At 37.0% G+C, this 72,089-nt stretch overlaps 1 long non-coding RNA gene across 2 annotated transcripts; it reads left to right on the top strand.

Annotated features, from left to right (window-relative positions):
* The first annotated feature begins 32,528 nt into the window (after positions 1–32,528).
* Positions 32,529–68,597, top strand: LOC149123780 (uncharacterized). 2 transcript variants are annotated; one of them, XR_016215138.1, is made up of 3 exons: positions 32,529–32,603; positions 32,683–32,801; positions 68,469–68,597. It is a non-coding gene; the product is annotated as an uncharacterized LOC149123780 (long non-coding RNA). The 2 variants fall into 2 exon arrangements; XR_016215139.1 differs by having other exon boundaries at positions 32,535–32,603; positions 32,697–32,801.
* The last annotated feature ends 3,492 nt before the right edge of the window (positions 68,598–72,089 follow it).

Genomic DNA, 72,089 nt, shown 5'->3' with positions numbered 1-72,089 from the left:
AAAGTGCTATGATTCTGGATGAACGATCATTTTTGAACTTCACTTAACTCAATATAGTAAGTGAGGATAATCACAACTTTTCATGGTGTTCTCTGGACTTATTCCACGATCAGCACACTCCTTTTTCTCCTCAGTCTTTTCTCTGGAAGTTCCCTCTCTCACCCCAAGTGAACAGGGGCTATTCCCTGGGAACACTTGCCATTACACATTTCTGAAAGCTCACACATGGGAAGTGGAATGGACAGCTTCCTCCTCGGAGGCACTGCTGCATCCACACCTCCTGGCTTTACTATTAGAGAAGCTTTCTACTTCCCCAGCTGTGCCATTAGCATTTAACACTTTGCTCTTTATTCATACTGGCTCCTACTGACCTCCTAGTCATTTCCCTTCCTTTATTGATGTTTTAAAGACCCGGTCACAATCTCTTTCTTCTACCTTTCCTGGCAGGATTTTAAGTATTTTCATATTTACAAGAACAGCTCTCCAGCACTCTGACTTCTCAGCCTCTTGAGCCTTTGTCTTACTTTAGCACCAGCTTGATTAATCTCTCAGGATGTTTTTAATTATTCTTTAGCTGAGGCAGGAAAGAGGCCAGTGCGTGGGCAAACAGGGTAAAAGCCAATGACAATTACTGCATTTTTTCCCCCTTGACAAAATTTTATGTGTTCAATGCAGAAGAATATTCCAAAAGTAAAAGTAATTCAAATCAAGATACTTCCCTCGACTAAAACTATTCTACTTTTGATAGGTTCTACAATTGAGGTGCAAAATCAAGAAATGTTTGCACAGAAAAACAATTAACTGTGAAACAAAACCAACGTTTTCTGTGAGTAGAAAACATTTTGTGAGAATTTATATACATTGTTTGTCCTGTGATTTCCTCATGTAATAAAATCATAGAGACTGCTATGAGGTTGAACCAGAGATGTACACACTCTTGTAAGTTTCTCAAGACAGACTTTAACTCCAAAATGCTATGAAATTAGACTAAGGGTTGGATGTTTGACTTAGTAGTTAAGACTGCTTTTGAGACCAACCTCCCATATAGATGTGGCTGAGTCCAAGTCCTGGCTCCGCCGCTGATTTCAGCCTCCTGATGATGTGGATTCTGGGAAGCAGCAGTAATGACTCAAGTAAGCAGCTACCTACCACCCAAGTGGAAGGTTTGAATTGGGTTCTGAGCTCCCACCTTTGGCCTGCCCTGTCCCAGCAGTTGTGCACAGTTTAGTAGTGAACCAGTGGATGGGAGCTCACACATTCTCATTCTTTCCCTCTCTCCCTCTCTCTCTACCAAATATCTTTTTAAAATTTTTATTTATTATTTTCATTTTATTTGAAAGGCAGAGTCAGACACACACACACACACACACAGAGGGGCAGGAGGGAGAGAAACAAGGATTGAGAGAAGGGAGAGAGAGAGAAGCAGAGCCATGACTCAAACTAGTCACTGACATGTGGGATATGGCTATCCAAAAGCAGGGTCTTAACCACTACACCAAATACCTACACCTACCTCTCAAAAATATAAAAGTAAATAAAACTGGAAAAGACAAACATAGTAGATAATAAAATTTGGTATTTCTTTGGTATACACAGCAAATGACATGAAGTAATTTACATAATGCTTTATTAGACCTACTGCACAGAGATGCTAGAAGGATACAATGCAATCATAAACATGGAGAGCTGCCAGCGTTGAATTTTGAGCAGGCCAGGCTGTTTTTCAGAAGTTGTCTCGGGGTTGAAGGAGCTGAGCAAATTTCCAAGAGCCACCTCTTAAATACAGCTACTCAAGACCCTGAAAATTTGAACATTCTGCCTTCAAAATACATCTCAATTCAACCACCTTTCTGTACCTGCACTGCACTTGTTTTGCTATAGGGAAGAGTCTTTATCTCTTGCTTGGATAGCTCCAGAAATTTCTCAGGAGTCTCAGAAGTCTTCTATTTCTAACCACTAAAGTTCATATCTCCAGATAGTATCTCTAGTGATTCATCTATGAATGTAAATCAGATTATGTCATCCCATATGCCCACATACTCTTTGCCACACTAAGGAAAGAAGTCAGACTCTTTGTCATGACTGATGAAGCTTTCTACCTGATCATTTCTCTGGCACCTCTCCATCCCTACCCTCTGCCACTTGTCACATCTGTCTCATCATTATATGCCTAATAAAGTGTGTGTGTGTGTGTGTGTGTGTGTGATGTCTCTCTTTTCCGTAAAATGTAAAATATATTCAGGCAGGAGTTATTTGTCTGCTTTGCTCATTGCTATGAACCAATAACTCAGAACAAACGAAGCACTCAAGACCTAAGTGCTGAATGAATGAATGAGCTTCCCAGGATATTTCCTGCACAATATCTTATCCCCACCCTTTCCTCTAGGTTTAGCTATTCCCAGAAAACATCTCACCTCAAAACACAAGTCTATATCCTATTGTTCCTGCTCTTTTAGCAGATAGTTTCATGGAAAGATTGCTTTAATACCTTTAAGATATTAACTCACTAACCTTGAGCTCTCACTACAGATCTTACTCTCTCTTAATCTTGCTTCAATTTAAAGATACAGCAGTGTATTATTTTGGACCACTGCAAAACTTTTATGCTTCCTTTATGCTCTTCATACTCAGGAAATCTATAAGATTGAAACTGTTAATTTCCTGATACCTGGATTCAAGCATCAAAGTTTTGCAAGCAAAATCTTGGAATTTAACTTTTAATTCTGTTTTTCCATGAGTTTTTTAAGTACTGTTATATATGTTGTCTGACCAGTCTCAACATTCTCAGGTCACTTTACTTTTACCTATACTCACTATGCTGTAGCTGCATTTAGACTTCTGTCTTTTTTAAAGCAATGTACATTCTAGCCTCAGTCCTTTGCCCTTGCTATTTACTTTCTCTGGAATATTCTTTCCCATATTATAATGTGGCTGGTTTTTTTCTTGTCATTCAAATCTCAACTCAAACATCAATCCCTTAGAATATTCTCTGATCATCTGAAATTTTTCAGTATTGAATCCTAACATTTTATAAGAATCAAGTGCTAAAGTCATTACCTGTTTTTCCCATACAATTTGAAGTTAAATTATGAATTATAGGATAAACTTTTGTCTACAATATAATATAATCAGAAACGTGCTCAAGTACTTGAAAGCTCTACTTGGAAAATAACACTGGTTATCACCAACATCTCTTTACCACTGAAACAAAATTGAATCTTGACAACATGATTTTAATCAAAAGATACATTTAAGTTTACATAACTGATGCAGCTGAGCTTCCAGATGACCACATTCAAGAGGTATTAATGAAAAATGACACAAGCGTCCACTGCATTTAGAACAATATTCAGCAAGTGCAAATTAACCGTATTTTTGTCGTTCTTTTGAACAGCTTGATTCCAGTTGGGTTAAAGATGATCATTGATCACCTGAAGAGCCATGGTGAATTGATAAATTAGTTTCAGTCTGGCATTATTTTGATATAAACAAACTAATTTGTAAAACCTTAGGCATCATAGATTGCATGTAGTATAACAGACTAGCTCAATTATCCTCAAAATTATCGATGGCTGTGTAAAGACCACTCAAAGATATCAAAATCTTAATCCTGGAAACCTTTAAATATGTTATTTTACATGCAAAAGGGACTTTGCAGGTGCTGAAATGGAACGATTATCCTTATTATCTGCATGAGTTCAATGTAATCACAAAGGTCCTTGAATGACCCAGACAAAGAGATAGAAGCAGAAAAATTGCCGAACAAAAAAAGAAAATCATGTGTCTTTGATGATGATGGAGGAAGAGGCCAACAGTCCACCCCCCTCCAAAATAAAAACATATTTGACCTATAGAATTAAGAAATGAGTAGAAAATACATCTTCCTTAAAGAATCAAGCCCTGCAGTAAACACTTTGATACTTGTCCAGTCCGACTGAGTTTGAATTTCTGAGTTCCAGAATTGTAAGACAATAATTATGTGTATTTTTAACTCCTAAATTTTTGGCATTTTTTACAGCAGCATTACAAAATCAATATAATTAATAATTAATTAACTTAGCCTATGAATGGAGAGTCTGAACTGGATTATCAATAATTATAATAGTTTTAATAATATGAATAGTTTATGAATAGTTAATATGCTCATGTGTTAGATATTATGCTAAGGGCTTCATATTCTCATCTTCTGCTATCCTCACAACAGCTCCATAGTCTGACACTATTTATATTCCCTACTTCATACAGGAGAATCCTAATTTACAGAGGTTTAGTAGCTTCCTGATGAATGAAAAGAGATGCAAACCAAGATCTGGTTGACTCCACAGTTTTTTTCTCCCTTAGTGATTTTGATAACCCTAAACTGGGCAAGGCTATGATTCTCATTCTTCTGAATGTTTTTAAATTTTAGAGCAGTTTCGTAGGACTACGTTAAAATTGTCACAAAGTGTAGGTGTCCTGTAGGCATATTTGAATGCACATTGCTAGTGAGAAATGGTATTAAGAAGTCAACATTTGTTCAATAGCCTAACTATTGTGAAAGATAAATAAAGTCAGGTGTTCGTTTAAGTGGTAGAGACAGATTTTATTTAGCAATGATTATTGCAGCAGGGATAAGAGGCCAGAATGAGGTGAACTCAAGTTTGATTTCTACAGAGATGATTGAGCATGTTAAAAGAAGAATGAGGGAATAAGAAGATGGTGAGCAGAGGCTTAGTGCAGTCAGGGAAGTGAAAAATTATAGAGCGTTAGGGCAAATTCAATTAGGCCAACTGTGTCTACGAGCTGGCAATTTTAAAGCTAAAATTCTATGTTCCTACAGGGACTGAGAGATTGAGGTTGTATCCCCTGTTGTTGACTGGAATAAATAGTATAATGGTGCTTCAAAAAGTTCATGGAAAATGTATATTATGAAAACAATTGTGTATGGCTTTTGATATTTCTTTGTACCAGAATAAACTCATTTTTTAATTCTATTTTCTGTGAGTTTGTAAATTCTTTCAGCAACTTTGAGTTTTCTTAGGTAGGCACTTTCAGGTCGGGTAGGATCACTTCAGGAACGTGGGGCTTTGAGGTGCTGGAGACTATGTTAGTGCTTGCTCAAGTCTTATAAGCCAAGGTGGAGGCCTACTCAAGAAGCCCAACTCAAATGAGCCCAACTAGAGTTTGGTTAAGGAGAGAATTTTTGTTGCTAAATCTCTGTCACTAAAACAGGAGTTTATTTTCTGTGAATATGTGTCACATCTATGCAGCTCTGTGACAAGAAGTTAGAGCTCAGTAAGAATTCAATTTCCCAGATGAACATTAAGGTGTAGAGAAGTTAGATGTCTTTCCTCCTGTTTGGGACAGGAGTATCGATTACACTTTTGGTTTGATGACATGCATGGTGGTCCAGCTTGGGGACCCCTGCTTCGCTGTACCACGTGTGTCAGGGAAGAATACAACTGACATTTAAGAAAAAGTTTTGGTCTGAGACATTTGGGGGTAGAAGAAAGGACCCCAAAACATTGAGTTGTTGCTGCAAAGTTGCAAGGCAGAGGCTGAAGCATGTTGAGCTTCTAGACCCTTGCTGAGCGTCACTGCTCTGATCAGTTCTACATGTGGTTCTGGAAGAAGGGCAGCATTGCTATATATGGTTTAGGATATTTCATGTAGAGGTCCTCTCTGAGAATATCAGAAGCAGAGATTCCACCCTTAGACTGATACCACAACTTAATTGGATTTCAGTACTTTGAATGCAGACTCCATACACTTAAGGATCTTAGAATTTGGGCTGCTATCAATGAAAAGCTCCCCTGGCATTAACCCCTACCCATTCAGGGTAACCCCAAGTAGGCTCTAGAGCCTGGTGTGTAAGACTGGTTTGGTATTTCATACTTCATCTCCACATGGTCACCACCAACACTCATGGCAGTTTATTAATGAAATAAATAAGAAAAGAATGATTGGCTGAATAGTTCTCTTATGTCACCACATTGTATTTCCTTGCTAAGTAATTTTCAGTAAGTGCGTTAGTACAGCTACCACCTCTTCTTGTAAAATAAGGACATCACTTGGTCAGAAAGAGAAGTTGGTGACGTCTGTTTTCTAGGAATAAACAAGACCTCCCATCTAGTAAAAGGCCTATTCTCCCGCTTCTATTTGAATTGTCACTCTCACTAAGGCACTAAGGCACTCTCACAATATCCTGAGTGCGATAAGCAACCTTCCCAGGTCAGGTCGGTGAAGTGGTGTTGCTCAAATTCACCAATTAAAAAATTATATTTTTTATGCTGAGATCCACAATCTATTTCATCAGGTTATGGATAAAAATAATAAACAATTTTAGGTGTGGATAGTGTACAATAAATAATCTGTCTAAGCTGTTCTATTTTCTCATGAAAATACTGGGAATTTTTGTAGTAGCACTTTTTCTGTTAAATACAGAACAAAAGGGCTCTAAGTTGGTGCTGGCGCTTTGGTGTAGCAGGCTAAGCATCCACATGCGGTGCCAGCATCCCAAATGGTGCCCGTTCATATCTCAGCTGCTCCTCTTTCAATCCAGCTCTTGTCTATGGCATGGGAAAACAGTAGAAGATGGGCCCCACATCGTGTGGGAGACTCAGAGGAAGCTCTTGGCTCCTGGCTTGGGATAGGCCCAGCTCTATCTGTTGCTGCCATCTGGGGCAGTGAACCAGCGGATGGAAAAATCTTTCTCTCTGTCTCTCTCTCCCTCTCTGTCTACAACTCTACTTTTCAAATAAAAGAAATAAATCTTTAAAAAAAAAAGTGCTCTAAGTTGGAATTTGATATCTAAGGAGAAAATGACGTTTCTTCAGAGGCAGCTTCATTAATTAATCAATTTTATTCACTTATACTCAGATGAACTGACTTCTCTCTGACATGAGTTATTTTATTTTGTCTAAGCACCTGCTTATAAAGTGTTCAGCCCTAACAGATTTGTGGGAAGTAACAGAATCTACCCCCCTCCTTCAGATAAATGGAAACTTGCTGGTATGTCCTTTGATTAAATCAAAGGTTAATTAACTTTGAGGAACAGATACACTAATTGGTGACACTCTCCATTTTACTATTTTTTCAGAAGTGAATCTTTGAGAAGTAAACAGATTTTAAATGACTGAGCAATAGTTAGAAACATGCAACTACAAAAAGATTTCCATATATATTTAATTAAATTGACCTTAAGCTATCCTGTAATGTTTATTTCAACAAATAACTTACTCTGTGATCACTTCTGTAATATTTGTATGAGTTGAAACATCTTTTAGGTACAATCAGCATTCAAAACATCATTGAACTTTACTGTTTGTATATCATTAGTGTCTATAAAATATATTACACTGAGTAAATGATAGCAAAGAGAAATATTTCATTTATGTGGCTCCTGTCTTACATTGCCAATTACGAGTAGACTGCATGAATTATTTATTATCTTATGTTGGATTCATATCAAATATTTTACCACTTCCATATGTGTCAAAGAGCTACTGGTAGTTATATTTTCTACATTTCATGGGCAAAAATATTTGGAGAATATCAACAAATTTCTCAATTAAATACAAAGCAAAACTAAGATGAAATAATCCCAAAAGGGAGAGTTTTGAGCTGATTTTATACAATAATAATATTTCAATCCAAATGTTGAAGATTCTATTATTCTATATGCAACTCACAGAATAAAGTTTAGGGCTTTTACAAGTATGATTGTGAGACGCATTTCTTTCGTTTTAACATATGTATTTGACCAAGTCAGCATAAGCAGATGGGGAGAAAGTAGCAGAAATTCACGTTGGCTTCAGGATTTTTCAGTGGACAAGGAATCAATCTGAAACAGGGACTGGAAATGACACTGCTTCACATTCTTTAATCTGTCTTTCATATCATCTTTATTGAAAGTGTTTTTTTTTTCCTATAGAAATGTACCTGTGACTCATTTTTCACCTTATAATTTCTCCTTATCTGCATTTGTCACATAATTGTAAATTAAGAAATGACAGCTTGGGATCAGTATTGTGGTGCAGTGGGTTAAGCTGCTGCCTGCAATGAGAACATTCCCCATCAGAGCACCAGTTTGATTCCCAGCTGCTCTGTTTTCCATATAGCTCCATGCTAATGCACAGGGGAAAGCAGCAGAAGGTGGCCCAAATACGTGAGTCCCTGCCACCTGTGTGAAAGACCTGGATATAGTTCCCAGCTCCTGGTTTCGGCCTGCCAGACTCTTGCCACTGTGGCCATTTGGGAAGCAAACCAATGAACGGAAGATAGCTCTGTCTTCCCATCAGCTATTTCCTGTGCTCCAGGGACTTGTACTCATTAACGTATGTGTCACTAGTGGCCTCTGGTGGATTTGATGGAATCCTAGTTTTGGTAAGGACCTGTGACTGGGGCAGTGCTTTCCTTCTTACTTTCTTCAGTGTGATTTTTCTTAGGACTATATCAAGACTAGTCACTGTAGTCTTTTACCTGGTTTCCATAGCTCTTGGGAAAGTGATTTGTTTTGTGTATAGCTGCTCACATTGGTATCTCTGACAGGAAGTGGCCTCTTACTCAGCAGGCATCTTGGTTCCCACTCAAAACTATCAGTATTGATTGACCTTGAAAATTAAAGATTTTGTGGCATGGCAATTTATGCCTTCAGCATTGTCGCTCCCCCTCTTCGTGGAGGAATGACACTAAACCCTGCGCTGTTCTTTTGTCTGCTCGGCCCTCCCCGGGTTTGCTGCTGGTTCTTCCCAGGTTGGCTACCGTCCCTTCCACCTCCGTGGAAGGGCGGTTCCCCCTGCCACTTTCCCCACTTCTGCGGGGGAGCGGCACACCGCCGGCCGGCTCTCTCGGGGGCTGCACAAGTGTTCCTTCTTATAGATGTTCCTGGTACATGTTGTCTCTTTCCTCCTTTATAGTCCTCTTCCACCAATCCCAACTCTGCTACCCACACGCCGAGTACGCTGCTCTCCTCCAATCAGGAGCAGGTCCTACAGTTTATTGGTTGAACTGGAGGCAGCTGTGTAGAAGCTGTTTCCTCCTCTCCCAGCGCCATATTGTGGGAGAGCAGATGCATAGAATAAGTCTTAATTCCAGTAACTTAGTCTAGTCCAAGTTGCTCCCAACTGGGAGCAACTCTCCCCACAAGCATCACATAGGGGCACTGGTTCTAGTCCTGGCTGCTCCACTTCCTATACAGTTTCCTGCTAATGCAACTGGGATAGGAAAGGCAGATTGCTCAATGCTTGGGCTCCTGCATCCACTTGGGAGACCAGGAAGAAGCTCTGGGATCCTGGTTTTGGCCTGGCCCAGCCCCAGCCATTGTAGGCATTTGGGGAATAAACCAGTGGATGGAAGATCTCTATCTCTGTGTCTCTCCTCCTCTCTCTGTAACTTTTCCTTTCAAATAAATTAAAAATAATAAATATAAAAAATTAAAGAATATCCAACATTCTCAGATAAGGATTTTTAATTTTATTCAAATTTTGGTGAAAAGATCTTACTAGGATCCAAATTGATGCTATTGAATAAACCAGACATCAGAAATATTTTAGCTCTTAACAAGCTATTAAAATCCAATTTTATAAGGAAACACAATTCAGAATTCAGTTCATGTGTTTATATATGCAGTAGATGAATTATTAACATATATTAAGAAAAATATAGAGAAACTAATTAACATATTCACATTAATTGTTTGCTTTAAGAAACACATGATCATTAAACCCTTTGTTTTCCAGAGTTTCGGTGACAAAAACTTTTAATTTTTTAAAATAGTGGAATTTATTGTCAAAAACAGCATGTGAAGGTTATTGTTATTTTCAAGAACAAAGACTTCTACAGTTAAAATAGAGAAAGCTGTTGACCTAAGTTACATCATGGAGAGGCATAAATAAGAAAACCAATTTGAAATACACATTTAAAGTGCTCAGTTGTGCTAGAACAAACCCTGCACAGAGCTTTGTCCCATAGTCCAAAGCCCTGAATTCCCTTCCTTAACTCCTGCTTCCTCTTCTCCTGTATCACATCCTGACTTTGTACTTTCCTTCTCTGCTGCCTACTTAACAGCATAGAGAAATTACCTCAATCATCCACATAGGTGATTTCGAAGCACTGAGTATCTTAATTACTATAGACTAACTTAAATTCAATCCGCCAGTCAATGAAGTAATGAAACTCAAACTCGATCTCTGGCCAGCCTGATGCCAGTGTTCCTGATCTTTCCCCCCCATCTACCATAACTGAACACCTGTCTGGATAGTCAAAAGGGAGTTGCTTTTACTACATACTGTAGTTAGATGACTTCTTGTCTTTCATAACTCACATAACCAACTTGTAGCACCTGAAGTCTAAGAAATGTATTGAAGAAGACAGAGTCAAACCAGTTATTTGTCATCAACTAGATCATTATTAGGCCATTTTAAGCAAAATTTAATTTCTTCATTTCTTAAATCAATCAAAGCATTTGACCAGTATAAGAGACATCTAAGGATTATTATTCTTTCTACCTAGAGACATGATGAATTAACATTAAAATGTTTTTCTTTGAGACTGTACTCTGCTAAAAGTTAGCTAAAACCTGAAGTCATCAGAAGTAAAACAATAAGAATAATAACAAAACAAAATAATAGTTACAGATACCAATTGTAAACATTTTGTATGCCAGACATTGTCTTCAGCACGGATTAACTCTAAACTGCACAATACTATGAAGTGTATTATTTTTATTTCCGTTGTGCAGCTGAGCCATGAGAAGTAGAAAAAGTGACCTGCTGTAATGTTATGCTATCAGGAAGCAGTGGCGGCAGATTTGAAAACACCCATTCTCACCCTACAGCCTACATTTTCAACCCCTGGGCCTAACCTGTGGTGGAGTTCTCCCTGAACCAGTTCACCACTGACTTTTCCTAACAAATCTACTGCAAATTGAGGTAAGAAATGGCTGATGTTTTATTGTTACCTGTGTCAGAAAACAACTCAGACCCAATTCTGGAACTCATCAAAGCTTGGAAGATGGAAAACTCTGGGTTTCTGAAATCAAATAGCATAATGAAGTGAAGAAGGCCTTTTTGGGAGATCCTTTCGTATGCCTACTTCTTGTGCTGACATTTGATTGGCACTTCTGACAGTGTCAGAGCAACCAGCCTAACAAACACACAAGGCTTGGGAAAGAATCAAATTGATTACTTTTTGAAACAGATTTATTAATTTATATGCTGACATGGAGAGAGAAAGAGTGAGAGAGAAAATCTGAGAATCTTCCACCTAGTGTTTCACTTCCCAGATGCCTGCAATAGCCAGAGCTGAGCCAGGCAGAAGCCAAGAGCCCATAACTCCTTCACGGTCTCCCACATAGATGGCAGGGGCCCAAGGATGTGGATCATCTTCCACTGCCTTCCCAGGTGCATTAGCAGGAAGCTGGATCAGAAGTGAAGTAGCGGAATCTAGAATCAGCACTCAAATATGGGATGCTGTTGGTATATGGAGTGCCTTAACCCACTTGTGACACAATGCTGGCCCGCAGATGACTAGTTTCAGAGGTGCTCCAAAGTCGAGGTGCTTACATCAGACACTCACAGTACCATTTCACATATCTAGCACGTATATACCATCTTTGGCCTCACCCTTAATCTAGTGGGTCACATCTACAGGTGTCTTGAATTTTCAAATTTTAAAATAATTCCTATTGGCTTGCGATCCAGATTTGTAGCTCTACATTGCAGTCATTTGAGGTACTTTACAAAAACACTCATGCTCTGGCCCAACCCACACTGACTCTGATTTACTTACTTGTTTCAGAAATACTAATATATTTCAAGTTCTACAGATGATTCAGTATGAAACCAGAGTTCAGAAGAAATGACCATGGGAAATATACCCTAACCATGTGAGATTCAGAACCATCTTAGCAGTGCCTTGTTCAGACATGATATACCCTAGTCCTGAAAGCTAGATGGGCTTAACTATCTATATGAGTGTGTGTTTGTGTAAGGTCAGTTGTGCAACCAAGTCTGAACCAGTGATAAAGAAGAAAGTTATGGACAGGAACTCAGGATCCATAGACTCTTCTTCCAAGGGGAAGACCTGGAGATTTTATTGAAATAATAATCCTCCTTCCTGGTAAGGTGCACCATGGGAGGCCGTGAATGCTGATGGATCAAGGGTTTGGTTCCCTGACACACGTGTGGGTTTCCCAAATGGAGTTCCTGGTTCCTGGTTTCTGTCTGGCCCAGCCACAGTTGTCACAGGCATTTGAGGAGTGAACCACAGCGTGGGAAACTCTCTCCATCTGTCATTCTATCTTTCAACTAATCATCATAATAATCAGTACAGCAACAGAAAGCACAACCAATAATGGCATCCACAATAAGAAAACATTATCTTAAATTTGTAGTTTTCAAGAAAACCTTAAGACTTTGAAAGAAAATGAATATGTGGTCCATATACAGAGGAGAAAAAGTAGGCATTACCTGGGTAATCTCATAAGTAGGGCTCTCTACAAATAGATTTTAAAACAATCCTTATAAATGCATTCATCTAAATAATAAAACATTATCTAAAAAGTAAATTAAAGAAAGACAGAAGAATAATGCCTGAGAGTATCTGTAGAGGGAAGTTATTAAAGAAAAATTAATAAAACTAGAATGGAACGGTAATATAATTATAATGAAAAATTCACAGAGGGAATCAAGAATGGCTTTGAGTTGCCAAAAGGAAGAATTAGTAAATTCAAAGATAGTCAATAGAAGTTAGTCTTAGAAAGAAAAAGCAACAGGAGAGGATAAAAAGAAATAGAGATCTGTGGAATGTACTTGACACAGAAGGTCCGTAAAGGGCTTTCAGTGGAGAGGAGGAAGGGGCAGATGCTATGTTTGAAGTAATAATGGTCCAAGTTTTCCTAAATTTAATTTTAAAACACCAATTTACATTTTTCAATAAACTCAAACTGCAAATACTCTATGAACACAGTTATATACTTTAGAATTATGACGTCTAAATGCGAAGGCAAAAAGAGAAACTAGAATACAACAAGAGGAAAAAAGATTCAAACAAGCAATTCTCAATAAAATGAACAGTGACCTTTTCAACCAAATGGGAGAATATTTTCTTCACAGTGATTGAATATAAAGATTATTGACAAAGAATCATATATCCAGAGAAACCATTCTTCAAAAATTAAGAATAATTTATTCATTTCAAATTTAAAAAGACAATTTTCTCTAGCATATATGCTATGTAGTAAATGAAAAAGGGCGATCCTCCTGTCTAATGTGAATGAATACTGAAAATAGCTTAAACCCACACAAAGAAGAAAAGAAAACATCATTTACCAACATAGGCAAAAGGAAAAAACAAATTTTTTAAAGTTTCATAACTTTTCTTATGCTTCCTTATTTAACTTGGAATACAATAGTATGAAACAATAACCACAAAAATGATGAACTTGCATAATTATATACTTTGTATTACCATAATATCATAAGAGGGTGAAGGAAATTGAGCTACCTTTGAGAAAACATTTGCATGCTATTAAAATTAAGTTGCTATTGATACAAAATATATTACTTTAAACTAGGATTTTATCTGTTATCTTCAGGAAGGGCACTAAAAAATTAAAATAATAGATGCAGATACTACCTTAAAAGTAAGTACTTTAAATGCAACTAAATGAAACATTATAATCAAAAGTCTGAAAATGACAGGCTAGATAATAAAACAAGAACCAGTTATATGCTTTCTACCACATTTCTAATGAAAAGGGACAATGGACAGTATAATAGTACAGTCATAGATCATGCAAACAGTAAGGTGCAGGCAAGAAAGCTGGAATGACTACATCAATACCAAGTGGAGTAACATTTAGAAATGTCACTGGAGATAAAGAGGGACACAGTATAATGTCAATCAGGAAGATATGACAATTACGAACATATACACCCAACAAAGTTTGAAAAACCCCACTTTCCACCATGTGTAGAATTAGTCAGAAGATCAGTAAGGAAACAACAACTTTAACACCATTACAAACCATCTACACCCAAGAGATTAGAATACTAGACCTCACAGTGGAAAAATATACTGAATTCTCAAGTATATAAGGACCCTTTTCCAGGATTGGCCATATGCTACTTTACAAAACAAACCTGAATAAATTTAAAATGATAAAAACCATAACAAATATAACTGTGTTATTCAATGACATGGGATGACATTACAAATAAATAATGAAGAAAATTGAGAAGGGGCCAGTATCCTGGAGAAGCAGTTTTGAGTCACCACCTGCAACTCTGGCATCCCACATGAGCATGAGTTCCAGTCTCCACTGATTTCTTTCTGATTCAGTTCCTGATAATGTGCCTTCGAAAGCAGCAGAAGCTAGGCAAAGTACTTGGGCCCCTGCCACCTAAGTGGTAGATCCAGATGGAATTCCAGGCTCCTGCCATTGGCCTGTCCAAGCCCTAGCTGTTGTGACTACTGTGGGAGTGAATCAGCAGATGGGAGATTCTCTCTCTCTCTCTCTCTCTCTCTCTCTCTCTCTCTCTCTTTCACACACACACACACACACTCTGTATGTGTGTGTGTGTGTATATGTATCTTTCCTTGTCAGTAACAGTATTTCAAATAAATAAAATAAAATCTTAAAAATAGTAATAAAAAAGTATGTTGGGAAGCTCACAAATATGCAAAAATTAAACAGCACACTGTGAGATAGGCACTTCATCAAAGAAAGGAACCAAAGGGGAAATGATATAATACCTTGAGAAGGACAATGAAGACATATCTACCAAAATTTATGAAATGCAGTTAAATCAGTGCAAAAAGGGGGAGTGCTGATTACCCTGACTTGAATAGTGTGCATTGTGTACATGTGTTGAAATGGCATGCTGTAACCCATCTTTATGTGCAAATATTGTTAATAATTTTTAAAGTGAAATATAAACCACAGAAGGAGAGGGAATATTTGTAAAACCTCAATCTATGAAAGGTCTGAAACTCATTATATATAAACACATGCTCAATAATAACAAACAAACAACCCAATATAAGTTGGTCAAAGGTTTGTATAGAAATTTCACTAAAGAAGAGTAATTGGTGACAGAGAAGCACATGAAAGAGCTGTTTGGCATTATTATTCATTAGGGGGATTCAGATTCCCTAGGAGAAAGTAAAGCTGCAAAAACTTTTGGAAATAATTAGATAAGGAGAGTATGAGACAGGAAAATCAAATTCCCACATGTAGCATGTAGTTTTAAAACAAACTCTAACAAAATACATCATATGCTAAATCTGTAAATACATATTTAAGATAAAAATATTCTTTTTTAAGATTTGTTTTATTTATTTGAAAGACAGAGTTACAGAGAGGTAGAGACAGAGAGAGAGAGGTCCTCCATCCGCTGGTTCACTCCACAGATGGCCACAACAGCAGGAGCTGTGCCAATCCAAGATCCAAAGCAGGAGCCAGGAGCTTCTTCCAGGTCTTCCACGTGGGTCAAGGGGCACAAGGATTTGGGCCATCTTCCACTGCCCTCCCAGGCCATAGCAGAGAGCTGGATCGGAAGAGGAGCTGCCAGTACTAGAACCGGCGTCCATATGGAATGCCGGCACTTCAGGCCAGGGCTTTAACCTGCGCTACAGTGCTGGCCCCAGGATAAAAATATTAATATCCGAGATGAATTCTTCTTTGCTATGCAGTGATTGTTTAACATCAGAAACTCCTTTGAATACATTTATTAATGGAGAATGGCATAGTATTAGATGCAGGAAAACATTCTGATCAAATTTAGTGCCGTGCTTACTAAGAAGACTAAGAAAATAAAGGAAAATCCTTGACATGATAAAGGAGTCTACAAAAACAAATCTGCAGAAATTAAAATTAATGGTGACATGGTTGGAACAATCTATTAGGAGTGAGATAAGGATTCCTGCTGTCTCTGCTCTTAACCTTGAATTGTATCCTCCAGCTGGTTCATCGTAAACAAAGAAAAAGACATAACATATGGAGATCAGGAAAAATAAACAATGCTACCATTATCCATAGCTAATTTAAGAAGTTCTACATAGAAACTAAACATATTTTTAAATGGAAGTAGTAACAGTTTAAAAAGCACAATGGGTATAAAATCAGTGCTCAGTAACTATCTATTTTTCTACATGATAAATGCAAATTTCCTATAAAAATGTCAACATTCAGAAAAACAAAGGAAAATGTATGATAGCAATAAATCTAACAAAAGATGTTGGAGGCCTACTCCACTTTAGTAGTAATGATCATTAATATTTATTAAATTCTTACTAGAATCCAGGTGCTTTTTATAGGTCACCTTACTTAAACCTATTGGCAACTCTATGAAATAACCACAATTAATAACTGTTTTCATAGATGGGGAAGCTTGTTAGAATACTTGAATGAATCTGACAAAGTCACAAAGCTTATAAGAGGTACAGTATGATGAGCCCAGTGTCCATGCTCTAAGGCACTCTGAATATGGTCCAAATCAATGCCTCTTAGAGGCCCAGTCAGTCTCTAAAGGGTTATATTTCAGCAGACAGGGGAGTCTTGTTCTCAGAATTTGTGGTCAGGAAAATAAGAATATATAATACAAAACATTACAATATGTTCATAAGAACTTCTGGTTGCCAATTTTTGAAGAGTCATAGAGACTTTATTTTATTTTAATTTATTTAATTGGCAAATAGACTTTGAGATGCACAATGTGGTTACATGATATATGCATACATTACATAATGATTATTAGCAAAGATTACCACTTTCTTCATTACCCATGCTGTACATTAGGTCTCTAGAACTTATACTTCTTAAAACTAAAACTTTATATCATTTCATTAATATGTCCCCATCTCCCACCTCGACTCCCATCCTCAATGCCTGGCAACCACCTTTCCATTAGTTTTTTCTATGAGTTTGAGAATATGATATTTGAAGTATAGGTGATATCATAAAGATTTGAAGCTAATGATAGCATTATTAATGTTAAGGACTATTATTTGACACAGTGGAATTGATTTGCACTTTCAGAAATACCTACATGGTTACATCCTGAATTTTTAAAGCACACACTCATTATTTAGTTCAACATTTATATTTATGATGTTATGTAAAATGTTGTCACATCTGAGGAATTCCAAAACCAGAAGTGAATAATTTGCAGTTAAAATAATGACAACACAGCAGTACCCTCAATCCATGAGGAAACATCCCAGGATCCTCAGTGGATGTCTGCAACCATTTATAGTACCAGACCCTGTATACACCACACATACATACATACATACATTTGCGTCCATATTTACTTATGATAGTTTAATTTATAGGCAGAATGAGAGATTAAAAATAATATAAAACGATTATAACTTTTTCAGTTTAAGGTGTTACAGCAAAAACTATCACAAAATTCTTTTTCATTCACAATTTCACAGATGGAAGATTCATTCTGGGGCAAGTGCAGTTAACGTGTTGCTTGGGATGCTTGCCCAAGTAACTGAATTCAAGCCCCAGCTTGGCCACTGATTCAGATACTCTGTTAATGTGCACCATGGGAGACAGCAGATGATGGTGCTTTCCTGCCACCCTTTCGGGAGACACAAATTGAATTCCTAGCTCCTGGCTTAAGCCTGGCCCAGATTCAGTTGTGGAAAAGCATTTGGGAAACGAACTGGTTGTTAAAAAATCTCTCTATCTTTATCAAATAAATAGTTATTTTTTAAAAGATTTACTTATTTATTTAAAGGCAGCTTTTTGGGGGGGGTTGGGACAGAGAGAGAGAGAGAGAGAGAGAGATCTTCTATCTGCTGGTTTACTCCCCAAATGGCATCAATGACTGGGGCTGGGCCAGGCTAAAGTCAGGAGCCAAGAACCCCATCTTGGTCTCCTACATGGGTGGCGGGGTCCCAAGAACTGCTTTTCATAGGCATTAGCAGGGAGCTGGACCAGAAGTGAGCAGCCAGACTCATGCCAGCTCTCATATGGGATGCTGGCGGTAGCTTAACCCACTGGACCGAAACGACAGCCCCTAAAGAAACAATGAATGTTTTTTTTTTTTTTAAAGATTCATTCTCACTGTAGATATTTTCAACCCAATGAAATATTTTTTGTGTGCTTTTCTTTGGGGGGCATATCCAAACTGATAGCTTTACTACTTTTGTGCTTTAGAGCCATTATTAAGTAAAATAAGGATTATCTGAAGGTAAGCACTGCAACACCATCACAGTTGAACTGATAACCAACCTGGGTATGAAGGGACTAAGGGGCAGGTAGCCTCTTCAGCCTGGATCCACTGCAAAAGGGGATGATTTTCATCACAGATGGGACAGAGAAGAATGGAATTCTTTGCTTCTGGAATTTTCTATTTAATATTTTCAGACTGCAGTTGACCATGAAACTTAAACCATGGAAGGGAAAACTGCAGATAAGGGGGAGGAGGGAAGTGTGTGCTATTCTGTGACTCTCCCATCCAATGGTACTTGGCAATACTCTGTCAGACTTCTGAGAATGCAAATCATGAGTTTATGGATAAATAATAGTTTCAACCTCAGTTGCATTGTATTCTAGAGAAACTTTCTGATTAGTTCTGCTTGAATAAGAGTTCTAAAACCACCAATCACTGTACAGTTAGTAACATTTTAGTCATCTGTTAAATTATACCAGTTACTCAGGACAACACTGGGCTGCTATACACTATCAGAAAAAGTGCTCACAAAAATAGCCACAGGCATGTGAGCTCTTCAGAAATGCTTTTTAATTGATCTTCATTTTAATCAACCTTCTTTGATGATCTGGCAAATTAAATAAAACACCATAATTTGTATCTATTTTAACAAGGATGTTAATTCTCTTTTAATTTATTTTGTATTTTTAGAGTGAAGCCAACATTTTTAATTGTTGATTATTTTATTTTTTGAGTGTCAGAAAGCCCATTTTAAGTCCTTTGAGATTTTATCCTTTAATTCTTCTAAGCTCATTCTAGTTCCTTTGACTCTGTCATATAATCTTTTAAAATTACCAAATTATTTTAATACTGTTTTACAATGTTTGTAGGGTGCTACAATTATGTCTTTCAAACACTTCTTAACTCATGTGAAATTTTAAAGATTGGCACTGACAGTATACATAAATAAGGACTATAAATTCTGCCTGCAGAGTTAGTTTAAAAAATTTAGAGGATTTGGAGGAGGAAGGGGGAAGTATTACTTTTACAAAGTGTCTGTTTCTGTAGTCAGGTAAGTCACTTTCCTCTACATGTGAGAAAGTTTGTTTAGATTCTAATGTTGTATCCCTGACTTTTATATTATTTAAATAATTTCCTAATTTGCCTTTCTTGTGAGGGAGATTAAATCTGAATGTGAAGATAGGATAATAAAAAAATGAAGCAAAATGGGAGGAAAAGCAAGAACAAAATTTCTACTGTCAGAAAAGTCCTCTGCATAATAAAGAAATTAAGCTTACAAAGTCATCCATTGCAAAACTATATTGGTCAAGACTTTTGGAGGGGTTCCAAGATGGTAGAATAGGGAGGGAGCTCATGGATAGTCTAGGAAAAGATAGTTTAATAAAAGTGGAAATAATGTAGTCTCAGGGAAGAGTTAGGGAAAAAACTGCAGAGGAAACTCTTCCAAAATTAGAGGGACACAGTGGATCTATATGGAGGACACAGGTGCCCACAGCTCAGGAGGCCAGCTGCCGAGAATCTTATCCTCTGCACCAGTGCTGGAAAGAGAGGTAAGGTGAAACCACATTAGCCTGAGACACTGGCAGAAAAGAGGCAGGAAGAGCCTAGAGGGAACGAGATTTGAAACCCCATGAGGGAAAGTACACCAGCCTAATTAGAGGAGAGAAAAAAAAAATAAAAGGGACTGTACAGACACAATTCTCTCCACACACTTACAAAGGCGTGTGAGACAATAGAGCAGGTGCCATTTTGGACACACATAACAGCTGCGCCAGCTCAGGGCTGTGCCCGCCCTCAGCCAAGCAGAAAAACCTGACTCTGATTGGGAGTAATAACAAGAGACTAAGACCTAGTGAATATGTGGAGCTTATGAACTGGGACTGAAAAAAATAAAAAACAAAAAACAAAAACTGAAGGTGTGTGGGAGAACTCACAGTGTGGCTGAGACGTGAGTGGTCTCAGTGGAAGATGCCACAAGCTCTGGCGTCCTTGGCTACGTGGTGAAAGACATTGCAGGGGAATCTGAGCTTACAGTGCGGACTGCACAGATCCTTTGTGTCGTCCTAGGGACAGAGCAGACAAATATTATACCCACTGGGGCTAGCGTTCAGGCAGTGATTGCCATCAAGGAGAAGAACTCAGCTGAGCAGAATTAATTCACTTCTGAATATAAAAAAAAAAAAAAAGAGAAGGTTTACCACACCAAACCTGGGTGGGTCACATTTGGCATACCCTTAACCCTGAAAAACTGAACAGAGCTCTCTGGCCACACCCACCAATAGCCTCTAGAGATTCACCATAAGCAGATAGTGCAATTAATCTAGAGTCAAAGTATAATGAGAAAAGCCACCATGGGAAGAAGGAGGAGGGGGGAGGGGGCGGGAGAAACCAAAGAATATCTCTACAATGCCAGACAACAAATGCAGAAACTAAGGAAACAAGAACAAGGAAGATATCATGATGCTCCCAAATGAACATGAAACTCCAATATAAGATTGTGAAGATGATGAGATAGAAGAAATGCAAGATATGGAATTCAAAAAATTTAAGATAAGAACATTTAGAAGTTATCAAAAACAAATACTTGAGTTACGGAAATCATTACAGGACAGGACAGAAAATCTCTCTCATGAAAATGAAATCTTTTTTTTTTTTTTTTTTTGACAGGCAGAGTGGACAGTGAGAGAGAGAGACAGAGAGAAAGGTCTTCCTTTTGCCGTTGGTTCACCCTCCAATGGCCGCCACAGCCAGCGCTGTGGCCGGTGCACTGCGCTGATCTGATGGCAGGAGACAGGTGCTTATCCTTGACTCCCATGGGTTGCAGGGCCCAAGTACTTGGGCCATCCTCCACTGCACTCCCTGGCCACAGCAGAGAGCTGGCCTGGAAGAGGGGCGACCGGGACAGAATCCCGCGCCCCGACAGGGACTAGAACCCCGTGTGCTGGCGCTGCAAGGCGGAGGATTAGCCTAGTGAGCCATGGTGCTGGCCGAAAAGGAAATCTTAAGGAGGACACAAAATGAAATGAGAAATTTAGTAGAACATAAAATTGACATATTGAAGAGAAATCAAAATGAAATGAAGAATTCAATAGAACAAATGAAAAACACATTTGAGAGCCTTAAAAACAGGAGCAGTGAGGCAGAAAAGAGAATATTGGACTTAGAAGACAGAGCACAGGAAAGTGTACAGTCAAAGAAAAGAAGAGGAAATTAGAAATCTAAAAAATATTATTGGGAATCTATAGGATACTATTAAAAACCCAACATTTGGGTTCTAGGAGTTCCTGAAGGCATGGAGAGAAAGGATTAGAAGGCCTTTTTAGTGAGATACTAGCAGAAAACTTCCCGGGTTTGGAGAAGGACAGAGACATCCAAGTACAGGAAGCTATAAGACCCCCAATAAACATGACCAAAAGAGATCCTCACCATGACACATTGAAATAAAACTCACCACAGTGAAACCTAAAGAAAAGATTCTAAAATGCACAAGAGAGAAATGTCAGATTACTCTCAGAGGATCTCCAATTAGACTCACAGCAGATGTCTCATCAGAAAACCTACAGGCTAGGAGGGAATGGCGAGATATAGCCAAATTAATAAGAGAAAAAAACTGATGGCCCAAAATGTTATATCCTGAAAACCTCTCATTTGTGAATGAAGGTGAAATAAAGACCTTTCATAGCAAACAGAAACTGAAAGAATTTGTCACCTCTCATCCAGCCCAGCAAAAGAAGCTTAAAGATGTGCTACACACATAAACACAGAAACACAGCCATCAATACGAAAGAAGGTAAAGGAAGGAAATCTCCCAGTAAAAGATCACAGGAAGTTAAAAGCATATATTAAAAATATCTTTGGGAAAATGGCAGGGCAAAGTCACTACTTATCAATAGTCACGTTGAATGTTAATGGCCTCAACTCTCCAATTAAAAGACACAGACTGGCTGAATGGATTAAAAAACAAAACCCATCTAATTGCTGCTTATGAAAAACATATCATCTTTCCAACAAAGATTCATGCAGACTGAAAGTGAAAGGTTGGAAAAAGATATACCATGCCAACAGAAATGAAAAAAGAGTGGGCGTAGCCATCTTAATGTCAGAAAAACAAACTTTAACACAAAAACTTTGAAGAGAGACAAAGAGGGGCACTATAGGATGATTAAGGGATCAATTCAACAGGAAGATGTAATAATTATCAATGTACATGCACCTAATTACAGGGCACCAGTTTACTTAAAAGATATGTTAAGGAACTTAAAGGGAGACTTAGACTCCAATACAATAGTATTAGGGGACTTCAATACTCCACTTTCAGCAATAGACAGATCAACAAGGAAACAGCAGATTTAATCGACACTATAGCCCAAATCGATCTAACAGATATCTACTGATCTTTTCTTCCTACACTTAAAAAATACACATTCTTCTCAGCAGTACATGGAACCTAGTATAGGATTGACTACATACTAGGCCATAAAGCAAATCTCAGCAAATTCTAAAGAATTAAAATCATACCATGCATCTTCTCAGACCACAATGGAATGAAGCTGGAAATGACCAACTCAGGAATCCCTAGAGCATATGCAAACACATGGAGACTGAATAACATGCTCCTGAATGAACACTGGGTCATAGAAGAAATCAAAAGAGAAATCAAAAATTTTCTGGAAGTAAATGAGGATAACACAGCATATCAAAATTTATGGGATACAACAAAAACAGTGCTAAGAGGAAAGTTTATAGCAGTAGGTGCCTACTTCAAAAAATTGGAAAGTCACAAAACAAATGAAAATGAGCTATCAATGCATCTCAAGGATCTAGAAAAACTGCAGCAAACCAGACCCAAAACTAGTAGAAGAGAAATAAATAAAATCAGAGAAGAAATCAACAGGATTGAATCAAGAAAAACATTACAAAAAATCAGCAAAATAAAGAGCTGGTTTTTTGAAAAAAAAAAAAAAAGAAAATAGACACACCATTGGCCCAACTAACTAAAAAAAGAAAAAAGACCAAAATTAAGAAAATCAAAGATTAAAAAGAGAATGCAACAACAGACACCACAGAAATAAAAAGAGTCATCAGAAATTATTACAAAGAGTTGTATGCCAGCAAATAGGGAAATCTATCAGAAATGGATAGATTCCTGGACACATACAACCTACATAAATTGAACCCTGAAGACATAGAAAACCTAAAGAGACCCATAATCAAGTCATAAATTGAATCAGTAATAAAGGCCCTCCCAACAAAGCAAAGCCCAGGACCTGATGGATTCATTGCTGAATGCTACTAGACATTTAAAGAAGAACTAACTCCAATTCTTCTCAAACTATTCAGCACAATCACAAAAGAGGGAATCCTCCCAAATTCTTTCTATGAAGCCAGCATCACCTTAATTCCTAAACCTGAAAAAGATGCCGCATAGATAGAGAATTACAGACCAATATCCCTGATGAACATAGACTCAAAAATCCTCAATAAAATTCTAATAGACTGTAACACACATCAGAAAGATCATCCACCCAGACCAATTGGGATTTATCCCTGGTATGCAGGGATGGATCATCATTCGCAATTCAACAAATATGATATACCACATTAACAAACTGCAGAAGAAAAACCATATGATTATATTAACATAAGCAAAGTATTCATTTGATAAATGCAACACCCTTTCATAATGAAAACTCCAAGCAAATTGGGTATAGAAGGGACATTCCTCAATACAATCAAAGCAATTTATAAAAAACCCATGGCTAGCACCCTATTGAATGGGGAAAAGTTGGAAGCATTTCCACTGAGATCTGGTACCAGACAGGGATACTCACTTTCACCATTGCTATTCAATATAGCTCTGGAAGATTTAGCCAGAACCAATAGGCAAGAAAAATAATTTTTTTTATTTTTTTTAAATTTTTTAACTTTTATTTAATGAATATAAATTTCCAAAGTCCCTCCCACCCGCAACCCTCCCCTTTCCCACTCCCTCTCCCCTTCCATTCACATCAAGATTCATTTTCGTTTCTCTTTATATACAGAAGATCAGTTTAGCATACATTAAGTAAAGATTTCAACAGTTTGCTCCCACACAGAAACATAAAGTGAAAAATACTGTTTGAGTACTACTTATAGCATTAAATCTCAATGTACAGCACACTAACGACAGAGATCCTACATGAGGAGCAAGTGCACAGTGACTCCTGTTGTTGACTTAACAAATTGACACTCTTGTTTATGGCATCAGTAATCACCCTAGGCTCTTGTCATGAGTTGCCAAGGCTATGGAAGCCCCCTGAGTTCACCGACTCTGATCATATTTAGACAAGGCCATGGTCAAAGTAGAAGTTCTCTCCACCCTTCAGAGAAAGGTACATCCTTCTTTGGTGACCCGTTCTTTCCACTGGGATCTCACTTGCGGAGATCTTTCATTTAGGTTTTTTTTTTTTTTTTCCCCCAGAGTGTTTTGGCTTTCCATGCCTGAAATACTCTCATGGGATTTTCAGCTGGATCTGCATGCCTTAAGGGCTGATTCTGAGGCCAGAGTGCTGTTTAGGACATCTGCCATTCTATGGGTCTGCTGTGTATCTCACTTCCCATGTTGGATCATTCTCTCCCTTTTTGATTCTATCAGCTAGTATTTGTAGACACTATTCTTGTTTATGTGATTCCTTTGGTTCTTAGTCCTATCATTATGATCAATTGTGAACAGAAATTGATCACTGGGACTAGTGAGATGGCATTGGTACATGCCACCTTGATGGGATTGAATTGGAATCCCCTTTTATGTTTCTAACTCTACCATTTGAGGTAAATCAGCTTGAGCATGTCCCGAATTGCACATCTCTCCCCTCTCTTATTCTCACTCTTATATTTAACAGCGATCACTTTTCAGTTAAGTTTCAGCACTTAAGAGTAATTGTATATTGATTACAGTATTCAACCAAAAGTATTAAGTAGAATAAACAAAAAAAATACTAAGAGGGATAACATATTAAGTTGCTCATCAACAGTCAGGCCAAAATAGCTCAGTTGGGAGAGCGTTAGACTGAAGAAAAATAAATTTAATGGATACAAATTGGGAAGGAAAAAGTCAAACTATCCCTCTTTGCAGATGATATGATTCTTTTTTTTTTGACAGGCAGAGTGGACAGTGAGAGAGACAAAGAGAAAGGTCTTCCTTTGCCGTTGGTTCACCCTCCAATGGCTGCTGCTGGTGCACTGAGGCTTGTGCATCACGCTGATCGTAAGCCAGTAGCCAGGTGCTTCTCCTGGTCTCCCATGTAGGGCCCAAGGACTTGGGCAATCCTCCACTGCAATCCCAGGCCACTGCAGAGAGCTGGACCAGAAGAGGAGTGACCAGGACAGAATCTACTGCCCCGACCAGGACTAGAAACAAGGGTGCCTGTGCCACAGGCGGAGGATTAACATATTGAGCCACCACACCGGCCTGATATGATTCTTTATTTAGGAGATCTAAAGAACTCTACTAAGAGACTATTGGAACTCATAGAAGTTCATAGAACTCATCAATAGCTAAAACAATCTTGTTCAACAAAACAAAGCCCGAGGCATCAAAATACCAGATTTCAGGACATACAACAGGGCATTTATAATCAAAACATAATGGTACTGGTACAGAAAAAGATGGATAGATTAATGGAACAGAATAGAAACACCATAAGTCAATCCAAACATCTACAGCCAACTTCTATTTGATCAAAGATCCAAAACCAATAGACACACACACACAAATGGTGCTGGGAAAACTGGATTTCCACGTGCAGAAGCATGAGGCAAGACCCCTACCTTACAGCTTACACAAAAATCCACCCAACATGGATTAAAGATCTAAATCTACGACCCGACACCATCAAATTATTAGAGAATATTGGAGAAACCCTGCAAGATATAGGTACAGGCAAAAACTTCTTGGAAAAGACCCCAGAGGCACAGTCAGTCAAAGCCAAAATTAACATTTGGGATTGCATCAAATTGAGAAGTTTCTCTACTGCAAAAGAAAAAGTCAGGAAAGTGAGGAAGCAACCAACAGAATGGGAAAAAATATTTGCAAAAAATGCAACTGATAAAGGATTAACAACCAGAATCTACAAAGAGATCAAGAAACTCCACAACAACAAAACAAACAACCCACTTAAGAGATGGGCCAAGGACCTCAATAGACACTTTTCAAAAGAGGAAATCCAAATGGCCAAGAGACACATGAAATAATGTTCAAGATCACTAGCAATCAGGGAAATGAAAATCAAAACCACAATGAGGTTTCACCTCACCCCAGTTAGAATGGCTCACATAGAGGAATCTAGCAACAACAGATGGTGGCGAGGATGTGGGGAAAAAGGGACACTAACCCACTGTTGGTGGGAATGCAAACTGGTCAAGCCACTATGGAAGTCAGTCTGGAGATTCCTCAGAAACCTGAATATAACCAAACTTACAACCCAGCCATCCCACTCCTTGGAATTTACCCAAAGGAAACAAAAATTGGCAAACAAAAAAATGGTCTGCACCTTAATGTTTATTGCAGCTCAATTCACAATAGCTAAGACCTGGAACCAACCTAAATGCCCATCAACAGTAGACTGGATAAAGATATTATGGGATACGTACTCTATAGAATACTATACAGCAATAAAAATGAAATCCGTTCATTTGCAACAAAATGGAGGAATCTGGAACACATAATGCTGAGTGAAATAAGCCAGTCCCAAAGGGACAAATATCATATGTTCTCCCTGATTGGCGACAACTAACTGAGCACCTAAAAGGAAACCTGTTGGAGTGAAATGGACACTATGAGAAACAACGACTCGATCAGCCCTTGTCCTGACGGTTTATGTACAATTTAATACTTTATTCCTTTTAATTTATTTTTTTCTACTTAATACTATTTGTCAAACTCCTTAATTAACACACAATTATTCTTGGGTGTTTAAAATTAACTGAAAAGTAATCCCTGTTAAATATAAGAGTGGGAATAAGTTAGGGAGGAGGTATACAGTTTGGCACATGCTCACTCAGACTTACCCCAAATGGTAGAGTTAGAAAAGTGCCAGGGGATTCCAATTCAGTCCCATATAGGTGGCATGTACCAATGCCATCTCACTAGTCAAAGTGATTATTTTCAGTTCATAATTGATCATAATGATAGAATTAAGTGTCAAAGGAATCACATAAACAAGGCTAGTGTCTGCTAATACTAACTGATAGAATTATAAAAGGAGAGAACAATGCAACATGGGAAGCAGGATACACAGCCGACTCATAGAATGGCAGATGTCCTAAACAGCACTCTGGACTCAGAATCAGCTGGCTAAAAAGCCCATGAGAATTTCTCAGGCATGGGAAGCCAAGACACTACGGTGAAAAAAAAAAAAAAAAAGAAAAAGAAATGATCTAAATGAAAGATCTCTGTGAGTGAGATCTCAGTGGAAAAAACAGGCCATCAAAGAAGGAGGTACCTTTCTCTGAAGGGAGAAGAGAACTTCCATTCATAAGGCCTTGTCTAAATAAGATCGGAAGTGGCAAACTCAAGAGGCTTCCATGGCATTGGCAGCTCATGACAATAGTCTCAGGTGATTACTGACATCATAAATAAGAGTGTCAATTGGTAAATCAATAATGGGAGTCACTGTGCACTTACTCCCCATGTAGGATCTCTGTCCTTAATGTGTTGTACTATGTGAATTAACGATAAAACAACTACTCAAACAGCACTCTCTACTTTGTGTTTCTGTGTGGGTGCAAACTTTTGAAATCTTTACTTAATATATACTAAATTGATCTTCTGTACATAAAGATAATTGAAAATGAATCTTGATATGAATGGGATGGGAGAGGAAGCAGGAGATGAATGGTTGCAAGTGGGAGGGAGGTTATGGCAGGAAAAAAGCTGCTATATCCAGAAGTTGTAATTTAGAAATTTATATTTATTAAATAAAAGTTAAAAAAAAGAGTGAAGCAGTTGGGGAAGAAAAAAGACTTTTAAAAAGTTTTATTTATATCATTTACATAAGAAATAGAGAGAGAGAAAGATCTATTGTTTGTCCATTCACTTCTGAAATGCCTGGTACAGCCAGATCTTGGCCAAGTCAAAGGTTGAAGCCAGGAACTCAAATCAGGTTTCCCATGTGGAAGGCACAGACTAAATTGAGTCATTACTGCTGGCTCCCAAGTTGCACATTAGCAGGATTCTCAATCAGAATCAGAATGAGAAATGAAACCTAGGCTCTCTGATACAAGTTGGGGACATCTCAAGCAACGTCTCAAGCAACATCTCAAGCTCTGTGCCTAAAGTCTACCCATGGTGATGAATTTTTGTCGCAAATGACAAAAACCCAAACCCAATTCAAACCAGTTTAAGGAAATGTTTAAAAGTCCCTATATTGACTCACTGAATAGTTATATTCCACAGGTATAATGATTTTTATAGGTAACTAGATTGAGAGTCTGTCTTTGTTTCTCTCTGTCTCTCTCTTCCTCCTCCCTCAACCTCTCCTCCCTCTTCTCTGTCTTCTTAATACTTCATGAATAATTTGGCCACCAGCAAATGGCAGGTTTCCAATTCACTGTTTCAGCCTTCCTGGTAGAAAAAGTGTATTTATTTGGATATATATATATATGTGTGTGTGTGTGTGTGTGTGTGTGTGTGTATAATCTCCAAACTGATTCCAGCTTACCAGGGTTGAATTGTGCAGCCTGTTGTAGAACCGGGCAAGTATCTCATACAAAGAGTAAACTGGCATGTTCACAATATCTAATGCAGAAAGAAATGTTTTAAAACTAAAATGACTGTTGTGTAAACACCCGTGGTATGCTTGGATATAAATGTGGATTTCCCAGTTCTAAACATCCTCTTATTTAAAAAAAAAAAGCCTTATTTTATTTATTTGAAAGGAAGAATAACAAAGAGGGACACACACACACACACACACACACAGAAAGAAGAGAAATCTCCCATCTGCTAGGTCACTTCCCAAATGGCCACAACAATCTGGACGGGGCCAGACTGAAGTCAGGAGTCAGGTACTCCATCTGGGTCTCCATGTGGGTAGTCAGGGTCCATGTATCTGTGCCACCTTCTTCTGCCTTCCCAGGCACATTAGCAAGGAACTAAATTGGAAGCTGAGCAGTCAGTACTTGAATCCACACTCTGATATGGGATGCCAGTCTCACAACTGGCAGCTTACCCTGCTGCACGACAATGCTGGCTCCTCAAAAATCCTCTTTTTAAGGGCCTTTGAAGAATACCAACAATGCACTATTTAAATTAGAAAGGCATGTAAAGAAGTATAATGCTCCACTCTCCATGGAAATTTACTGGGATAACATCATGGAGATGCCATTCAGAGTATAAATGACCATAAAGCCAATCAATTAGTTTTGGTGAAGGTACCACAGAATGCACACAGAGACATAATGATCAGGCCAGTATTCATTTAATTTTGTTGACATATACTTTAAATCTTTCCAACAGATGTGTTCACGAGAAATGCTGAAGGATCGGCAGAGGAGAGAAAGAATATGAGCAGCTCCAAGGAGCAGGGAGATAATTATAGATTTAGGCAATTGAGAAAGGCTTCCTGGGGGTGGTGATAAGGTGTAAGTTTGATGAATTATAAAACTAGTTCAAGAAAAACAGAGCTGGACTGTATTCCAGCAGATGGAAAAGGTATAATGCGGTTAAAGTTTCTAGGAAGTAATGGCCAAAGAACCTTTCATTTGACTTATTTCATGTGACATTGTTAAAGCTATTCTAACTCTCAGGTTATCACTCATTGTTTGTAAAATGAATAGAGGGCATATAATGTTAATTTCCTTCATTATGTTAATGACAACTTTTTTGTGCCTACTATGTGAAATGTGTTGTGTTAATAATTTGACATGGACTATCTCTTTTAGGCCTCCCAATAACCCCGTTGTGCAGGCACCATGATGCAAATCCCTGCAACTTAAAGTCCTCCATGATGCAAACTCTTGCAACTTAAAGTGTGACCATAATCAACAGACTTTAGCAAATATTATCAACTGATTGCTTAAAGTGTAGAATTGCAGGCTTCATAATCGACGTTTTTAATGAGATCAGTATTTGAATAAATTTGCAGCTAATACATTTCTGAATTTCTGAGAAGCCCTGAAATAGGCACTGTTAGTATTGCCATTTTACAGAAATTGAATTAAATGGCTACAGGGATTTGTTCAAGATAAGTCAGCTAATATGTGATGAAAATAAGTTTTAGCCAAGAGAACCCAGTTCAGAGGCCAACCTCTTAGTCACTGTTCTGTTGAGCATAATTTTATGGTTCCCCAAATCTACAGAGAGGATAAGTAGGAGATGAAGTTGAAAAAGGGGGTACAGCACAGTGCAGATGAACTTGCATTGCAGAAGAATTTTTTAAAAGATGTATTTATTTATTGGCATGGCAGAAAGAGGGAGGAGAGAGAGAGAGAGAGAGAGAGAGATCAATCTACTATCCATTGGATCACTCCCCAAATGATTACAATGGCCAGGGCAGAATAGGGACAAAATCAGAAGCCAGGAAATTCATCCAGGTTTCCTACATGAGTGGTAGAGATTCAAATACTTGAGTCATCTTCCTATTCCCTTCCTGGTGCATTAGCAGGGAGCTGGACCAGAAGTGGAATAGCTGGGACTTGAAACAGCACTCTGATACAGGATGCCAGCATGGTATGTAGTCGATTAACCCTATGCATCAAAATGCGGGCCCCAGCCTAAGGAATTTAATCTCCCCAGAAATGATGTATATATCAACTGTTATTTAACATCATGCTTTTGTTTTGCTGACTGAAACTATTTGTAGATGATGCCAAAAATCAACAAATCGCTGTATGTAGCCTTATTTTATTTCTATGTGGTTCTATAAATAACCAAACTAGTTGTTGACTGATTCCTAATTCAAGTCCATTATCCCAGAGACAGCAGTAGCTCTCTAAGAACAGCCCTAGTAATGTGATCAAGTCAGTGGGTGTGATTTCTTTGTGAGGAATATTTGGTTTCCCTTCCTTTTATCTTGTGACTTATCATTTCTGAATTAGCCTCTTACAGTGTTTAATGGTTTTGAATTCTTATTTTGCAAACACGGAGGTAGTTGCCAAGCAACAAGAATAACATACTTTGAGCACATTCTTTTATCTTACAGGCTGCTATGAGCAAAGTATATTTTCTGTATGTTCCTTTGCCTTTAAAAATATGTTTCACAATTCTTTGTATTATTCCCATTTCATGTTTCTGATAATACTACACACTTACATATTAAAACCTAAATAATGAGTTTACTTTATTCCTTACACAACAATATTATTGCTTTAATATAATTAATAGTAATAAAACATTTCCTGAGATTCTGAACATTCTATAAACTGGTTTCTCCTTGATGGAGAAGCAGCATTCATTTCCTTGTTAAAGTTCTCAAGCAGTGGCTATCAACTTAGACTTCAAAACTTACTTACTTGAAGGATTCATTAAAAAATGTATGCCTTTGTCTCCAACTTTAGAGATCACCATATAAATTTTTTAAAGTAAATTGACTCATCGTTTCTCTAAAAAAATAGTCATTGTGTTAATTGTGTTAGGGCCAGAAATGGCCCAAACATGCTTTTTTTTTTTTTTTTTTTTTTACATTTTCCAGGTGATACTAATGTACAGCCAGACATCAAGATTACAAATGTACTGACTTAGAATTAAGTCTGGTGCAAAAATCAGAGTGGAGAAGAGAGAAGAGATGAAAGGCCACAGAAGCCAGAGGAATCAAGCAAGTTCTCTATGCTCTAATAATGCTTTCCCCTTACATATTTTGCTATCATAATTGTAATGTATTTTATTATTTAACACACAGCATTCAAGCCCATGGCTCAGATGTATTTTTTCTGTTCTAAATTGTTTCACTATCTTTTGTGCTAAATATATTTATTTGTATTCTAGCATAATTCTCTTTAGATCCAACTAATTGCATTGACCAAAACAATTAACACTCTGCCAATTTATGTTTTCCAATTAATAGGAAAAAATGACAGAAGAACAGTATTTATGAAATTGGCTAACAAATAGTCTTTTCATTGTTTCTAGTCATAAGAAGTCATAAACCTTAACATAGATATTTTAATATAATTAATTGATACATTTATCAGTAGTGTTACTATTTTAAAGACAAGACTGTTTAATATTTATGGGAGGCCACTGATTTTCCTAGGCTCTTGCGCTAAGCCTAACAGACCAAACCAATATAGAATTTCATCAGTAGCAAAACTTCAGGTGATTGCAGGAGGCTCTGTAACCAATTAACCAATTAAGTTGTATGTATAGCTCACATCTGTTTTGTATAAATACCATCAGCTGATGTGGCTGGGGGGCGGTTGTGAGAGCCCGTCCTGGGTCTAAGAGCTGTCTGAATTGTGAGTTGCTATTGTTTTGCTTTCATTGCTCAGATTAAATCTTGAATTTTGTTAGTTTTAGAAATTTTTCTTTTGACAGATTTTGTGTCTTAGGATCCAAAGCAGATTTCTAGCTACCCCAGGAACATCTTGTAACCAGGTGTGGTATCTGCTGACCCTGATGTCGTCATGATTTTCTGACTGCATATAGAGGTGCAGGTAAATTCTCCCTTAGATTTCAGTTACCTGGATTTGTGCTTTGAGCTGTATGATTTTTTTTTTTGGTTTGCTTTTTATTTATTTTTTAATCCAAACTGTGTTTGGAAGTCACAACAGAAGCTGAACTAGGTTCCGTAGAATTAGGTAAGGTTGCTTGAAGTTGGAAGCATGGGTTCCTCTGGATCCATGAAGCCTAGAACTCCACCTTTAGGGATGCCATTCGCTGCTGGTTTGTGAGAGGATCTTTGGTGGATGCCTGGGTCAGACAGAAATCAGACTGGATTCAAAGTCTGAACCTCCTCCTCCAGATCCTGCTAATTTCATGTAGAATTTCCAGAACCTGTAGTTTTTATTTGTTCTAGAGATGAGTGAACTTTACCAGAAATAATTTACAAGTACAGCAGACAAATGAAATAAAACAGGAAAAATTGTTTTGCAGGTACAATATGAAAAGAAAAAGCAAAACAACCCATAGAAACAATGTGGTGTATATTTTAGTACACAGAGGTTTTTAAAAGATTTAACACTTTTCAAGAAAGTTGTTTATATAAGTCGCCCCCTTTAAGGGGAGGGGAACAACCAGCCTGCAGGCCATAGAAGACCTGCAAGGTCATCTGGTCTGGCCCTGCCGGACACAATTACAGGAAGAACTTGAAATTCAACAGCTCTCTCGCAGACTAATTTTCAGGTTCATCATTTTGTATGGCCCAGGAATGATATTATAAATCTCCAAATGGCTCTTGGAAGAAAAAGAATTCACCTCTGATGCTGAGATGGATGGTTGCTGCTGCTTAAAGACTTGAGCTCAGAACAATAGAGAAAGATAGTTTAGTCCATGGCAAAGGATATATTCTCTACACTACTCGTTAAGGGGCTCTTGCCTGAACTCTGTGACTTTGTTTAAAGAACTCGGGTTTAGCTGAGAAACCGCCTATCCTTAATTCCAAACCTATGTTCAGCAGAGGAAATGTATGTCTTTGGAGGAAATTGCTATTGTGGAGTTGCTGCCCTCTCCACCGTAGAGGGGAAGGACCCAATTGCTATGAGAGGCTTTGACAACAGAAAAGGCAAAGATTTGGTCTTCATAACAAGTCTCAATTTTGGCAATTTTTGTGTTAAATAGGCTTTCTGTGAACTTCAGTATCTAGCTTTGTTTAGCGAATCGGTCAAGTATAATTATTAAGAATTAATAAATTAGAATGTAAATAGGATGGAAGCTTGTGGATGAATTTGATGTTTCAGGAATCTTTTTTGGGTGGCTTGAAGTCTTGGAGTCATGTTGTTGTGGATGAAGTAATAGATACTTAAGAGATTTCTGATTTCTGATTTTTAGATAAAATACTGAAACTTGTTCCTAACCATTCTGATTTAGTTGTGTGTTGGAGGAGGGGGAAGACAGGATAAATATGATTCGGATTAGCGAGGCTTCCCAATTAGCTTTAATAACTAGGGTAGGCTACTAAGGATTTGTACTGAAAACAGCTGTTCATAGCTTTCATGGAGAAATGTGGAATGTGGAATGTGTGTTGACTAATTGGAAAACAAACTGAGTAATGAAATGACAGGTTGGTTGAGGCTGATAATCAGTGCATCAGATTTAACAGACACTGGATCATCTCTGTGTGACATACTCTAGGAATATTTGCCTCAGAGAGGAGAGAAAGTAAAGAGGGAGGGAAGAAAAACTGAACAGACGAGAAAGTTGTAGAAAACTTGTGGAAGATGAATCTTACAGAAGTATATAAGTGATCATTCTGGTTAAAATTAGAGGGGAACTGTAAATTTTTCTAGGAATTGGACATTGCTACAAAATATAAATACACAAAATTAGAATTTGGTTTCTTGTATTCAAACTTCTTTAGAGAATCACTGTGCTCTTTAAAGGAAATAGCTGTCTTGGTTGTTTTAACTGCTTAGAAAAACTGCGGCTATTGAACTGGGTTGTTTCCCACAGCTGTGCAGTTTTCTACATTTGCTTTTGAAATGTTGGTTGTTCTGGCTAAAAGGATTGCAGGTCATCCTGACCAGGAATTCCACCTTGATCAAGAGTTTTGAACCTTTGAGATTTCTGAAAAAATTCCACCAAATTGAGTTCTGGATTAAGTCTTTGGACATAAAATTTTGGAACATTTCAAGAAGGACCCCTGGGATTTCTGAAACATATTAAGCTAATTAGGTTTATTTAATGTATGTATAAAGTATTGTCAAATAACAAGTGCTAAATCATTTTGAGTTATTTTTGAATAAATGTGTTACATGTTTTATGAAACATCAGAATATTATCATCCTGGTCGGCGCCGTGGCTCACTAGGCTAATCCTCCGCCTTGCGGCGCCAGCACACCGGGTTCTAGTCCTGGTCGGTGTGCCGGATTCTGTCCCAGTTGTTCCTCTTCCAGGCCAGCTCTCTGCTGTGGCCAGGGAATGCAGTGGAGGATGGCCCAAGTACTTGGGCCCTGCACCCCATGGGAGACCAGGAGAAGCACCTGGCTCCTGCCATCAGATCAGCACGGTGCGCCCACCACAATGAACTGGCTGCAGGGGCCATTGGAGGGTGAACCAACGGCAAAGGAAGACCTTTCTCTCTGTCTCTCTCTCTCACTGTCCACTCTGCTTGTCAAAAAAAAAATATTATCATTCTAGTAAAACACTAATTCTAGTTATCTTAAAATATTATATGCAGTGGAAATATCTGAACTTCCTTGTCAATTTTATCATATTGTAACGAATTTCTATCATTTTTAAGTAAAGTTTAAGTAAATCTTTAAGTAGAGTCATGGATGGGACTATGAAAAATACAGATCTCAAGTAACATTGGGATCATACCACTGGGCTGGGTAACGATCCCTAAACCTTTTATGAAGGGACTGTTTAGTTCGTGACTGCTGATCCAACAACAGGGAAATACTTTGGCAGATTTTCATGCTGGGTTAGCCAGCGCTGAATTGCTGAGATGTAGAATTTGAATAAATTTCATGGTGTTGACCCAGATCAAATTGCCTACATTAGCCTGTTTAATGGGCATTGTTATATGCCCACATTGGAGAAATGGGACAAGTATTTGAAAGGTAAGCACATGGTTAAATATGGACTCATGGAAGGCCTGGAAAGTGGCCTGATCTGCGTTCTACAACTCATCATAGTGTAGTCAAAATGATACAAATTATGGAAATAAGCTAAAATGGTTTATGGCCAGGGTTTGTCAAAATCATCATCCTGGGAGGACAATCAAAACTTCAGGCAATATCCCTACAATCTGAACCATTAAATATTTACAAAGGAATTTCAGTCAGTTGCCACTTTGAGTGGGATATAAACTTATTTTTATAATAGTCTATGTTGAGTTAAGCTATTCTAACATTCAATTATGTATCCATGCAAGCAAATATCTTCTAAGAGTCTCCAATTTGCCCAATATTGCTTACATTATGGGGCCATAATATTGAACAGGGCCCATGAAGTCCTGATTGAGTTGTCTCTGTACTTCTAGCCTTTTTTGTTGCTTTCCCCTTTCCACTCAGCCTGCTTTTCTTTCTGTTCCTTTGACATTCTGGACTCCTTGCTGCTTTCATGTCTTCTCACATGCTGTTAATTTGCTCTGCACAAGCAAGTAGATTCATACCTCTTTTCACCAGCCTAACAATGACTCATTCTACAGAGGCTTGTTTGAACCTCATTTACATAACGAAAGGCAGGCTGAGCAAATTCTTCCTTTTAGGTGTTATTTCTTCCTATTTGTACAGTGTGCTTAACTACTTTGTAGTATCTTAAATGTTTGTTTCAAAATTAGACTGCATAGCCCCTAATGGCCGAGATGTCTACACTTATTAAGGATTTTGGATTTTATCATGGAAGAAATAAGAAACTTCTGAAGCATTTTAAACAGAGGTATGAGGATAATATAATTGCTTGAAATAGCAACCTCTCTGCAGTTTCTATACCACGACTTCTTTAAGATCCAATTTAAATCTTGCTTTCTTTAAGATGCCTTGCAGGTATCTCTGGATAAAATTAATATATACAGCTTCTTACATGACATATTCTTTGCAAGTATTTGTTACAATATTTATTTCATTAGACTTTGTAGATGAACACTCTAGGGCTTTATCTGTTTCTCCCACTATCTTGTGAATCCCTGGTGGACAGTAAGGTTGAATATTTTATTTTCACTTAGAAAATTTCTTATACAATATTCCAAATAGAATAGGTACAATTGCTCCTTTAAAATAGTTTCTAAACAAATACCTCCCTAGATCCTTCTCTATCTCATTTTCTATTTGAATTTCATAGAACATTTTAAAATTCAACTGGACTGTTTTATGCAAACCTGTGCTCCTATTGAATTCAACTCTGTTGGTTTCTTAAGTATATATTAAACAAAATACTTGAGTAACTATTATAGTATCTAAACAACACCTTTATTTTGACCAAAGATAAATTGCTAAACTAGTTTAACCATACATACTAAAAAAAATATATATTCTTATTTCATTATTAGGCAATTTTACACCACAGTACAGTGTTTGATTTAGTGCCTATTGATGTCAGTGGACTTACATTTAAATAGAAAACTTTGCATGCTAATTATATTTAATTCTTATAAATCTAAAATTAAGTCATTGACTTTTTCACAAAACAAGCAATATTAAATTTTAATTACCTTGTTTACTCACTTAATTATGTTTTCCTGTCAATTGCTTAAATAGTTATTAACTTTATAGTTAAATAATTGAAAACATCTTCTGTTTCTTAGTTTCCAAAATCATTAATTCATGAACTTAATGTTCCCATTTCAAGCAGGTTTACTTCATAAAATATTTAAAATCTGGCTTGACTTAAGTGTCACATAACAGAATAATAATCATAAATAATTATGTTTGTATACAACTGAAAGATTAGAATAAGTGAAATAAGCTAGACACAGAAAGACAAATATTATATGACCTCACATGTGGAATCTAAAGTAGTTAAACTTCTAAAAAACAGTAGAATTATGGTTAGTAGGGGCTGAGGTGAGAATGAGAGGATTGGGGAAATGGTCATAAGATAAAAATTTCATTTGGAATACAAGAATAAGCTCACATACCTATTATATAAGACTATAGTTAATAAAAATGTGTTATATACTTGATAAATGTTTAGATAGTAGATAATTAAAGTATTCTGAGCACAAAAAATGGATGTGTGAGGTAAAGTGTGGTAATTAACTTGACTTAGTCTTTCTAGTGTATATTTCAAGATGTTGCACACCAAAAATATATATAACATTCTTCAAATTAAGCAATGAAAGTTAAACTATACAGTAGGTTTCCAACACTTCGTATGAGAAAAAGTAAAATTTTTCAACTTTTACATTAATGATGTTGAAATGATCTTTTAGACACATTGGTTTCAATAATGTAAATTATTGCCATCTTTACATGTTACAAAGGACAGTAAGTCATTTAAAATAGAAATATAGAAAAGATGGTAAGACAGAAGAAAAAGTTGAATGATTTAATATGCTTAAAAGTTTCAAGTTATCAAATCATGTATAACTTTATCAAAAACTCATGAAAGTCTGTCTTCAAATTTGCACATTAAGTTGTTCTGGCCAGATGAACCATTCAAGATGAGCATGGTAATCTAATTAAGCAGATGTTCATCAGCATTACCTTCCCAAATGGGAAACACATTATAAAAGTGGCTGATAGGCTGTCTCAACTTGCAGAGTATGGTCTAGTCACTCATACCTTTGATTTTTAAACAAATTACATCTCCATCCTTTATATATATTAACACATCCCTAGATCATATTTCATATTCTAATTCAAACTTGCCTGTAGATTGATCTTTCTAATATTTGCTTACAAAATCATCAGTTTTACCAGCATAAGCATAATTGTAAAAGCATTGTTAGTTTCAAAGTTGTTTGTATCTTAAGAAATCTTTCTTCAGTAATGTTAAAATTATTTATTTATTTATTTTTTTATTTATTTTTTTTTTTGAGAGGCAGAGAGGCAATGCTTCCATCCTTTGGTCTATTCCAGGTAGCCACAATGGCAAGGTTTGGTAAAAGCTAAAGCTTGGAGCCAGAAGCTAAATGCAATTCAGGTCTCCCACATGGGCAAGAGAAACCCAATTACTTGGAGCCATCCCTGCTACCTACTAGAGTCTGATTTTTGCAGGAAGCCATGGTTGGGAACCAAAACTGGGAGTTGAACTCAGGCATTCAAACGTGGGTTGTGGATGTCTTAACTACTAGACCAAATGCCAGTAGTTCTACCCTTCAATTTTTATGGTGGGTGAGGTTTATGCTCAAGGTTCTGTTATTAAGTGATACTAAGGATGGAAATGGTCAATACTAAATTAAGAGAATTTGAGAAAATTGGTGTAGTTACAATGAAAACATAGTGACGATCCTAATATTTAGAGTTTTTGAGCAATTTTGGATTATATGAGTAAAGAATAAAATTAAAGCTCTTATGAACTTTTGAGAATCTTGAATTTTATACCAAAAGCAAGAATAATTCACGATTGGTGATACTTGGTTCTCTGGGAAATTGAGCATGTATAACAAAGTACTTCCCTTTTCTGCTCTACCAATCCCCTTCTTTAGAATTTTAAGTTGCATTATATTTAAAATAGGGGACTGACAGAACAGTTCCATTTGTGCCTGGATAAATGAACTGTCTTGTTCAGATAACCCATGAAGCCAGTTTATTTCTTTGAGAGGTAGAGTTACTGACAGTGAGAGAAAGAAAGTCTTCTATCCGCTGGTTCACTCCCCAAATGGCTGCAACAGCCAGAGCTGCGCCGGTCTGAAGCCAGGGGCCAGGAGCTTCTTCTGGGTCTCCCAAACAGGTACAGGGGCCTAAGGACGTGTGCCATCTTCTACTGTTCTCCAGGCCATTAGCAGAGAGCTGGATCAGAAGAGGAACAGCCGGGACTAGAACTGGCGCCCATATGGGATGCTGGCACCACAGGTGGAGGATGAACCTACTGAGCTACAGCACCAGCCCTCAATTGTCTCTTAAGTTAGCCCACGTCAGCTGAAATACTTCTCTAAAATTGCAAAAAACAAACAAACAAACAAAAAAACAAAAACCTGGCATTCTTTTCTTATCTACTTACTCTAATTCCTGTTAAATTTAGGAAAGAGCATCTTATAAAACTTTTATTTTTCAGTTAGCAGGTGACCAAGGTGGTTTCTATTATCACTACCCAGAGAAAATTCACTTTTTTTATGTGCAACTCTTAATACCATCCCTTTGAGGATCTTCTCAAATACCCTTGAGAATGAGAACATACCTATGAATACGTTCCCTAACACTTAGGCCATTAGGTTATATCTGTCTTTATGCTTATCGCTTCCTCTAAATCAGAGGTATATATAATAGAACTGTGTGAACCACATATATGATTTAAAAAGGTAGAATTATAAAAAGTAAAATTACTTGAATGACCCATTCAACTTAACATATCTAAAACACTATAATTTATTCCAGTATATTGACACTTAAGTCATGGCTTACTTTTATATTAAAGTTGATCATTAAAACACAGTAAGCATTTGATATTTACTACATATCTCAATTGGGATCAGCCATATATGACAGAATACTCTGTAGCCACATGTGGCCTGTAGCTTCTGTGTTGGACAGCACAGTTGTATGCTGAGGATTGATTGACTTCATGCATCAAACCTTAGGTATTCATTTTTTTTTCCTTCTATGTATGTGTCCCTTTATTTGAGAAGACAAATAATTTATACCTATCTCTATTCACTCAGTCTCCACGCTTACATTTCAAGCTCTTCATCTAATGGCAAACTGCATTTACTTTCTGACTACTTGCTGAAATACCACTGCAAGAATCTCCACTGTCAGCAGCATTAATATTGAATCATCAACTAAATCCTTTTCGTATGTACAACATAATACAAATTATTTCTTAGGCAAATGGCATGTATTTCTCCCAAAGTACAGCAGAATATGTTATCCCACTTGTGAGATGAGGATTCTGAAACTAAAATATACTGCATAACTGACATAGTTATGCTCTGTATAGTAACTGAGTACTCGGGCACGGATTCAACACATACCCATATTCTTCACTATAAACTGTACATTAACGAGCCTAATACACCACTGACTGGACCCTGTGTTTTGGTAGAGATGCTCAGAGAAGGACTATAAAAGTATTGATATCAATCTGTTTGATAAGTGATGATAGAAATGAAAAGATGTCAAGAGATGGAAGCATTCAAAATATAGTGAAAGCCATTCTTCTGGTGGAGTTAAGCCTAATTTAATTTCCAAGAGGATTTTTAATTTTTAAAGTTTTCTTTTTAGTGTTAAACAAGCTGTTACAACTCTGAGAATTTTTCTAGTCCTTAATTGTTTGGCATTAAGGTAAATCCAAACTTATATAAATAAAGATAAACTATCTTAGTAAAATATAACTTTTATATATGACCTACAAAAGTTAATGCTGAAGCTCACTTGGCTAATCCTCCGCCTGCGGCGCTGGCACCCTGGGTTCTAGTCCCGATTGGGGTGCTGGGTTCTGCCCCTGTTGCTTCTCTTCCAGTCCAGCTCTCTGCTGTGGCCCGGGAAGGCAGTGGAGGATGACCCAAGTGCTTGGGCCCTGCACCCGCATGGGAAACCAGGAGGAAGCACCTGGCTCCTGGCTTTGGATTGGCATAGTGCGCTGGCTGTAGTGGCCATTTGGGGGGTAAACCAATGGAAGGAAGACCTTTCTCTCTGTCTCTCTCTTTCTCACTATCTAACTTTGCCTGTCAAAAAAAAAAAAAAAGTTAAGGTATATATCTTTACATAATTTTAAATTATAATTAACCCAAAATGAGGTAAAAGCAAAAGCTTGCTAATATGTGGCTTGTTTGTTATGGCTTTTTAATTATTAATTTTTGCTGAAATTTTATATTTAAAAATGTTATCTAATACTATAGGAAAGATGAAGGGAGAAAAATCTGAACATCTACCAGAAAATTTTGAAAATAGATTGGAATTTTTCATGCCTAATGATGTTAAGGTCTTATATAGCATATCATTCTTTTTATTTATTTGAAAGGTAGAGTTAAGAGAGGAGAGATGGAGAGGTCTTCTAGCCACTGGTTCACCCCCAGATGGCTGCAATGACGAGCTGGGCTGATTCAAAACTAGGAGTTTCTTATGAGTCTCCCACATTGGTACAGGGGCCCAAGCACTTGGGCCATCTTCCATTGTTATCTCATGCCATAGCAGAGAGATGGATCAGAAGAGAAGCAGCTGAGACATAAACTGGTGCCCATAGGGGATGCTGGTGCTGCAGGCAGAGTATTAATATACTGTGCCACAGCACCAAGCCCATAGCTTGTCATTCTAATTCAAGATTCTGTTTATTTTATTCAGATGGCTTCCCAATAAGACTCAAGGTATTAATGGAAACTTTTGATATTTGGTATGTGCCAAAAACACAAAATTCATGAGGTCATAGTTTTTGTTTTTGTTTTTGTTTTTTTTTTCACGAGATGGGATACACAACTGCTACTTAATAGTTTAAACTTAGTTATTAGCAAAAACAGAGACAAACTGTTTTGTCTTACTGATTGATTTTCCACTTGAAGTGGTGCTGAAATTGGTAGGCAAGAAAATGAGCACTAAGTAGGTGGGAAAAAAAAAATCACTGTACCCTGTGAAATTCAGACATTACAACACAAGTCAAAAAGTCAAATCAATCTAAAAATATATTAATTACAAATGTTATAAAACTACCAAAATATGCTAATTCCTAAAAAATATTTCATTTTAAAAATCTTTATTCTATACACAGCTCATTATCTTTATTACTTTGAGTGATACATTCTGACAACAAGGTGTATTAAATCTAGTAACAATTTATTTCAGTACACTTGAGTTAATATCTACTTAATCTGTATTACAGATATTAATGAAATAAATGAAAAGTTTATAAAATTACCCTAGAGGTTAGAATGTCTTTAATTGGGCTGTTTGATTAATGTCTCTATGTATAATCTGAAGTCATGAATTTTTCTAAATTCATACACACACGTGAATGATATATTCATCCAACTTGGGAAAGATTTAGAATTTTACTTTAATACTAAGACTTAAATATACCAGGGCTGGCAGGGTGGCGTAGCTGGTAAAGCTGCAGTCTGTAGTGCCAGCATCCCATATGGGCACCAATTCGAGTCCCAGATTCTCCACTTCCCATCCAGTTCTCTGCTATGGCCAGGGAAAGCAGTGGAAGATGGCCCAAGTGCTTGGGCCCCTGCATCCACATGGGAGACCCTAAAGAAGCTCCTGGCTCCTGGCTTTGGATCCGTGCAGCTCCAGCCATTGTGGCCATCTGCCAGCAGATAGAAGACTTCCCCCACCCCCACCTCTGCCTCTCCTTCTCTCTGTAACTCTGACATTCAAATAAATAAATCTTTAAAAAATACAAAAAAAAAAGACTTCATACCTATCTTCAACTGTAGTTATTGAATTATTGAAATTCTGAGAACTAATTTACAGTAAATTTGGCATATTACTAAATAGTAATACATAAATAGGAATGTTTTGCAGAGCCACGATAAAGATAAGTATACATAGTGGTACTCATTCATAGTAAATATAGTATCGTGTATAGACAAAGGAATGTAATTTGTAACATATTTCACATTTGGACAAAATCTTTTTTATTCTAACTAGTGACCAACAGATGCATTCATTTGCAGTGTTTATACTGTAGTCTTTCATTCTAGTCCTGATCTACCACTCTATCCTAATTCACACAATATTCTAAACAACTGTAACAAGTGACTAATTTATAATGCTCTATAGTCAAACTTTCATATTAACTATAAAATCTTCATTTCTTCCTCCCATTCATGTGTAAGAAAATCCAGATATCTCATTGAGGTGTAAATGAAGGGCTTCCCAATTGTATCAAAAGTTTTTATGAGTATATTTAATATCATTACATAATTAATTTCTAGATTATAGCCCTGGGAACATATTAAATTCTTTTATTTTGATTGCAAAGTTGTCATTAATTTCTTGGCCATAAAATCTAAAAGTCCTATCACTTGATCTATTGATGGGAAACTCATCTTAGTATTTATAACTTTTCCTCTGTAATGCTTCAATGCTTTATTTCCATAACAATTATGAGCACTTTGTCCAGAATTGTCATTGTGTAACTATATTTTAGTAATCACTTGTTCATATTTATACATCTCTCTCTTCCCCAAACCACTCTTCTTGAAAGTTTTGCTCCCATACCCAGAAGGTTCAAATGTTCGTCCCAGTTTCAAATCCAGGCTGTTTTTACAATGTGTGTTGTTCTGTGTTGAGAATTTTGAGTCCGCAGAGAAAATATCAGAACAAAATGTGAGGTATAAGACAAGATAATAAGGAGAACAAATGGAAATAGTTTGAAAAATATCAATGTAAATATGATAAACTATTTTATGGAGAGCAATTGTTCATACTAATTTTAAAATATGTTATTTGAGAGGCACAGTTACAGATAAAGGGAGAGACAGAGAGAAATGTCTTCTATCTGCTGCTTCATTCCCCAAATGGCCACAATGTCCGGAGCAGGGCTGATCCAAATTCAAGAGCCTCTTCCAGATGTTCCACATGGGTGTAGGGGCCCAAGCACTTGAACCATCTTCCACTGCTTTCCTAGGCCACATACAGAGAGCTGGATCAGAAGAGTAGCAGCCAGGACACAAATTGACACACATGGGGTGCTAGGGCCACAGTTGAAGGCTTAGCCTATTATGCAACAGTATCAGCTGCTATTCCAAACACCCCTCACAGAGTGTAAAGACTAATGTAAAATATTTGAGAACATAGAAGCTTTTTGTTGTTCCAAGTGTATTATTTGGTTTAGATAGAGCTCTGACTTGTTGAAACTAACAAGTATTTTTGAGCACCTAAAGAGTTGCAGTAGCTTAAAGGATAAGAAAATTTAGCATTACTTATATTCAACTGAAGTTGCTTATTTAGATCTTTGTATCCATAGCTTCATCTACAAGACATTCTTGCTAAAACTTAAGCTATGGCATAGCACTCTTTCTCAGACTGCAAACTTTAAATGAAAAGAACCATGTATTCTATTTATGCTGTTGATAATTGTTTACTATTGTACTTTTAGGTAAAATTCTTTTAAAAACAGCTATTGAGATAATATTTACATTTCATACTATTTAACTTAATGTTTAAAGTACATTTACAGGATTGTATAATTTGCTCCATAATCTAACATGAATACCTTTCATTACATATGTTGATACACACACACACACACACACACACACCCTGTGTTCATTAGTGATTACTCCCTATTCCCTTCTACTTCTCAATCTCAGCTCTTGGCAACCCCTAACACATTTCCTTTTCTTTTTTAAGAAAATTTTCATAATTATAAATTTCAAAAGTACAGCTTTTGGATTATAGCGTTTTTCCCCCCTATAACAACCCTCCCCCCTGCAACCATCCAATCTCCTACTCCCTCTCCCATTCCATTCTTCATTGAGATTCATTTTTATTATCTTCATATACAGAAAATCAACTAGTGTATACTAAGTAAAGATTTCAACAGTTTGCACCCACAGAGACACACAAAGTATAGAGTACTGTTTGAAGACTAGTTTTACTGTTAATTTGCATAGTACAACACATTAAGGACAGAGATCCTACATGGGGAGTAAGCGCACAGTGTCTCCCATTGTTGATTTAACCATTGACACTTATTTATGGCATCAGTAATCACCTGAGGCTCTTGTCATGAGCTGCCAAGGCTATGGAAGCCCCCTGAGTTCACCGACTCTGATCATATTTAGACAATCCATGGTCAAAGTGGAAGTTCTCTCCTCCCTTCAGAGAAAGGTACCCCCTTCTTTGATGGCCCGTTCTTTCCACTGGGATCTCACTCACAGAGATCTTTCATTTAGGTCATTTTTCCCCCCAGAGTGTATTGGCTTTCCATGCCTGAGAAACTCTCATGGGCTTTTTAGCCAGAATGGAATGCCTTAAGTGCTGATTCTGAGGCCAGAGTGTTGTTTAGGGTATTTGCCATTCTGTGAGTCTGTTGTGTATCCTGCTTCCCATGTTGGGTCATTCTTTACTTTTTAATTCTATCAACTATTATTAGAGGATACTGGTCTCATTTATGTGATCCCTTTGACACTTAATCCTATCTTTATGATCAATTATGAACTTAAACTGATCAATTTAACTAGTAGGATGGCATTGATTCATGCCAACTTAATGGGATTTAGAATCCCATGGCACGTTTCTAGCTCTACTGTTAGGGGTAAGTCCAAGTGATCATGTGCCGAATTGTACATCACCTCCCTCTCTTCTTCCCACTTTTATTTTTAACAGATATCAATTTTCAGTTAAACACATAATAATAATTGTGTTAATTAAAGAGTTCAACCGATGGTATTAAGTAGAAAAAGAAAATACTAAAAGAATAAAATTGTAAGCTGTTCAACAATGACTTGATCAGCCCTTTCCTGACTGTTGAGGAACAACACATTTCCTTTTAAAGCTTTGTTCTATGTAAGCTACTTTCTTTGTTTCCAAGGAATTTCCAGGATAGTTGTCGCTCCCCGTCTTCGTGGAGGAACGACACAGGACCCTGCGCTGTTCTTTTGTCTGCTCGGCCCTCCCCAGGTTTGCTGCTGGTTCTTCCCGGGTTAGCTACTATCCCTTCCACCTCCGTGGAAGGGCAGTTCCCCCTGGCCACATTCCCCACTTCCGCAGGGGAGCGGCACACCGCCGGCCGGCTCTCTGGGGGCTGCACAGGTGTTCCCCTTAGATGTTCCCCTTAGATGTTCCCGGTGCATGCCGTCTCTCTCCTCCTTTATAGTCCTCCTCTGCCAATCCCAACTCAGCTGCCCACACGCCGAGTACACTGCTCTCCTCCAATCAGGAGCAAGTCCTGCAGTTTATTGGTTGAACTGGAGGCAACTGTGCAGAAGCTGTTTACTTCTCTCCCAGCGCCATATTGTGGGAGAGCAGATGCATAGAATAAGTCTTAATTCCAGTAACTCAGTCCAGTCCGGGCTGCTCCCCACAGATAGTGAAGAAAGACATATGTAATTAACCATATGGCTTTCTCCCCTAGTTTTTCTGAATATAACAAAATCCAAGATAATAATTAAATGAATGATTTTTATTACATAAAAGGAATCAAGATGAAAAAAATCCAGGGATGGGTTTTCAGGTTCATAAAACAATTAGCCTTTACTTCCTTTCGTTTTCCTTTTCCAATATTTTCATGCATGTTTTGTTTATTATGATATCTCATGACCAAACATGCAAATCCCAGCATTTCAGGAGAAAAAAAAAAAAAACAATAAATACAAGAATGTGGAAATCATATACATCTCACCTGAATCTGCCTTTTTAAGGTATTCTTCAGCAGACAATGTTTAGTCACATTAAATCTATCTAGTAGAGAATGTTACAGGTTTATGCTTGGATTCATTTCCAACTTGAATTATAATTAAGACTAGAATTAGTTTATTAGACTCAGGACTCTAAGGAAAAAATGGAAGTAAATGTTAATGATAGAAAATGAATACTACTATAAAAGCAAATGAAGTAAAACTTTTATGACAGACTGAAGACACCACAGCAGGTGAACAGGCAAAGATTTAAGGAAGTGTTGAAGGATAAAGGAAACATTCACACATTGGGGGAAGGATACCTAATCAGGGGGAATTTTAGTAGCAATCATGTTTGCAGAAGAGCTCGGGCACTACATGGAAATCATGTCAGAAAACGTTTCGACATTACTGATTCTCTTTTTGTTTATGAGGTTTCTGGTGAGTCAAAGGACTGAGAATGACAATGAGGAGGTAAGAACACCTGCTCCTCTGAAAAACAACTATTAACCGGTATAAATGTTTATAGCCATTGAGATCTCTCTCTTTTTTTAAGAGCACATAGCAGATAAAGATTTTTATCAAGTAACCCTATCTAATCTGATTTTATCTTCATTAATGATGGACATCAACTACAATATGGGCATGAGTGGTTTCCTGTGTGTTTCTCCTGCTTAGGTTAATTGGATTTTTTAATCTGTGGATTAATAACATTGCAAAAATTTGACAAATTTCCAGCATTCATTTGAGTATTTTTCTCTCTTCGTTCCAGGGACTTGACTTATATGTATGGTAAATGGCTTCATATTGCCCCACTGGTCACTGATACTACTCATGACTTCTAGTACTTTAATTTTTTTATAGGCTTTGTTTCACTTATTTTCTAATCCTGTGTCTTCAAGTTTACTTACCAGATATTTTCATGGAATGTAAAATATATTAATCTCATATTTTTAACTATTACATGTCATCTCTTAACTCTATATTTAAATCTCTCTTCATCATATTTATACCTTCCTTTCCATATCTGAACATAAATGATATATGAATAGGTGTTTAGTGTTGTTTCATTTTAGCATGTTGCCTCTGAATCATTTTTTCTTCATCAAGTTTCTTCTTAGATACACCTCACATTTCAATTTGCTTTTGCAATTTTTTTTTCATTTTACTTAAAAGGTAAAGAGACACAGAGAGAGATCCTCCATCTCTGGTTCAGTCCTCAAATGCCTGTCATGCCAGGATTGGGCCAGGCCAAAGTCAGGAGCCAGGAACGTGAGATAGATACCCCATGAGGATGGAAAGGACCCAAGAACATGTGGCATTATTAGCTGTCTCTCAGGATGTGTGTTAGCAGGAAGCCAGAATTAGAAGGGGAACCAGAAATCAAACCAGGAAGCCCAATGTAGAATGTGAACTAAACACCTGCCATCTCTCTATTTTTAATCTTCATACATCTAACAATTATTGTCCACATTCTAGACACTATATATTATTTGTCCAATACTATATGATGTTGCATTCTTTTTTTTAAACTTTTATTTAATGAGTAGAAATTTCCAAAGTATAGCTTATGGATTACAATGGCTTCCCCCTCAATAACGTCCCTCCCACCCGCAACCCTCCCCTTTCCCACTCGCTCTCCCCTTCCATTCACAACAAGATTCATTTTCGTTTCTCTTTATATACAGAAGATCAGTTTAGCATACATTAAGTAAAGATTTCAACAGTTTGCTCCCACACAGAAACATAAAGTGAAAAATACTGTTTGAGTACTACTTATAGCATTAAATCTCAATGTACAGCACACTAACGACAGAGATCCTACATGAGGAGCAAGTGCACAGTGACTCCTGTTGTTGACTTAACAAATTGACACTCTTGTTTATGGCATCAGTAATCAGCCTAGGCTCTTGTCATGAGCTGCCAAGGCTATGGAAGCCCCCTGAGTTCACCGACTCTGATCATATTTAGACAAGGCCATGGTCAAAGTGGAAGTTCTCTCCTGCCTTCAGAGAAAGGTACCCCCTTCTTTGATGGCCCATTCTTTCCACTGGGATCTCACTTGCAGAGATCTTTCATTTAGTTTTTTTTTTTTTTTTTCCCCCCAGAGTGTATTGGCTTTCCATGCCTGAAATACTCTCATGGGTTTTTCAGCTGGATCCGCATGCCTTAAGGGCTGATTCTGAGGCCAGAGTGCTGTTTAGGACATCTGCCATTCTATGGGTCTGCTATGTATCTCACTTCCTGTCGCTCCCCCTCTTCGTGGAGGAGCAACACAGGACCCTGCGCTGTTCTTTCGTCTGCTCGGCCCTCCCCGGGTTTGCTGCTGGTTCTTCCCGGGTTGGCTACTATCCCTTCCACCTCCGTGGAAGGGCAGTTCCCCCTGGCCGCATTCCCCACTTCCGCAGGGGAGCGGCACACCGCCGGCCGGCTCTCTGGGGGCTGCACGGGTTCCCTTAGATGTTCCCCATAGATGTTCCTCGTGCATGCCGTCTCTCTCCTCCTTTATAGTCCTCCTCCGCCAATCCCAACTCGGCTGCCCACACGCCGAGTACGCTGCTCTCCTCCAATCAGGAGCAAGTCCTACAGCTCATTAGTTGAACTCGAGGCAGCTGTGCGGAAGCTGTTTACTTCTCTCCCAACGCCATATTGTGGGAGAGCAGATGCATAGAATAAGTCTTAATTCGAGTAACAGTCTAGTCCGGATTGCTCCCCACACTTCCCATGTTGGATCGTTCTCTCCCTTTTTTATTCTATCAGCTAGTATTTGCAGACACTAGTCTTGTTTATGTGATCCCTTTGGCTCTTAGTCCTATCATTATGATCAATTGTGAACAGAAATTGATCACTGGGACTAGTGAGATGGCATTGGTACATGCCACCTTGATGGGATTGAATTGGAATCCCCTGGTATGTTTCTAACTCTACCGTTTGAGGTAAGTCAGCTTAAGCATGTCCCGAATTGCACATCTCTTCCCTCTCTTATTCCCACTCTTATATTTAACAGCAATCACTTTTCAGTTAAGTTTCAACACTTAAGAAGAATTGTGTATTGATTACAGTATTCAACTAAAAGTATTAAGTAGAACAAACAAAAAAAAATACTAAGAAGGATAACATATTAAGCTGCTCATCAACAGTCAGGGTGAGGGTTGATAAAGTCACCGTTTCTCATAGTGTTCATTTCACTTTAACAGGTTTCCTTTTTGGTGCTCAGTTAGTTGTCACCTATCAAGGAGAACAAGTGGTATTTGTCCCTTTGGGATTGGCTTATTTTACTCAGCATAATGTTTTCCAAATTCCTAACAGGGATCACTTTTCAGTTAAAATTTAAACACCTAAGAATAATTGTGTTAGAGTTCAACCAATGGTACTAGAACAAAAAAAATGCTAAAATGGATAAAGTATTACATTGTACATCAACCGTCAGGACAAGAGCTGATCAAGTCACTGTTTCTCATAGCGTCCATTTCACTTCAACAGTTTTCCCCTTTGGTGCTCAGTTAGTTGTTGCCAATCAGGGAGAACATATGATATTTGTCCCTTTGGGACTGGCTTAATTCACTCAACATAATGTTTTCCAAATTCCTCCATCTTGTTGCAAATGAGCGGGTTTCATTGTTTTTGACTGCTGTATAGTATTCTATAGAGTACATGTCCCATAATTTCTTCATCCAGTCTACTGTTGATGGGCATTTAGGTTGATTCCAGGTCTTAGCTATTGTGAATTGAGCTGCAATAAACATTAATGTGCAGACAGCTTTTTTGCCAATTTAATTTCCTTTGGGTAAATTCCAAAGAGTGGGATGGCTGGATTTAATGGTAGCGTTATATTCAGGTTTCTGAGGAATCTCCAGACGGACTTCCATAGTGGCTGCATTCCCACCAACAGTGGGTTAGTGTCCCTTTTTCCCCTTTTAAGGAAGTCTCTCATTCTCAATGGAACAAACACAAAGAGTTAACTTGTTTTGTGTGAACTCAGATTTTTGGAGTTTTTAAATCACCAGTAGTTTGTCCTTCAAGAAGTTTTCCTGAATCTGTGGTCTTTTCACCCTAGGGATTCACAAGTATGTGCTTAGCCAAAGACTCATGAGGACTCTAAAATAATTCATGGGTGTATTTTGTAAGCCATGTCTCTGATATTCTGCTCTGCATATCCCAGCCACTTGAGCCTTCCAGTATTGTGAGGGTAACCGAATTCTTTCCTCATCAGCTGTTCCAGGGTCTGTTTGGATTTACCCTTAATTCGCTTAACCAAACACAAAAAGCCTGAGACATCATGGAGCACATGAAATTCACTTCTCCCAGAAATAGCAGTCTATTTTATGTCTAAAAATATCTATTTCCTCAATTTTGCTCAATTTTCAAGTTTATTTCATATTACTATGGCAAAAACACAATTCAACCTACTTATAACTTTAAGGCTAGGAACAGATATCCTGAGAGCTTTTTATAGAGCAAGGAGGAGATAATAAAAATGGATTACAATTTCATACAAATTAATAAAGATAAGAAAAATAGAATGGCTTTTTTAAGAAGATTAAAGAAAAATTCATATTCAATCTGTTCTTCTCTACCCAGTGAAGCAATTTTTCAAAGAAGGTCAATGAAAAAGGTCTATGACATAAAAAGAAAAAAAAACAGTACAATACCATTACTATTAATGCTAATGTAACAATTTTTTCATTAAACAATGATACCAAATAGTAACTTGGAGCGATGATTAAACTTATAAAACATGTTTATATACATGTATGGTATATAGAAAAGACTTTTTTACCTCATTTTTTTTTAAAAAGATTCATTTATTTATTTGAAAGTCAGAGAGAGAAAGAGAAAGAGAGAGGTCTTCCATCTGCTGGTTCACTTCCTATTTGGCTGCAACAGCCGGAGCTGTGCCAATCTGAAGCCAGGAGCCATGAGTGTCTTCCAGGTCTTCCCAATGGGTACAGGAATGCAAGGACTTGGGCCATCTTCTACTGCTTTCCCAGGCCATAGCAGGGAGCTGGATTGGAAGTGGAGCAACCAGGTCTTGTACCGGTGCCCATATGGGATGTCAGAATTGCAGGCAGTGGCTGTACCCACTACACCACAGCACCGGCCCCACTTCATACTTTAAAAAAAGGAATATTGCTATCTAAAAATTTATAATGCCACCTTGTGACATTTATGAATATCTTTATCACAATAGTAGCGAAAAGGATGATGAGTAAATTGAACTTAAACTATAATTAAACTTTAATTATTTTATATAGAATAGTATAATAGAATCCAATATATTTAATATAGTATAATTTAATCATAAACAATAGTGTAATATAAGTTCATTTTGATAAGTTGAAATGCATACCTTAAACCCTTTAACACAACAAAAATGCACAATGATATAGCTATAAGTCAGTGCAAGAGATGCAGAAAAATGTGAATTATAGAAATCAGAAAAAATTGATACAAATGTAAAGTCAAGAAAATAGATTCAATATCCCAAATATGAAAAAGCATATTAATAACAGGCATAATAACCTTCAGGGAAACATGCATTATCAGATTAACAGGGGGATACTCTAGTAATGCAGATTTTGACTAACTCTCATACTTGAACTTCAAAAACCCAAGGAATGAATAGGGTATAGAACTATTCAGAATCCTTGAAAAATTATACGACCTTTTTCAAAAAATTAAAACAGGCAAAATAATTGGTAAAGATATTAAAGATCTTAATGTATCTGAATACTTTTGAATTCATTGACATTTGGATTCACGAACACAAAGCTTAGTAATTTTAGAATAAATGCCTTTTCAAATGCATGTGAAATGTACACATGATAGACCATATTCTCTGCCACATACTTACGGACTTTCAAATATGAAAATCTTGAGATTATATGGTTACAACAGAATAAATTTTGAAGCTAATTATAAATGAAAGTTTAATGATATGAGTAAATATATGTCTAGGATTGAGCACTTTACCTGTGCCTGTATGGGTTTGCAGGCGGTGGCTTAACTTGCTTTGCCACAGCACCAGCCCCAAGATGTCCAATTTTTTACAGTGGCATTTGCTGAAAATATCACTTGTCCACTGAAATGTCTTTTCCTTTTTGTTAAAGATATGATACCTACTTGTGTGAGTCCATTTCCAAGTTTTGAACCTAGTACGTTGATCCATATGTTTATTATTTGACAATAACTTTTTTGATTATTGTAGTTGTATATTAAGCCTTCAAGTAGGTTAGAGTCTTCAAACTTTGTTCTCAGTAATGGGTGTCTTAACATTCCTTGAAAAATTTAGAATCAGTTTATGGGTTTCTACAGAATTTCTGGCTAGGGTTTTAATTAGGATTTTGTTAAATCTGTTGATCAACGTAAGAATTGAGATCTTAAAGATATTCAAGTATATGGACATAGAAAAGTCTCACTTCTAGAACTTTTTTTTTAGACCTTCTTAGATTTTCTTTATCAGTGTTTGTTTTCCATAGGTAGATCCTCCACATGTTTTGTTAAGCTTATGCCTATGTTATTGTACTTACTGATATTATAAATGATACTGTTAGGAAGATTATAATTTCAAGTATTTTATGGAGTTTCTATCTTTTTAAAAAGTTCTTAAGAAACTTCTGAAGAATTACCATTGTATTTGGTGAAATAGTACATTAACTATTAGTTCATTAAACTACTCTATAGCTTTTTCCCTATATCCAGGATGTTCTGTTTGAAAAGTCTTTTTAAAGAATATTTTAAGATTCCATGGGATGGGAGGCTGGCGCTGTGGCATAGCAGGTAAAGCTGCCACTTGTAATACTGGCATCCCATGTGGGCGCTGGTTTGAGATAGAGAACATTGGAGAAACCCTTCAAGATATTGGCACAGGCAAAGAATTTCTGGAAAAGACCCGGGAGGCACAGGCAGTCAAAGCCAAAATCAACTATTGGGATTGCATCAAATTGAGAAGTTTCTGTACTGCAAAAGAAACAGTCAGGAGAGTGAAGAGACAACCGACAGAATGGGAAAGAATATTTGCAAACTATGCAACAGATAAAGGGTTAATAACCAGAATCTACAAAGAGATCAAGAAACTCCACAAAAACAAAACCAACAACCCACTTAAGAGATGGGCCAAGGACCTCAATAGACATTTTTCAAAAGAGGAAATCCAAATGGCCAACAGGCACATGAAAAAATGTTCAAGGTCACTAGCAATCAGGGAAATGCAAATCAAAGCCACAATGAGGTTTCACCTCACCCCGGTTAGAATGGCTCACATACAGAAATCTGCCTGTGGGGAGCAACTGGGAGCAACTCGGACTAGACTAAGTTACTGGAATTAAGACTTATTCTATGCATCTGCTCTCCCACAATATGGCGCTGGGAGAGGAGAAAACAGCTTCTACGCAGCTGCCTCTTGCCAACTTGAGTGATGACCTCCAGGAGCTGATCCTGCTCCTGATTGGAGGAGAGCAGTGTACTCGGCGTGTGGGCAGCCGAGTTGGGATTGGCGGAAGAGGACTATAAAGGAGGAGAGAGACAACATGCACCAGGAACATGTAAGGGGAACATCTATCTGAAGGAACACCTGTGCAGCCCCCGAGAGAGCCAGCCGGCGGTGTGCCGCTCCCCCGCGGAAGTGGGGAATGTGGCAGGGGGAACCGCCCTTCCATGGAGGTGGAAAGGATGGTAGCCAACCCGGGAAGAACCAGCAGCAAACCCGGGGAGGGCCGAGCAGAGGAAAGAACAGCGCAGGGTCCTGTGTTGTTCCTCCACAAAGAGGGGGAGCGACATCTACCAACAACAGATGCTGGCGAGGATGTGGGGAAAAAGGGACACTAACCCACTGTTGGTGGGAATGCAAACTGGTCAAGCCACTATGGAAGTCAGTCTGGAGATTCCTCAGAAACCTGAAGATAACCCTACCGTTCGACCCAGCCATCCCACTCCTTGGAATTTACCCAAAGGAAATGAAATTGGCAAACAAAAAAGCACTCTGCACCGTAATGTTTATTGCAGCACAATTCACAATAGCCAAGACCTGGAACCAACCTACATGCGCATCAACGGTAGACTGGATAAAGAAATTATGGGATATGTATCTTTAGAATACTATACCGCAGTAAGAAACAACGAAATCCAGTCATTTGCAACAACATGGAGGAATCTGGAACACATCATGCTGAGTGAAATAAGCCAGTCCCAAAGGGACAAATACCATATGTTCTCCCTGATCGGTGACAACTGACTGAACACCAAAAAGGAAACCTGTTGAAGGGAAATGGACACTATGAGAAATGGTGACTTGATCAGCATAGCCCTGACTGTTAATGAACAACTTAATACATTATCCCTCTTAGTATTTTTTTTGTCTGTTCTACTTAATATGACTGGTTTAATTCTGTAATTAATACACAGTTATTCTTAAGTGTTGAAATTTAACTGAAATGGGATCCCTGTTAAACATAAGAGTGGGAATAGAGAGGGAAGAGATATACAATTTGGGACATGCTTAAGCTGACTTGCCCCAAATGGTAGATGTTAGAAACATACCAGGGGACTCCAATTCAATCCCATCAAGGTGGCATGTACCAATGCCATCTCACTAGTCCAAGTGATCAATTTCAGTTCACAATTGATCATAATGAAAGGACTAAGAGTCAAAGGGAGCACATAAACAAGTCTAGTACCTGCTAATACTAACCAATAGAATAAATAAAGGGGAGAGTGATCCAACATGGGAAGCGAGATACTCAGCAGACTCATAGAATGGCGGATGTCCTAAATAGCACTCTGGCCTCAGAATCAGCCCTAAAGGCATTCGGATCTGGCTGAAAAGCCCATGAGAGTATTTCAGGCATGGAAAGCCAAGACACTCTGGCAAAAGATCTCTGTGAGTGAGATCCCAGTGGAAAGAACAGGTCTTCAAAGAAGGAGGTACCTTTCTCTGAAGGGAGGAGAGAACCTCCACTTTGATTATGACCTTGTCTAAACAAGATAAGAGTCAGAGAACTCAAGGGGCTTCTATAGCCTTGGAAACTCATGACTTGTGCATAGGGAGATTACTGATGCCATAAACAGGAGTGTCAATTTGTAAAGTCAACAACAGGGTCACTGTGCACTTACTCCTCATGTAGGATCTCTGTCCTTAATGCTCTTTACATTGTGATTTAATGCTATAACAAGTACTAAACAGTATATTTCACTTTATGTTTCTATGGGGGTGCAAACTGTTGAAATCTTTACTTAATGTATACTAAACTGATCCTCTGTAAAAAAAAAAAAAAAAATAAGAAGAAATTATCAATTCCCAACTTGACTCTCACTGGGATTAAACATGACAATAGGTCTGATCTGATTTCATCATCATTTAAAAAATCATCTATTATTTTTCAGCTTATGTTTCTGTGTGGGAGCAAACTGTTGAAATCTTTACTTAATGTATGCTAAACTGATCTTCTGTATATAAAGGGAATCGAAAATGAATCCTCATGTGAATGGAAGGGGAGAGGGATTGGGAAAGGGGAAGGTTGCAGGTAGGAGGGACGTTATGTGGGGGAAGCCATTGTAATCCATAAGCTGTACTTCGGAAATTTATATTCATTAAATAAAAGTTAAAAAAAAATAAAAAAAAAAAGAACTGTGCTACAGGTTGCTGCCTGAGTCTGTGAACACCCCTCTTGGCTGCTTCAGAGACATAAAAAAAAAACCTTGAAATTATTATTTTTCATAAAATAATTTTAAAATCAGATGGAATAATATATGGGGAATAATAATAAACTAAAATATTTTGTCAAGCAATATTTAAAATGCATTAACATATTAAACATTTCAGAAAAATCAATATTCCAACAAACTTCTTGATGTAGGTAGTATATTAGAGATTATTTGGAACATTTTTCATATTTCTCACTCTGTAGATAGTTTTGTTCTACTAATGAAATTAGACAATCAGAAAATATACTCCGCAATCAGTGACTTCCTTAATTAAAAGCAATGACAATCTTATTGGGATGGCTATTTTGGGAAGTAAAACGCATTCCAGAAAGAAACTATCACATGTGAAATCCATTCACAGAATTTGTTATAACCACGTAGGGCAAGAAATAAGTTTTTCTACCTCTGTGCCATGTGACTGCTGTACTTTTTCAAATAAGGTAACCAATAAAACTGTATATTGAAGTAACAGGAGCCTAAAATTAAAAATTGACTCATTAAATACTATTTGATACCTTTTATTATTTTATACTGTATATGTTCAAATCCATATTTCAGTATATGATATAAAATGTATAATCATGAATTTTGTGCTCATTTATTCTGATAAATGTATGTGATCACAAAAGTTTGAATATCACTCACTACTGAAGACAAGGCATGTGAATTTGTGTGTGTGTGTGTGTGTGTGTATCTTATTTGGCCTTCCTTTAGTAACCTAACTAGAAAACACTGTGAACTTGCAAAACCCAAATCTGTGTAGATTTTTAAAAACTATTTGAAGCATTCTATATTTATTGGCATTTTTTTGTTTAATGATGAAATGAGAATTATTTAATTTCCTCATTGATAGGATTGAGTGATTTTATTCAATCAAATGTTTAATAATATGCAGGGGCAATAATTAAACTCAGGTCATTTTAACCAAAACTGAAATCAATGAGATATTATTTGAAACACCTAATTAGTTTGTATTATTTCTTATTTTGTTGTTTCCTTATTGCTATAAAAGTTTAGAAGTCCAAAAACAGATGCTATAGAATAGAAAATATTTCTGATTTTTCACAAAACACTTGTTTCTCTAATCAGGAAATCTTCCTGGGTCAAAAATTAGAGGGAAAACTATTGTGAATTAGTGGGTATTGAGCTGACACGTATCAAATGGTGAACAGGATAATGTGGATAAAAGAGAACAGTCCTATAGAAGGAGAAGAACTAGTGAGTGAGACAGAATAAAAGGGACAATGTGGAAGAGGTGTGGAGAATGTGAACTGAACATCTTGAAATCTGCACAATCATATTAAACAGTAACTTTGGGAGTCGTTGCTGAAAGAAGACTTCTGCGTTGATTTTCTCCTTAAGCATTCCTTATTTGGAACCAGTACATAGTCATTACATTTGGTCAAATCAGCAGACAATAACCACTAGAGAACACTGTTAATTTATGACCCAGGAAAGCAAAGCAAGAGCCACTGCATATATCTCTGATGGGACAAGGACCATTCATTGACACTTTGCCGTGACTGTACATTCTACAAGGTCACTTTTCCAACTCATGAGTAGAAAAAACAGGACTTCTTGCTTTTCTGCTGAGAGATGAATAAAGGAATCTGATTAGCATCCCACTTGAACAAACATCTTTACTATTTACATTCTGCCTAGTGATTCACAGGGTCATTAAGCTGCAAGGACAGAAGAAAGCAACAACCAAAAGCATACAGCCTTATAACATGAAAATGCTTCAAGAATCCTACAAACGTTCCCCAATGTCTATTTAATTTCTTCATAGTATCTCATGTTTTCATCTTTCATTGATTCCAATAATAAAGAAATGTCATGTTTCTAATCAGATGTTTCCTAAATTGTCTTATCAACAAGCACTATTAAAGTATCAACACTGTGGTGACATACAAGTGAATATTAATGCTAAAAGTATAATGTATTAATTCCTGTTGGCTATTTCCATTTTATTGTGACTAAAACTCTTAGATTACAAGAGTTATTTAATATGTACAGCTGTCGACACTTGCTCCATCATTATATGCTGGAGGTACTCTTCGAGCATTAATGTATTTCCCTTGGTCTTTTAAATTACATAGTTGGAAATATATTTTATGTCATTTGTGATAGGCAGAGCACTGTGCTAAGTGATATCCGTGCAGTAAAATGCAGTTTGTTCCAGTATGCTTACAAGCTCAAGGCCACACACTATTGTAGACCCCACAGAGTTTGAAATAAAATGAAGGCCTTAAGTGCCATACATTTTTATGATCTTTTCCACATAATTTCTTTCCTTGCTCCCTTGTGCTTTCAGTCCATCTTACATTTTAGCTGCTTTCCCACAAAATGGTGAATGACCAGATAGCTTACACTTGTTATTTACTTGTTTCACATTTCTTTCTCATTGTCAGAATTCCATCTGCAGTTTCTGAAGGTACTTATTTGTTCATTTGTTCTACAATATTCATTTCAATTAAATGTGGAGGTGGTTCTATGTATGGGATATTTAATCCAAATAAATAAGTCACATTTATTTAATACTTAGGCACTGATATGTTATAAGATATATATCTTATATATTGAAATAAGGCACTGATATAAGATATTTGTACTGTCCCACAGAAATATATAATATATGGCTATTACAGTCCAGGTTTTAAAATAGAAAAACCCAAAACACAAAATGTTTATATTTGTGACAGAACTTGGGTAACAACTCTAAAGTGTGAACCCTACACTAGTCCTTTAATTACTAGAATGTGCCACTTATGAGTCAGAGCAATGAACTTGACACATTAGACCCTTCTTTGCAACACTGATTTTTTTTTAATGTGGGGAAGCAGAAAACAAGTAAACTAGTAACTTCTGATAGTCACAATTAATATGCATGATATCAGTCACTTTAGAAATAACAATTTGAAATAAGCCAATTTTTTAAAAAAAGAAAATCAAAAGACAATTTTTTTTAACTTTTATTTAATGAATATAGATTTCCAAAGTACAGCTATGGATTACATTGGCTCCCCCCCCCCCCGCCACCATGACTTCCCTCCCACCCGCAACCCTCCCCTTTCCCACTCTCTCTCCCCTTCCATTCTTATCAAGATTCATTTTCAATTTTCTTTATATACAGAAGATCAGTTTAGCATATATTAAGTAAAGATTTCAACAGTTTGCACCCACATAGAAACACAAAGTGAAAAATACTGTTTGAGTACTCGTTATAACATTAAATCTCAATGTACAGCACATTAAGGACAGAGATCCTACATGAGGAGTAAGTGCACAATGACTCCTGTTGTTGACTTTACAAATTGACACTCCTGTTTATGGAATCAGTAATCTCCCTATGCTCCAGTCATGAGTTTCCAAGGCTATGGAAGCCTTTTGAGTTCACCGACTCTTATCTTATTTAGACAAGGTCATAGTCAAAATGGAAGTTCTCTCCTCCCTTCAGACAAAGATGCCTCCTTCTTTGAAGACCTGTTCTTTCCACTGGGACCTCACTCACAGAGATCTTTCATTTAGGTTTTTTGTTTGTTTGTTTGTTTGTTTGTTTTTTGCCAGAGTGTCTTGGCTTTCCATGCCTGAAATACTCTCATGGACTTTTCAGCCAGATCCAAATGCCTTTAGGGCTGATTCTGAGGCCAGAGTGCTGTTTAGGACGTCTGCCATTCTATGAGTCTGCTAATGATTTATTTATTTGAGAGACAAGTTTACAGACAGAGGTCTTCCATCCTCTGGTTCCCTCCCCAGATGGCCACAACGGCTGGAGCTGGGCTGAACTGAAGCCAGGAGCCAAGTGTTTCTTCCAGGTTTCCCACTTTGGTGCAGGAGCCCAGGCACTTAGGCCATCTTCCACTGCTTTTTCAGGCCGTTTGGGGAGCTGGATCAGAGGTGGAACACCTAGGATTCGAACCAGTGTGCCTCTGGGGATGTTGGTGCTTCAAGTAGAGGCTTAACCTATTATACCACACTGCCAGCCCCTCAAATGATGAACTTAAATTTCATTTTTATTTTTAAAAATTTTTTACATTGAACTGGGTTTTATATTCTTTTTTCTACATGTAAGTATACACATTTATGGGGTATAGTGTTTTTAAGACATTTTTATAACATTACTTTCAGTTTATATTCTCTATATATGACCTAACAACACTGAAACATTTTCACAAAAAATTAAGTTATAAAATACTAATATTTTAATATAACTCCTTCTATAATTTCACCAATTTCTTATTTCTATATATACTAATGGCCATACTAATATTTACCTTATGATGAGGTTTCTTCTCCAGCTGCAAAGCTTCCAAGGCTGAGGATCATCCTCTGATCTTGAAAATGCAGAATCCTTGACCCTAACCCTTGAAATGGGTCAAACTTTGTCTGCCTGGATGAATATCTGCCAGGAGCTGGGTGGTATGCAAGATGCCTGTCAGGGAGGGGGAAGAATGAGAGGCAAGGATGCACCTTGGTTAGGATAATATCCATGTCCAGAGGCCACAGTCCTGCAGACCAGGTGGCCTGAATTCTGGGAGCCATCTCCACTCTAACACTCTTCCCTGGCAATTGAGATCCAACCAGAATAGTTATCTTCATTGAAGTTCAGCAACATTTCCCTACAAAATCCTCCACTTAGTTCAATGTGATTCCTTTATTCCACAAGGTTCCACTACTTTCAGAGAAGATAGATAGATAGATACACACACACACACACACACACACACACACGCACTGTTTTTTTTTTTTTTTTATCCCTTCTTTCATGGAAAAAAAGTTGTTCTGAAAGTATTTGTCTTTCTCTATGATCAACTACGAACAAAAGATTTGATGCCTGCGCTTTAGTTTTCTGGCATCCTCCTTCTTAAAGAATAGGTAGGTGACTGATTCAACTGCCTGACATGGATTCTTTTTTTTTTTTTTTTTTTTATCTTTTATTTAATGAATATAAATTTCCAAAGTACGACTCATGGGTTACAATGGCTTCCCCCCCCATACCGTCCCTCCCACCAACAACCCTCCCCTTTCCCACTCCCTCTCCCCTTCCATTCACATCAAGATTCATTTTCGATTATCTTAATATACAGAAGATCAGCTTAGTATACCTTAAGTAAGTATTTCAACAGTTTGCTCCCACACAGAAACATAAAGTGAAAAATAATAGATGATTTTTTTAAAATGATGATGAAATCAGATCAGACCTATTCTGACATGGATTCTGATGGCAATAATGAGGATAGTCCCTCAGGTACCAGAGGAGAAATCTGTCAGCTGTTTATATCCACATCTGAACTAAAGCTACTTTGTCCTTCAGTATGTTAGATAGTTCATGCCAACTTATTCAATTATCTGTTACTGTGAGATATATTTTTGTATCTAAGGTGATAATTCTTTTCAGACCCAAAATATCTTTTAAATGGAAGTCTTTTTAAGCTGTATTTTAACCTTAAAAATCTTTTCTGTAACAGAGCATTGATTTAAAATAGGATTAATTCCAAGTGTTAAAGCTAATCAAACAAAACCAAAAAATTATACATAGGAACAAATATAATGTATATATATATATATATATATATATATAATATGGCTTTATAACTTTCTTTATAATTTGTCATTTATTTTTTTAGCCTAGTTTCTCTGACTAGACATTAAAGTATAATGTTGATTATACCTATAAAAATCAGACATCATTGTTTTTCTGCTATTAGGGAAAAGGGTTTCATTCTTTCATCAGTGAGTATGATGTTAGCTGTGTGTTCTTCATAAATAACCTTCATCAGGTTGAGAAATTTTCATCCTATTTATGGTTAAGATTCTTTTAGTAAAGGTGGACAGTTATAAGTTTCCATCTTAGCACTCCTTTTACTGCATCTGCAAGTTTTGGTTTGTTGTAATTTCATTTCATTTGTCTTAAAGTATTTTCTAGATTCCCTCGTGATTTTGTACTTTACTCATTGGTTGTTTAAGAATTTGCTATTTAATTTCCACATGATGCAAAATTTCAGCTTTCCTTTGTTAATGATTTCTGATTTCATTCAGATGTGTTGGAAACAAAATTTTTCTATAATTAAAACATGTCACAAAGATTATGACATGGTTTTGGCCTAATCCAAAGTCTACCCTAGACTATGCACATAACAGTAAAATGTATTCTATTATGTAGAATAGTCTATATTATTTTGTATGCTTTCTATGTCTAGTGTGTTTATATTATAATTCAAGTTCCTATTTCCCAATGAGAGAGAGAGAGAGTGAGAGGGAGAGAGAGAGAAAAAATGGAATACTCCTCAGACATAAAATGAATGAATTCGTCGTTTGCAACATTATGTATGCAACTGGAAACCATCATACTTAGTAAAATAAGCCAGTTCCCAAAAGACAGACCTCATCTTTTCCCTGACCTGTGGTAACTGAGTACCAAAAATGTAATGTATAAGAGTTAAATTCACATTTTGAGGCTCAATTAATTTTTACAGCCCTTGTCTCTTTTGTTAAGGAACAACTTTTTTTATTATTATTTTTTTGGATATTTACTTAGTGTAGGGTTAATCTTACGGATATAAAGTAACCTGAAAGTAGATCATTGTAAAAACTGAGAGGGAATAAGCAAAAGAGGAAGGGTGAGAGTGTGGGTAGGGTGGGAAATATCACTATGTTCCTAAATCTGTATATATGAATTACATGAAATTTGTTTACCTTAAATAAAAAAATATTAAAAAGTAGATCATTATAAAAATTAAAAGTAATAATAAGAAAGGAAAGAAGAGGGAAGGTAGGGTGGGAAGTATTACTCTGTTCCTAAATTTGTATATATGACATACATAAAATCTATTCACCTTAAAAACATATAAACAAGTTAATTAAAAATACTAGAGTCTCAAACAGCAGCTTAACCTGCTATGTCAAAATGCTAGCCCCTGAGAGTGTTTTAACTTCTAATTTTTGAAGGATAGTTTGACCAGGTATGAAATTCTTGATTGAGATTTTCTGTTTCAGCACTTTAAATATCTTAACCCATTACTTTACAGTATTTTTTGCTTTGTGAAAACAGATTGGCTGATATTCTTTTTGAGGACACACTGTTGTTAAATAGTGCTTCCAAAATACAGGCTCTCATTTGACTTTTAATAGTTTGTGGATCCCTTTGGATTTCCATTTTTTGTGCTTCTTGGACATGTAGAGTAATGCCTTTCTTCAAATTTATGGAGTTTGGAGCTGTTTTGATTCAAATTCACTTTTTTCCTTGGTTTTCTCTTTGCTCTTTCTCTTCAACTGCTATCATTCAAATGCTGATCTGCTTGATGTTATATAACAACTTTTTTAAGCTTTGTTTATTTGTCTATATTACTGTTCTTTTTGCTCTTTACACTGATGTTTCAACTGATCCACATATCCACTCTTTGTTTTTTTCCACCTGCTTGATACACTATTGAAATCCTCAGTGAATTTTTCACTTCAACTATTGTATGTCCTAGGTCCACATTTTCAGAGACATCTGTCTTTCAATGGATATGTTGTATTGTTCATGTCTTATTCTCTTGATTTCCTATATTTCTTGTCTATGATTAGCTTCCTTTAGTTCTTAAAGCATATTTAATTTTTAAATTTTATTTAATTTTTATTTGAAAGACAGAGACACTGATTTTCCATCCTCTGGTTCACTCCCCAAATGCTGGCAGAGCTCGGCCAGGTCAAAGATAGGAGAGCAGAACTCAGGCCAGGTCTCCTAAGTGAATGGCAGGGACTCAAGTATTGAATCACCTGCTGTCTGCCAGCACATTGGCAGGAAAGTGGAATTGGGAGCCGAGTCATGACTCAAACCCAGGAAGAACTTACTCAAAGAAGTATCAAAATGACTATAAAATGCCTGTCTATCTTTGAGCTATTTTAAAAGGCTGATTATAAGTCTGTATCTAGTAAGCTAATGTCTTTCATTCCTTAAGGACATTTCTTTTCAATGAATGGATTATCCTTTCTTGCATGCTTTTATAATTTTTATTGAAACAAGATATTTTAAATATTATAGTAAATCTGGAAATTAATTTCCCTCCATTATCAGTTTATTTTTGTTATTTTCTTTGGATAAGTTGTCCATCTAGGATTTATTAAAACTATTTTTGTAGATACTGTACACTTTGTTTTGTGTGGTCTCCAAAGTTTATTTAGCTTGTGGTAAGCTAGTGTGTGTGTGTGTGTGTGTGTGTGTGTGTGTGTTTCAAGTATTTATTCTGTGGTTGGCTTATCTCATTTACCGTAATATCCTTTAGATACATCTGTGTGGCCACAAATGGGAGGATTTCCTTCTTTTTAAAGAATAAATGATATTTATTTTAAAGATTTATTTATTTGAAAGAGTTACAGAGAGAGAAGGAGAAGCAGAGAGAAAGAGAGAAATGTCTTCTATCTGCTGGTTCACTCCCCAGTTGGCCGCAATGGCCGGAGTTGTGCCAGTCTGAAGTCAGGAGCCAGGAGCTTCTTCCAGGTCTCCCACACAGGTGCATGGGCTAAAGGACTTAGGAAGTCTTCTACTGCTTTTCCAGGCTATAGTAGAGAGCTGGATTAGAAATGGAGCAGCGAGGTCTTGAACCAACACCCATGTGGGATGCCGGCACTGCAGGCAGTGGCTTTACCCACTACACCACAGCACCAGCCCCGAATAATTGATATTTTATTGAGAGCATATACTATATTTTCTTTATCCATTTATCTGTTGATGAAAATTTAGGTTGTCTCCCTATCTTGTCTGTTGTGAATAATTCTGAAATGAACTTGGAGGTACAGGTATCTCTTTGGTATCCTGATTTCTGGATTATAGAGTGATCCTGTTAATTCTTTGGGGGAAATTTTATACTGTTTGTCATGGTCATTCCACTATTCTCCACTCCACAAATGGTGTATAGGGGTTCCCCTGCTCTTGGTTATAAGCTCAGTACAAGTAAGGATTTAGTCCATGCTATATTTACTGCTAGTCCCAGTCCATGCTATATTTATTGCTAGTACTAACAATGTAAATTGTGCTATTACCAGAGATTATGAAATGAAGTTACACTACAAGAAGCAGAATGCTATCTAATGTAAAGAGAGACCAAGCAAAAAATTAAAATTTGTTAAGTACCTAAAGCTAGTGTTTTGACAAAGATTTCTTTGATGATTGGAACCCCAAAAGGAGGGAGCTGAGTTCATCTAGTTTTTTCAAGTTGGTGGTTTAGGGGCACTCCTTCAACACCTAGCTAAGCCATTTACAACTGTGTCTTATGTTTAGTCCCTGCTTTCACTGAACAAACTGTTCATCCAGAGGAGAAAGCTTAAAGTTTTCTCAACTCCTTGGTGAACAAATGTCCTGCTCTGGGCATTAAAGAGACTTCCTAAATTCTCCTTCATTCTTGGGAGCTTTTAATGCCCTAATTCTTCAAAGATTCTCTCTCTCTCTCTCTCTCTCTCTCTCTCTCTCTCTCTTAGGTTTTGGTGTGTCCATGGTTTTGCCTCAAGTGATTTCTTTGTTTTAGTTCCCCAGGTAGCAACAGGTGTTTCTATTGAATGACCTCTGCATAGTCACTTTTCTACCAGGGAAAGTCCAAGTTTTATGAAACAAAGGAAAACACCTTGTATGGGTCCCTCAGGCATCCTTCAGGCAGGTCAAAATTGACAAACACTGTTCTTTGAGGGTAAGATCTACTTTGCTGTCTCCAGAACTGGGTACCAGGATTCCACACTAGCAATTTAGGATGCTGTCTTCAAGACCACCAACAAACCAGAGTGGGTTGTGGCAAAAGTAAAGAAAAATTCAGCAAAGCTTTCTTAGAACATTTTTAAGTTGTCCATTTATTGAATCAGCATTTTCTTGGTTACTGTAATCCTCTTGCTAATTTTCCAGATGATGCTGACTTTTACCATTTGTCTTCTTTTTCACAATATTATTGTAGAGGGACTATTCTCACTGACATCTTACAACATATTCTTAAATTCTTTGAATACAAATATTCCTACTGTAGATATTCTTTCAATATCAAAACTAGAATTTTGAAATGACTACTGTATTTTATCCCTTATAAAATTTAGAATATCATTAAATTCTGATAAAATATTGTTGTTGATCAAATTCCTTATTTTGTTTCATCCCTCCCAGTTATAAACTTAATTAAAAATAAAATAGTATTTTTAAATTTCTTATATTTATCTTTTTATTTCACTCTAGGAACTCTATTTCCACATCATTGACCTAGGTCTTGAAATAATTTCTGTACATTAAAGGTCAGGAAACTTTTTTATAGAAAGAGCTAGATATTAAATATTTCAGGCTTTATAGACCATAGGCTCTTCATCACAACTATTCAACGTTGTCATTGTAGTGCAAAAACAGCCATAGAGAAAAGCATGACTCCATTCCACTAGATCTGTAGCTATAAAAGCAGATGGCAGACTAAATGAGGCGTACAGACTGCCGTTTGCCAACCTTCCTACCACATATATACACCTATGTTTCCAGCCCAGTTGATGTTTAAGTTCTGGCTCATTCTCAACCATGACAAGTAAATTTATTCAAAACAACAAACAAAAACAGAGAAGCCCTTAAATGGAAGAAAAAGAGAAACTTCTTAAAGCAATTCTTCCTTCTTTGTCTTGTTCTATTTAGTAACTTTTATATCAGAATTACTTCCTAGAACCAGAAAAATAATTCTAAATTTGGAAGTATAAGACAAGACTGGTTACATTTTATAGAAGGAAAAAACTTTTGATTATTTGGTATGTAAAACAAGAACCATTATATTTTCCTATTCATTTTTAAGAATTTTAGTATGTTAAATTATTTGAAATTTGAGACTAATGTACTATGGAAATCCTGCTTATTCAGAAATTAATTTCACAAATTTATATGCTTTAAGCTACTTAATTTTATGTTTTATTTGAAAGTATTTTAGCATTTTATATACATATAATATAAATTATACTAACTCCTCCTTACCTATTCATAGAAACTTCAAAAACTAACCTCTATGCAAACATTGGTAAACAAACTTGACTTATATTATATTCCTAAGAGCAAAGAAAAATGGCATTCTTTTGAAAATACTTTTAAAGCTTACTTGAAAGGCAGAGAGATAGAAACAAATCTTCCATCCATTGGTTTAATCCCCAGATGCTCACAACATCTAGGGCTGTGACGGACCAAATCTAGGATCCTGGAACTCACTCTAGATACGCAATGTGGGTGACAGAAACCCAGCTACTTGATGTCTCCCAGAGTATACAGTAGTAGGAAGCTGCAGATAGCAGTGGAGCTGGGACTCAAACCCAGACATCCCAAATAACGTCTCAATCACTATGCCAAAAGTCTCTTAATTATAATTAAGGTAACATGGAAAATATGCAACAAATAGATCATAGACTATAATTAAAAGCAGAGTGAAACAGGCAACTGTGTATTGCATGTATTCTGGTACCTGCTGATGGCTACATGTTTTGTAGCTTATAGCTTTTCAGAAGGCAGGTCACAGGGCATTGGCATATTGGTTTTCTACAAATCAGAGTTGGAAGTCTGATTTCATCACTTTTTTTTTTCCCTTCTCATTTTTAGGAAACTAGAATGAGAAACTTTGCCTCAAAATACCTCAAAAAATGAGTTATGCTTATTTCCATAAACCTCAACGATGAGAAGAATGTTCATGACATCTAGAGACACACAATAAAATTCAAGGTTAAAACCACCAGCAGGAATTCTTATTTTAGTACAAAAATATGATCACTAAGACTCTGATTACTCATGGACTGTTCTCAGTGTTGTGTTTGAAGTTGCGCATGGTGGAAAATGACATCACTGAACTACAAGTCTTTATTCTGTTTTCCTACTAACAGCACAGCCAGTAACCTTCAGATCTCTATTTCCTCCCAACTAGCTTGTGAGATGCCTTTCATCCCACTACAAAGAACAGATCAGGCAAGAAAGGAAATATTTTTTTCAGGCTTTAATTGGAAAAAGCTATAGATTTCAAGAAGAGAAATCAAGGTGGGTCTTTCAACTGAATGCACTTTTAATTTTAGCTTTCACAATCACTGTTCACCAGCACTCCTCAAAGCAGGCTCTGCCAACTTAAGAATGTACTTTAGACATAACAAGGAAAGTTTACTAGCACTGTTATCTTTTTATTTTTTTAAGAACAGATTAAAAATCATACATATTTTATTATTTTTTGTTTATTTCTTTAAGAGAGAGGACATTTTTGCATATGCAATTATGAGTACTAGAATTTGGTGTATCTACAAATTATAATTATTGCATGAATAAGGCTCATTGGTGTATTTAATTTCATGTTTTACTCAAAAACTTCACTAAAGCACAAAAATCTATTATGACTCACTCATACCTCTTTTTTTTTTAACTTTTATTTAATGAATATAAATTTCCAAAGTACGGCTTATGGATTACAATGGCTTCCCCCCCATAACATCTCTCCCACCCGCATCCCTCCCCTTTCCCACTCCCTCTCCCCTTCCATTCACATGAGGATTCATTTTCGATTCTCTTTATATACAGAAGATCAGTTTAGCATACATTAAGTAAAGATTTCAACAGTTAGCTCCCACACAAACATAAAGTGAAAAATAATAGATGATTTTTTAAATGATGATGAAATCAGATCAGACCTATTGTCATGTTTAATCCCAGCGAGAGTCAAGTTGGGAATTAATAATTTCTTCTTCTTCTTTTTTTTTTTTTTTTTTACAGAAGATCAGTTTAGTATACATTAAGTAAAGATTTCAACAGTTTGCACCCCCATAGAAACATAAAGCGAAATATACTGTTTGAGTACTCATTATAGCATTAAGTCTCAATGTACAGCACATTAAGGACAGAGATCCTACATGAGGAGTAAGTGCACAGTGACTCCTGTTGTTGACTTTACAAATTGACACTCCTGTTTATGGCATCAGTAATCTCCCTATGCTCCAGTCATGATTTCCAAGGCTATGGAAGCCTTTTGAGTTCACCAACCCTTATCTTGTTTAGACAAGGTCATATTCAAAGTGGAGGTTCTCTCCTCCCTTCAGAGAAAGGTACCTCCTTCTTTGAAGACCCGTTCTTTCCACTGGGATCTCACTCACAGAGATTTTTTTTTTTTTTTTTGCCAGAGTGTCTTGGCTTTCCATGCCTGAAATACTCTCATGGGCTTTATCTTTAAATTTTTAAAAGTGTATTTGAGAGACACAGAAACTCAGTCACGGGCAGAGACACTCACACACACAGAAGCAGAGTCAGAGTCCCATCTACTAATTCAATCCTGAAATGTCTGCAATAGCCAGAGGTATGTCAAGGGTAACAGGGAAACAATTACGTAAGTCATTACCTGCTCCACCTCTACCCACTGCCTCTGATCTGGGTGTACACTGGTAGAAATCTGGACTCAGGAACAGAGCAGGGACCCAAACCAGGGATGTCTGATTTGAAATGTGACCATTCCAACCACCATCTTAACTGCTACACCAAATGCCCACTGCATTATTTTTACTTAAATATTAATTTACTTATTGAATTCTGTATTAAACAATACAAAGTGTTTTAGTGTGGAATATTTGATACAACCCAATGAATGGAACAGACTCTACTGGGGGTGATAGTAGAGCAGATGAATGCTTATTTAACAGTTTCCTTGAAGAAAAATACCCAAATGGTGAACTCATCCATTTCACCACAGTGCTGATATATTCATAATCCCTTGAGATGACTTTTCTTAGTAGAAAATATCTCAGAATCACATATACCACGTAGATACTGACCAATAGCCTCAATGATGAGGAGATAATTGAGCTGTATTTGTTTGCTATAAATATATGGGAAAAAATGAAAGAAACTAAGATGAAGAAGCACCATGAACAAGAAAGAACTTAGTGTAGAGAGAACCTTGCATATTGAGGCAAAATCTACTAGTATTGCTGGATTAGATACACGATCAGTTAATGTTCCACAGAGCGATTTACTAGAAATAAGTTATTTACCTCTCAACTGTACAAAATCTGCAAGTTAACTTGCAACTTCACTTAGTCTGGGGCTTTAATGAAGACCCATCAAAATATCCCGTATCTTGTGATTGGAAGTAATCTACAACAATAAAAACACTGGTCTCACAGTGTTTGGCCTAATGATTTAATTAGGTGCAACAAAAATATTAATCATACTAGCCTCTTTGAGTTTGTTCTGTAATACCAAAAGCCAGAGAGTTAACTTCTATCTACATATTTTCCTCCAAATTTCATTGCCTTTACAGCAGTCTATTCACTATTTTATTCCAAGCTTACAAAAGCAAGCTCAAAACACTCTGCCCATTAGCCTTCATCTGCATATTTTTGTCACTCTTCTTCAATCCCCCAAATTTGCTGTTATATTATTTTAAATTTATTTTATTATTTTTTTTCCACAGGAAGAGTTAGACAGAGAGAGAGACTTGCCAAAAACAGACTCATTTTCATTTGTGAAAATGGAACCGTATAAGCCAACCACAAAATCCTTTTCCTTAGAAGGGCTGCATATGTATTGGTTCCACATATAAAATCAACTATTCCTTTTTACGGAATGGGCTTGGCATGTCTTATTAAGTGAGAATCATTTTCAAGTATGATACTCTAGATATGACCGCAGTCATCCAATTAATTTGCCCTGGTTAAGAGAAAAGTTTGTTATATAGCATAAGCAAATAGTAAATTACCTAAAAATTAAGAAAATTGAATGAAAATATCCCTAAAGTCTTGGAAAGGAAGGTCAATGAGAATTAAATATCATTAAAATTGGTTTATTTTATCAAAACATCTGGATTTAAGGATTCGTGTTTACATAATTAATGATCATTGAAAATAATAATGTCACTCTTTAGAACAAATAATCACAATATGATCTCCATAGTTAGTTCATTTAGTTCTGTTAATTCTTTCAGGGCTCAATCTTGAGCCAGAAGTGCACTTTTATTAAGCATGATGGTGTCAGTCCCAAGAAGAGTCTTGGAATCCCACCTCAACCCACTGAGACCACCAGAAAGTGGTTTCAATAATGTCTTCTTTGAAGCTGGTACTCAAGAAACATTTTCAGGCGTATGAATAGTTCAGCATGGGGGTACATTGCCTTTCACAAGGTTCCAAGCATGTGCATCTGTTGGAAACAACCTCTAGCCTGTTCCTCAAAGAAGAGCCTTTAGGCAGGCATCAGAGG

The sequence above is a fragment of the Oryctolagus cuniculus genome, chromosome 10 (genome assembly GCF_051225735.1).
Source record: "Oryctolagus cuniculus isolate XC-2025 breed Fujian yellow rabbit chromosome 10, ASM5122573v1, whole genome shotgun sequence".
NCBI lineage: Eukaryota > Metazoa > Chordata > Mammalia > Lagomorpha > Leporidae > Oryctolagus > Oryctolagus cuniculus.
The sequence above is the reverse complement of the archived record's forward strand: the minus strand, read 5'-3'. Positions and strand labels throughout refer to the sequence as shown.